Here is a 71,614-nt window from a genome sequence, read left to right on the forward strand (position 1 = left end):
TTGGCAAGCTGCCGCTTGCTGTAAAGCAGCAGACTGTAGGCTAGCGACCCAAACGGTCCGACTTATTAACCAGCTAACATCGGCTTCATAAACTTGTGCTACTCTACAAATAACTAAATGGCATACAATAATAATTAAAAAGCAAAAAATTCAGAGATTGCTCATTCTATATTTTGGGTTAGTATTAAAATTAAAGTAATAAATGTTACAGAAAATTATAAGTTCATATATTATACTATTGACACCAATTTTGTCTGATTTGAAGTGGATGGGGGGGACCGACTTCACTCAAGTTATATTATTTTAGAAACAGCTGGAATAAATGCTTTTTTCTGCTCTAAATAAAATCGGTTATATTGTGTTTTACAATTTTTTTTTTTTTTGCTTACATTTTGGGGCTAAATAAAGTGAAACCTTGTTTTTTTTTATCTGCCCAAGGTTAAACAAGGAGAATCTGATACCGACCCATGCCTACTCATTTACAGCAGTGCAGAAACGCGATGCTGAATGTGGGCGTAAAACGGGCAAATGTGACAGAAGATCCTCAGACTGCAGCTGGTTTCCTTTCATAGTGTGTTTCAGTGTGGATTTGTACTGAGAACTCCCAAAAAAAAAAAAAAAAAAAAAGAGAAGTGCTTTCAAAGACGCATCTCTTCCTCTCCTTAGCCTGAGTTAACGAGGGAGTCAAATTTCAACAGCGCAGGGACGCTTCGCCCTGAGTTCCGATTGTCAGGAGGACGGCGAGGGATTTGCGGGGGGGATAAATATCAGGAAACGAGACTTTTAAGTGTTTCTAAGTGCTTTCTGTTGGATTGCGACGGTAGGAGTCTACCTCTCATCTCTCTGTGCATTTCTTTCTTTGCGTCTGTTGCTCCTGCTGTTCTATACACACATTTATATGACTGTAACAGGACTGTAACATCACCACGGGAACGTCATAATCACAACATCACACCAGCTTTACCCCACCACCCACACAGGGCGAACAGGCATGTGCCCCCCTCCTGTTTCATCATTCACAGTTCGTTAAAGCTTCTTTACTGTTTACCTCTTCAGAAAAAAAGTACTCTGACATAAATCTATCACACGAAAATAAAACACCTAGATTTTCCTTTAGATACCTGCGTCTCTTACATGAGGGGAAGTATTTACATTGTGTTTGTGCACGTTGTGAGCATACATACAGTATGTGTCTGTTTCTGCAGGGGAGATATTTACACGCAATAGGAAGTAAGCATGCCTTTGTCCCCCATGAACAGAGTGGGATAACCACATCTGTGTGTGCAAATGCTTCAGGAGACCGGTCCATTTTTTTTATTTTTTTAACATTTTTTTTTATTTTAATACTGTCTGTAGTGTTTCCCATCTCCGTAGTCAGAGCTGTCCTCGACAGTCTCCCTTTTTTTTTTTTTTTTTTGAAGTGTATCATGGTATGGGAGCGGTTCAGTTCATGGAGTCACGATTCCAATTCAGAAAAAACAAAACAAAACAAACAAAAAAAAAACATTAACATCAGTGATCAGACCGCAGATTGGGCCGAACCCCCCGTGAGGTCGCGTCGTGATTTGGTTTTCAGTAGCTCGTCTAGCAGATGACCGGAACGCCGTCCGTGTTGAAGATCATTCCGGTTGTGGGTTCGTAGGTGCCGGCCAGGTAGTAAAGGTCCTCGCTGTCAGCGTAGCGGCGAGTGTGGATCATCTGCTCGTACTCCTCCACGCTCACCACCAAACACTTGTGGCTGATGGTCTGCACGTCGTTCTCGTCGCTGTGAGACGACTGGTACAGGGCGCGCTGCGACACAGACACGGGTTTTAATGAGGAGCGATTTCCATGCTACTGTAAAACATTTGGCATTTAGGCATTAGCCTCGTGCAGAGGAGGGCAGGCAATAGGAAAGATTTTCCAAAAGCCTTTGTTATTGCAGCACTATAATCACCAACCAAAAAAATAAAACAATTAATCCTAACAAATTAACTTTTCTGTATAAATTTTTTTTTCAATTGATCATTTGAAAAAAAAAAAAAATCAATTTTTTTTCCCTTAGTGTACTGATGCTGTTGTTGGCTGATAGACGGGAAACAGTCCTGACAAGAAAGCTGCCAACTCAAACAATGAAAACGATTACAAAGCTGTTTGAAGGCAGAGGTAGAACACAGTCAGATGAGTCTGGCCTTCAGGACAACTACAAACAAAACGTAGAGGTTGGTGAAGGAAAACACGTAGGTCGATAAAGAAAAATGTCAAAGAATCAGGACTGAAGAATAAAGGAAAAAAGAAATAACAGCGCTGAACAAATGGAAAACATGAAGAGCCAAACCTAAACCAATCTCTAAAGAGAAGCAGTGATGGGTGGTGAATGCTGGGATGAAATAGATATTCAGCCAATCAAAAGCAAGTTTGCTGAGTATAGATACATTTCGCCAACGAACACAGAGGAGTACAAACTTTATAGAATATTTAAATTTACAACCAGTTGATTATTTGTCTTGATCTGAACCTAACTGTGAGTCAATCACAGCATTTAAATACCTTTTTATTGAACTCTTCTTCTGTTAACAGTTTCGTGGTCCACTCTCTGGTTTTAAATCACCTTCATGTCGTTGGAGCAAGCAACGTTCAACAATCATGAACTATCTCAAAACGCACGTCTCACAACAGATCTGTGTTTTTTCTGAACATTCAACCATTTTTCACCCTTCACAATAATGATTACAGTGAAAGAAAGACTGTACTGGCTGCTGCTGCTGCTGCTTCCTGTTTGTCTCTGTGTTGTCAGTGAGCTCACATATCCACGTCTCCCGTGGGAGAAATGCTCAGAGAGCAGATGAAACACTAGTGATTAATGTTTATGATGTTCAATGTTACAAAACGCTAGAAATTACATTTTCCATACGTTTTGTCGATACACAACTTATGGGACTCGTATTGAAATATGCCGTCAGCCAAATTAATCGCAATTCTCATCAAAACAGACAGCAAACAAGCTAGCATTAGCCTAGCAGGACTGGCGAGTCAATTAACTAGGAGGCTATCATCATACTGTAGTAGATCATACTGGTTTTAATGACTGGACTTGTTAAACTTCCTGTTTGTACACGTTGCAACAAAATACTGCAGATTCTCTCAACTTGGTCTAATTTCTTGTTCGAGGGTCACATTAGCTCCAGCCTTAGCATTTCGACCTCTGTTCTGTTGAGTATCTGTCACACGTTTAGTTCCTCCTTTGCCTTCTTCAACAATAATTGTATGTGGGATAAAGCAGCTAGAGATATTTGGATTTGTTTTCCTCTCACCTCCATGAAGTCTTTCCTCTGGATGGAAGAGTGCAGAGCCGCTGGTAAAGACTGACCGCACATCTGATCCCAGTTCTACGATGAAAACAAAGTCAGACACTTTAAAAAACGAAGCCCATCTCAATAAATCTGACCAGTAACACCACTGGTTTGAATGGTGCCATGGAACAAAATACAACCTCTTCTCATAAGGTCTAACCTTCTTATCGGTGAGTTTCTTGCCAGGGTTCGTCTCCTCTGGATGGTAGAACCAGTTGACCCGGACCACCATGTTGCTGCCCCAGGACTCCCACATGCTCTGGATGCGGCCGATGAAGGGCAAGTTGGGCCGGCCGGCGGACAGGAACACGGCACAGTCCCCGATGCGGATCATCTCTCGGCCACGCATGATGGCCTTGTAGAAGAGCTTCTTGGCTTTCCCCTTCATGCCGCGTCTCTGGAGGACGACAGCAGGACGGAAAAGATGTGACTTTGGGTTTTTTTTTTTTTTTTTCCTTTCTTTTTCATTGTTTCTCGAAGTTTAGTCCTTCTCACCTGAGTGGGTTTCCCGAACCACTTCCAGAGCTGTCTGGCTGGGAGGAAGGCAGAGATCTTGGGTCTGTTCTCCACACTGGGCAGCCTCTGACGTTTGGCCAGCTCCTTGGTCGTGGGCAGGTGGACCCCCTCTCTCCTCTTGGGCCTCCCCGCCTTCCCCTCTCCCCCGCTCGGCTTCGGTTTTGGCGGACGGCCCCTCTGTCCGGAGCCCTTCCCCGTGGCGGGCTTTGTCGGTTTACTGGGAGCCGGAGCGGCTGGAGGACTTGATGGGGAGGGAGAGTCTGAGTGAGGAGATAACTCTTCCTCCTCCATTTTGATTTCCACCTCTTCTTTCGTCTCCTCCTCCTCCTCTTTGATGTTGTCTTTAGGTTTGTCCTGTGTAGGAGTTTTCTGGAGGGGTCCAGGCGGCGACATATGGGTCCTCTCCTCATCTGAGCTGCAGGACGAGTCATCAGTCGACGACGAGGATGACGAGGACGACGAAGAAGACGAGGATGACGAGGAGCCAGAACAGGACGAAGAAGAGGACGAGCAGCTAGAGGTGCATTTCTTCTTCTTCTTCTTCACCTTCCCGTTTTGGCCTTCTTCCTCTGACTCGGAGCTGCTGCTACTCTGAGACTCCTCCTTCATCTTCCTCTCCTCCCTCTTCTCCAGCTCCTTTCGTTCCTCTTTTTTGGCCTTCTCGTCTCTAGTGTTCACCTCCTGTCCTCTGCCTCCACTCCCCCGACTCTCCAGCTGGTCCTTGGCCAGGATGGAGGTCTTGTAGGCAGACTCCTTCTCAGGCAGACTGGTCGCCCTCTCTGGGCCTCTCATCTTCGCCTTCAGTAGCTTCTGGTTGGCCGAGGAAGTGGCGATAGGGGGGTGGTCTCGACTGATGTCGCGGCCCTCTAACAACATCAAAGCCTTGGTCTTTTTGGTTTTCGGGGAAGTGACGCCTTCGTGGTCCAGCTTGACGAGGGGCTCTGCGGACAAGGACTTCCTCTGTCCGGAGACGGGCTTGGGCCTGGACATGGCTCTGGAGGAAATCTGGTCTGAAGATGATGGGATCTTCAGCTTGGGTTTGGGCGTGCCAGCTGGCGTCAGTGACGCTGACGACGGTCTGGGGGTCAGCGACGAACTGGGTTTGCTGGTCGGCAGCCTGGAGATGGGGCTGGGGATCAGACCAGAGCCGAGGCCGGATCTGCTCTGATGGTCCGATTTCATTTTGGACGAGGAGACGGAGGCGGGTCTGGGCGTGGACGTAGCGGCGGGTTTGGGTGCAGAGGAGGAAACGGTGATGGAATGCCTCGGCCGGCTGGTGGTGGGGCTGACGGAGCTGCTGCTCTCTCTGTCTCGCCGCTGGTTGGTGTAAGAGGTCAAGTTGGGCTCGCTGTACAGATCCACCGTCAGAACCTTCCCATACGTGGAGGGATAGAGAGAAGAGGGGAGGACCCGGGGCGGCTTGGAGACGGGAGACTGGGCCGAGCCACTCTTCCGGGGCACCGGACTGGGGAGAGTGGGGCTGCTCGCCGAGGAAGCACCGGAGTTCTTCCGGTCGGGTTTGGCTGGCGTGGCCATGGTGGGTCGGGATGCAGGACGGGGCTTTTCCTGAGCAGGTTTCTGGACAGAGGAGGTTCTGTCCTGGGCTGGTTTTGCTGGAGCTGGAGGTCTCTCGGTGGACTGGGCGGAGGAGGGGAGAGGATCGGCTTTCTCCTGACCGTCTTGATTTATGGAGGCGTCTAAGTGGAAAGGAAAGGGGGATTTTTGATTTTCTTTTTCTGACAGCCAAACACTGATTTTTATGATTTTTTTTTTAAGTTACTAGAGCTAAAGTTATAATATCATCAGGATAAAAACACAAAAATACCAGAAGAAAGTTGTAAAATTACAGGAACTGATCATTTGATTGTTAAAAGATAAAGTATGTCCAATTTGTAACTGATACCAAAGTGAAACTTCACAAGATGCTCAACGTTCCTCATTTTAGTCTTTTATTATTTTTGTTTAGGAGTCATCATAGAATTACTTCTTCATTCTATTATTATTAAGACTTTATTCTAATTTTTTGATTGCACTGTCATACAACATTTTTCTTGTATTATTATGACTTTTTGGGCAGTCAGTTTTTTTTTTTCTCCTTCTTTATGATTGAATCATTTAATTCTCATAATACGATGACCTTAATTTTTTTTATCAATAATATAATCTCGTAATATTAGGACTTAATTCTCGTATAAATTTTTCCTTGCAATATTACGACTTCTCATATTATTGCGACTTTTCCTTGTGCCATTGTGATGACTGACTTTATTCTCATCATATGACTTGTACAACTTTTGTCTTGCATTATGACTTTTTTCCTCCTAATGACTTTATTCCCATGATTTCATTTTTCTTTTCTTAGCCTGGCCCTAATACGATGTCATATTTTATAGTGTCCTACAGATATATCTGCATGTTATAAAGCATATTTCTGAAGTGGAACGAAAACGTAGCAAGTTTTTTAAATTAATTTACAAGTACAAATCTGTAATATTGTGATATCCCTTTGCATTTAGTCCCTCTGTGCCAATGCTTTGTAGAACAGGGGTGTCCAAAGTGCAGCCATTTGCAACTCTTGGAAGGATTTTGTGAGCAGTGTAAGTTTTAAACAGCAGATTGTGTTTTGCATGTAGGCCGTATCATTTTTTTCCCCATGCCGCTTCGCTGTTACGAGCTCATCCTTGTTGCTCTAATCCATAAATACATAGAGATAACATAGCAATTTGTGGTTGTGATGTGTTAAAATGTGAAAAAGGCTGAACGGCGCTGTCTGTTGGATGTGCTGACATTTTCATTCTGTGGCATCATGAGTTTTTGTTTTTTTTCTTTCCTCAACAGTTCAGGGAGGACAAATCAGCAAGAAACCATCTCTGAAATGAAAACATTACATTGCAGAAGTGCTTACCAGGCCAAATAACAGCCAGGGTCAGCAAATTTGTAAAAGCAATGTGTCGCAGATTACAGCTCCTGGTTTAGACTTTGAGCCTCACACAACAACAAAGCAAGAGTAAAGTGAAATCAAAGGCGACAGACAGACGGGCTAAAATATGGGACGTCTGACACTCACAAGTCACATTGGCTCCAGCTAGTGACAAATTCCTCAAACGGACAGTCAGAGTTTTCTATTGTTTTGTTTTCTATATACAAAATAACAGAGTTGTGAATGGGTAAATAAGGCACTCCAGTGGGTGGTCCAGAATCCAAAATAACGTGTCTGGTTCTTGTTTCATGGAGTTCCTCTACCGACTTCAGTGTGTGAACAGATGGCTGGACATCGATTGTTAATTCTGGCCCAGTTTTACTCTGAGGATCAATACAGATATATTAACCCTTTCATGCATGAATTATGATCCTATGTGACAGGATTTTGTTTTCCAAATTATTTTTGATTTTCTTAAGGCATAAAAAAAAGGTAGGGAAAAAAATTTGTAAAAGAAAATATTTTTTCATTTTATTTTAGGTGATCAATTGTAATTTTCTCCAAATACAAAGTTGTTATTTGAAAAATACATCAGTAGTTTTGTTCTTTAGGGATTATCTGATGTCACAATATTTTTTACCTGCAAGAGTCGTCTACAGTGAAAGGAGGGACCGGTCGGTTGGCATGCTTTTTTGTCTGTCGGCCATATTGGATTTAACAAAAATAATTTCTTGCATTAGTGTCCACTTCAGTTGTCTGTGTGCATTTATAACATAAAAATCCACAAGAAGCAGAAGAAAATGACCTTTAGACAGTTGTCCACTGTACATGAAAGGGTTAATGCAGATATACGACGTCTCTTCTTCACTTTTTTGAATTGTTTCACTGCACTAACATTTGATATGGAATTTGGGGAGTATTTAAGAGCAATATAATGGAGAAAAAATGTGCAAGCACTGCACAAGCCAGAGCTTTGTGACCGATTTCACAAACGAATCATTTTAGCTGATTCAGTTTTTTCTCAATATCAAAACATTCTAGGTTTTTCTCCGTCAATCCCGCTGTGAGTGATGAAGACGCAATGTCACACTTTGAGTAAGAAAAAGGGGATTTTAAAAGAAAAAGATTGAATTGACACTTAAAATCTGCTTTAGTGTGTTATAAACCCCCAAAACAACATTTCTATGCGTTTCCTCCAACTTCTTTTTTCTTTTAAACGCCTCACTGGTTTTCTTCAATCAGTAACAACATCCACACTGAAGAGTGTTGTCAGTGTGGCCTGGTGTGTCCACCAACCAAATCTCCATGGAAACACCAGTAAAGGCCAATCAAGCTGAAAACATTCAAGTCAAACATCAGTGTTTTTAGGCTCGCCTTCTCCTTCCTCATGTTAACATTCATGAGAAATTCTAACGCTAAACGTCGTTTTGTAGAGACCATTTACTCCCCTGGTGGCCTTGCTGTCTAAGCTACATGTGACGTCACAGAGCAGGTTTTACCTGGTTTGGGTTTTGGCTTGCGACCCGGTTTCCCTTTGATCCTGGGTGTGGTCTCCTCTGGCTTTGCTCCCGCCTCCTTGCTGCATTTGCGCACTCTCCTCCTGGACGGGCCGGCCACGAGCAGCGCAGGGGACGGCTCTGCGCCTGAGAAACAACAAAAATAAAACCATTTCTCCTTCTGACTCCAAAAACGCAAACTGTGCCCTCCTTATATTTGAACAGAAACTTTAATTGTTTACAAGAAGAAACAAAACAAAAAAAAAAATCATATCAACTATTTTTGGTCTGGTTTCTAGTGCAAATATGTAAGCACACCTAACTTAGAAATGACTTTTCAGCAAGAAATAGGAGATTGATTTAAGTAAATAATTCCTTAATAATGATGAAAAAGCACTAGCTCCACTGACATTATTTTACTTACACATTGGGAAAAATGTCTGTGTAATATTTTGTGTTTTTGCAGTGAGCAGCTCGTGTTTCAATCTACAAACTCCTGACTGAATCGATACGTTTGGCTGTTTTGGGAAATTTTGTTCCATCATGAAAACCTGCTGGAAGCACGTTGCTTTGAAAATGTAAGACAGTAATTCAGCCTCTGATGTGCAGAAACCAACAACAGAGATGAACCCAAATGTTTCAGTATTATCCTGTGAACTCATTTTATTTCTTTAAAAATCTCAGGCAGGTACGGCTTTGAGAAAAACGCACATGCAGACACAAGCAGAAAGATCAGAGTTGCATTTGAATATCTGGGTATTGAGTGTTATCTACTGGGAAATGAAGGTAAAATAAATAAAAAAAATGCTGTGAGAGACAAGTTTGTTTGAGCTTATGGAGCACATTTGTGATTCCTGCTGTTGGTTTCCTTGATGAGGAAGAACCTGCTTTGTGTGTTTGCTCACAGTGGATCTTGTAGTCCGGCGGCAGCAGCCTGATGTGGGAGAGCGGGATGCGTCCTGTGTCGCCGTCGTCAAACTCAACTGTGATCAGATCGTCGTTCTCGTCTATGTCTGAGCTTCCTGTTTGGGAGGAGTGGTGATAAAAAAAAAGAAGTTAAATCATCTTCTGAATCGCTGCCGCCATGTTTAATAAAGAAGCATCAACTGATGCATGCAGAGGAAACGCCGCGGTCGCACCGTTGACAACGGTTCCCGGGTAAAGGCAGCGGTACTGCTGGCTCCAGTAGGCGGCGATCCGGGTGCCCTCTGGGAGGTAGCGCACGGACGGAGGCTTTACGTCGATTATCTGGAAAACGCGTGAGATTTCGACACTGATTTTTCCCCCATTTGTTCGACACTCTTCACGTCTCCACCTCCTCGAAGCGGCGTGGAGGAGCAGACGGACGTATGAGAGAGAGCCGCGGTTTACTCACAGCTTCCTGCAGCAGCTGTTCCAAGCAGTAGATGTGTGGTCGGTTGCCTCGCTCCCCCTCCACCACCACGCTGTATCTGCAGACAGGAGGAGAGGAAAAAAGAAGGAAAGGGGTCAGAGGTGTTGGGGTAACTGTGCAGTGGCTGTGGATTTTAATTATTTAATCTGATTTTGAATCTTTATCTCGGTTCTGACTGCCCTGATGGGAACCAGCTACGGAAGGGTGTCGTTTTTTGTTTCAACTGTCGTCTTGTTACTTCAACTTGGACTGAAAAGCAGTGAAAAGCAGCAGCTTCCACCGTGGGAAGTGAATCTAAAGTTATCAAAAAAAAAGTTAAATGGAAGGAAAATCCTGATACAATTTAAAATTGCAAAAATATTTACTCACCTTGCACATGTTTTTATGTCACAACCAAAAAAAAGTCAGAATTTTACTGTCATTTTAAGTGACAGGCAAACATAAAATGTGCATAAATTTAAAGTGAACGGTTTTGAGATTTTTACAAACAGAAATCTGAAGTGTGGTGTGCATCTTTTTTCAGCTCCCATTTACTCCTGCACCTTTAAATAAACGCCAGTGTTTATTGGAGCAGTCAGATAATTAATGGAGTCCATCAAATTAAACGCATCATCCCTGTGGTGAAACATGGAAGTGGCAGCATTATGCTGTGGGAATATAATAATCTAGAATGGTCTAGTCAAATTCAAGACCTAATGATAATGTGCTGTGAAAGTTGAAATTATTGACTTGGAGGTGAAACACAACACTGGTGAGATTTTTATCTGTACTTTTAGTGTTGACTACCCAAAATCTTTCACAAAATATCCACAGAAATACTGCAATCAGCGACTTTAACGGGATGAAGACCAGAAGAGTTCAACAGATACACCAGGTGCATCTGTTCAGAGCCTTCAGCTGCACTCACATGTCAGGGGAGTGCACTGTGTTGACGTGTCCTGCGTAGAGAAGCTGGTCGTCCATCGGGATCAGAACTCTGAGTCCGTCCACCAGGGAGTCCTTATCCAACACGCACTGCACCGGAGCTGAACACGGCAAAAACAAAGCAGCCGTTAGCGTTAGCGCGCTTTTCTCCTCTCGCTCCGGCAGCGGACGGCGTGTGTTTGCGCGGATGCTGACCGGGTGTGGACGACCTCTCGGAGACGCTGCTGTTTTTTCGTGGCGGGAGAAGCTCGTCTTCGCTGAAGCTGCTGTCCTGGTTCGGCTCGAAGTCTTCGTCCGCCGCCATGCTCTCCATTAGCCGGCTCACGGCGCCCCTGGACGGCTGCGAGGAGACCCCGGTGATTCGTTAGCATTCGGAAAAACCCACAGACAATACACTCAAGGTGAAGAAGAAAAGCAACCGTTTCAGCTCAGGACAAAATAGCCCACGTCAAATTGCAGCAACATTTTCTGCTGCACAAATTACGATCTGAATGCGCCGTAAAAACAGAAAGTCTTACCAGGCCCAGTTTCCAGAGTAAATATCTTAGCACATTTGAAAAAGCTTATAAGTAACATTTCACCAAGAAATAGGGGCTTGTTTTAAATCAATAATTCCTGATTGATTAAAAAAAAAAAGAAGTGAAATAAACTGCCAGTGGAACCAGCACTTTTTCATCAATATTACAAAAGTATTGACTTAAAAAATATCCTACATCTTGCTGAAACGCTACTGCTGAGCTAGTTTTGTTTTATTTCAAGTGTACTAAGATACTTGCAGTAAAAAACTAGACAAAAAAATACTTGGCAAGATTTATATTTTTGAAGTGTAGCAACAAATCCCCCCCCGCCTTACTGACCTCTCTTGCTTTGTTTTTGCCTTTAGATTGGCTTTTATGCGCCGGGCTTAGAGGCGCTGGCCCATCAGAGACCGGACTGCACAAAGTGGACGGGCTGACCGGCACAGAAGGATCCTTCTGCTTCTTTTTCTGTTTGAAGAGAGGAAACGTAAAGAAATGAGGAATGTGTCTGAATAGAAAAACAGCAGCTAGCGTCTTCTGGACAGATTTCCATCTTAACACGCAGACTGAGGGTGAAAAAGTTCCCAGACCGCCTGCAGTTGTCCTCTCTCGTCAACAACACGACGCAGACAGCAGGAGAGAGCTGGAGCACAGAGAAACCCAGCTGGCACTCCGACACGCTCACTCAGAAAAAAATGTCAAGAGAGGAGAAAAGGATGCAGAGTTTGAGGCTGGAGGAAAAGACGGGGAAGATGAAGGAGAAGAAGACTTCTTTTATTCAGCCAGGTGTTTTCACACCTGACAGTCCGGTAGACTCGCTTCAACTAGGGAACAAAGTTGCAGCATTTGCTACGTCTTCAGCTGCTGCGGTTTGCTTTCCCACTGAACTGGGTCAAACGATCCAAACTCTTTAAAAACCCGTTTCCCTGAAGGAAACAACACCAAACCCTCTGAAGAAGACACGAGCGCAACTTCCCTTCACAAAATGGAAACAAAAATGGAGTAGCATCAGATTTTAGCGGTAGTAGGATTTCACTTTTGTCGTTGAAAAAAAGACTACAAGTCATTTCTCCCGCTGGCACTGGACACACGCGTCGTATTTACCCAGAATGCCATGCATTACAGTCCGCCTCCAACCCTGATGTGGGTCAAAAAAGGTGAGCTCTGGTCTGCCTGAACAGCTGGGTCTCAGTTGAAGTGAACTCTGATGGGGTTCGAATGAATATGTGGATGGTGACTATAGTGCAGAGCATTCTGGGTAAAAATAACCTAAACAAACGAGTCTAGCACTGGAAGGAGAAACGGCTCGTGATCTTTAACCAAAGACAAAAGAGAAACTCTTCAACCGCTAAAATCTGATGCTACTCCATCCTCTTGTGTACATTTTGTGAAAAAGGAAGCTGCGCTCAGTGTCTTCTTCAGAGGTTTCTGTGCAGCTTCCTTCAGTTGCTCTGGGTGCAGCGCCACCAGAGGCGAGGCGCTGAAGAAGATTTTCAAACGGTTTGACTCGTTTGACACAGTGCAGTGTGAAAGTTTCACCAGCTGAAAATGCTGAAAATTAAATCTTGTTCATAAATTGAACTGATTCCACTGGACTAAAAATAGCCACAGAAGCTTTTCTGCACCAATTCATAGCGGTTGAGAAACAACTGACGTACTTTTATCACGTCTTTTCCCTCTCGGACCGCCGGAGTGGTTTTTGGTTTGGAGGACGGCTTCGGGGTGAGAGGCGGAGCTGAGGCGGAGGACGAGGAGCTCTGGCTGGTGGAGGAAGACGTCGACACGGACATCTGACTGGCGTCATGGAGGAAGATCCGTTCGCTGCGCCGCCGGTTCCAGCCCTCGTCCTCGCTGAAGCCCCCGACGCCGGCGGAGAGGTCGAAGCTGAATCTCCGCGGAGATCGAGGCGAGGGGCGGGCTTTCGTCAGAGGCTTTCGCTTGGCCGGCAGCGCTTCGTCTCGCTTGGTGGGGCTGGGCTGGTCGCCTCGGCGGGTCGCCGGCGGCAGGAGGGGCAGCTCAGGGGCGGAGCGCCGCCCATGCAGGAGGGAGGGGAACTTCCTCTGCCTCAAGTCCGAGCCGGAATCGGACCACTCACGCTCTGGCGAACCTGATGGAGAAAATGTGATGGAAAGCATTCTCAGTTGGTTTTAGGCCTGGACTTTGACTGGGCCATTCTTTGACCTGCACATTTCAAATATAGCTCTGCTTAAATTTGCAAATATAAACTACTCACAGGCCATGAAATTTATTAAATTTAAAACGAAAAATGTTTTACTTGCTGAACAATATTTTTTATGAAATCTATAAATTCTTTAAGATCCAAAACATAAAATAGAGTTCAGCAAAATTTGTTTAATGCCACAAAAATAACATGGAACAAATTAGCTTATTGGTTTCTACATATACAATTTCTATATGTATTCAAAATGTAAAACGTTGTTACACTTTTACATAAGGATGCACAATATGTTGGCACTAATATTGGTATCGGTATTAGTCATTGTTTAACATGTTGGCATTGGCCCAATAAATATAAACTTGGCAGAATATTAACAACCGATATTTATTTTCATCTTGCTGCTGCTTATTTATGAAGGGGAGGAGGTTTGACGTGTGAAAGTGATAGAGAAGCAGCAAAGGATTGTGGGTAGTTTAACTAAAGCAGAGAACCATTAGTGAAGTTGGCGATGTGAATGCTTTTTTCAAGTTGTTGAAAGAGTAGTTGTATAAAACATTTACAATATTGATAAATATTGGTTATTTGCCTTAATAGTGATATTAATATCGGATATCGAGATTGGCCCAAATATTCATATTGGTGCATCTCTACTCTTGCATATAAGTAAAAGATTTAATATATGTTCTTCACTTGAACATTCAATTTTTAATGGAATATGATGTCAATAAAGCACACAGTTTGGAAGTAATAACCTTATTCCATTATTTGTGCATGTATTGTATTAAAAAAGTCTTGTAAAACTGTTTAAGCTAGAAGATTTTTTAGGTCAAAGTTTTTAGGAGCCACCGGTCTGCTACATAAAATCCCCCCGAAACACACAGAAGTTTACAGTTTTTAACGGTACAGTAAATCTGAAAGAAATCATCCAATTAGGAATGCTGATCTAGAACTTATCCGAGTCAGAACTCGGATCGTTTGTGTGTGTTTGGGTTTACCCAGCGTGCTCTGCCTGCTGCTGCAGTGTTTCCCGTCATGGAGGAGGCTCAATGGGGGCGGGCTGACGGGGAGGGCGCTGGCTGCAAACCTGGCCAGCAGACCCAGTCCGCTCTCCTCACAGCCGCCATCGTCCTCATCGTCGTCATCGTCGTCCGAATCCGACTCGTCCTCTTCTTCATCCTCTGAGGTCTCTGTGTGGGAGAGAGAAAGCTGTGAGCGCAGGCATGGAGACGGCTCGCAGCATCCGTCTGCGATTCATCTCTCACTTCGTGTTGTTTCTAAAGACTACGAAATGCAGAGAATATACTAAACTAAACTAGGTGCGATCTCAAGAACAATGCATCTATGAAGTCACTCTCTCTCTCACACACACACACACACACTCCTGAAGGTGAAGATACAAGGTCCAAACGCACTGCAGCCTCCCTTCACGCCGTAAAGCTGCACAGAAACACAGAGCTTGGAGAAAAACCACCACCATGCACGAGGCGTGAGCAACACAACCAGACACACATCTGCAAAGACTGGGGGGGTGTGAGGGGGTAGGAGGTGAGTCGAAAGCCTGGCCTTGGAGATTTTGTATTAATGAGGGTGAAGGAGGAAAAATAAAAACCCTCCATTTTTAAAGTCCGACAAACCCGGCAGAGCACAGAGAGAGGCAGAGACGGACACACACTGTGGCATTCTGCTGGTTAGGCTGTGTGTTGCTGGAAGTTAGCGGTTAGGTCCAGAGCAGCAGATGAGCAGGAGGAGCTTCTCCTCAGGGGTTAGAGAGTTAACAGTGAGGGTGGATGCACAGTACATGAAGGCTTAATGTTCCATTATTAACACAGAGCAGACTGGGAAAACCGTTTCTGAACAGGATTTTTCTTTCCTTCTTTTTCTCACTACAGTTTAAAATGAAACACTTTGAAATCTATTCATGCTCCCTGAATGCACCTTTTACACATTTCCCCGCCGTTACAACCACAAAAATCAAATGACTTTATTGAGATTTTATGCGACAGACCATCACATGGAGCCCCAAGCTTTACAAATCTTAAACAATCTAAATATGTAAAGTATTTGTTAGTTATGGACTATCAAATCATAGTCATAATGAAACCATTATTGAATGAATTTAGTTTGTCGTGGTAATTCCTCTGGTCACATAAAACCAAAACACCATCGCCATGGTGAAGCATAGCTGTGATAGTATCATGCTGTGGGGATGCTCTACTCAACAGGGACTAGTTAGTGTTGATGGGAAGATGGAAGGTTACGCTGTCAAGCTGGACAATAACCATAAACATAGAACCAGAGTTATATTGGAACAGTTAAGTTCATAGCATGTTAGGATTGGCCCAGTCAAAGTCCAGACCTGAGTGTAATTGAAAATGTGGTTCAACAATTAAACCTTGATCAATTTGACTGAGCAAAGAAAACGGGGTGCAAATGTCAGACTCTGGAAGCTGCAGTGAATTATAGTTTTAAGAAATAAAAAACCCAAAAGGCAAAGTTGGACTATAAACAATTTTCAGATTTTGATTTCTAAAAGAGAGAAAAAAAAGAAAAAACATTCAACTTCAGTTTTGCATTACAACAACATATTAGGGCCATGGTAAAAAAAAAAAATTAAAATAAAGTTGTACTAATAAAATATTATGAGAATAAGCTCGTATGATAAGGAAGTCATAGTATCGCCAGAATAAAATAGTATTACGAGAATAAAGTTATAATGAGTCTTAATATTACAATTTTTTTTTACATTTTTCTTAGCGTGGCTAAGAAAATTTCCCACAGCATGATGCTTCCCCCACCATGTATCACTGAGTATAGTGTGGTCAGACTGATCTGAAGTGTTGCTTTTCAGCGACTCATTTTTTGTGTGTCGAAATTTTTATTTCAGTCAGTTAGGAGCTCCTTTGTATTGGTCTATAAATTTACATATCAATACATTGAATTTTGTGGGTTGCAACAAGACAAAATGTAAATAAAAAAGTCAAGCAGTATGAATTTTTCTTTTTTTTGGCAACTACATTATTTTCGAGGAAATTGCCCAATTTTGCTGTACTGTGAATCCACGGTGTGTTAACGGTAGCAGACAGGCGTTTGCAACAAGCAGGCACTGAGAGGACAGCCCTGTGAGGCCCCTTTGGTAATAATACGCTCCTTTGTGATTTGAGCCACCATGGTTACCGTCCTCCATTCCAACACGTAACGCCCCTCCTTTAAACTTTTAAGTCAAGAGGAGTCAGCGTTGGGGAAGTGTGGGTAAGTAACCATGGCTACCTTTGGAAAGCTTCAAATTCGCGAGAAAATAAACAAAAAACCCCCCAAAAAAACAAGATAAAAGTTAAAGTTCTGTGAATGTAGCTCAATTTCCGCACGTCATGTTAGTGTTCAATAAATAAAATCAATGAAAAAAATGGAGGGAGGGGCACTTCCTACTTACAGAGCAGGTGACAGGGGTGTGGCCTCAGGCAGGGCGGGGCGGGGCAGCGATGGGAGCGCGGCCGAGCCTTAGCGCAGACTAGCTTTAAAAGCAAAGCCTTAGCCACAGCGTAGGGTCGCCGTAGCGAGGTAGTGTAGGCTCAAGGCCGCGCTAGTCCTGGCCAAGCCTCTGTAAAGTTGCAGCGGCGGCAGCACAAGCACATGGAACAGGCTGAGAGACACTCAAAGCATCATGGGAAGGGAAATAAAGTGGGGGTCGGGGGGTCAAGGATGAGAGGGGGACAGTGAGAGGACAGAGCAAGGTGTCTGAGAGAGAGCAGGGAAAAGGGTTATTTGAAGGTTTAGTAGACACACAGGAGGAGCTCGATTGTCCAAATATCCCTCAAATCTCAACCCTGTTCACATCACCTGGAAACATTTAACAGAAAGTATCACTAATCTGCCTTATGGTGACAAAAAGAAAAACCCAGGAATTAAGCTAGCGCTACGCTCAACTTCCTGACGTGCTCTCCAAGCGAATCTTCGAGAAGCGAAGGGATATTTGACAAATGGAGCCTTCTAACGGATGTGTGAGGTGCAGTGGCAGCCGGACAGACTGACAGACACAACAAGATGAAGCGGACACAAGGACCACAGCACTTTGCAATCTGTACCAATCAAATCAACACCTTTAATAAAGCTTAGAAATATCAAACTTGCGATACAAGTTTTGTGGGAGGAAAAAAAAAGATCTCACAATTCACATGATTTGTACAAATGCTACAAAAGAAAACACTTATGGCAATAAAAAATCTCCATAGGAATAGGTCAACTCTTCAGAAAAAACAAAACAAAGTAAAAAAAAAAACTAACTTTTGCAGGAAAAAGCCAGCAGCGAGAGAGGTAGGGATGGTGCAGCTAACGCACAGTCTGACAGGAGCTAGCTTAGCCTCACAGACACACAACCGCTTGACTCGGCAGTGAAGCTGTAAGATTTGGTCAGTAACCTTGGTCGAAGGAGTCGTCGTCGGAGGAGCTGAGGCCCGCCTCCTCCAGCAGCAGGGACAAGTGCTTGTGTTTCTTCCTCGACGATTTCTGGCTGGGCAGCAGGGAGGTGGGCGACGCCGCAGAGCGCCTCTTTCTGGACAAGCCGTCGTGGGGACGCGTCCCTGAGTGAGGAGCCCAGCCCCCTCGAGAAGAGACGAGCTCCTCCGAGTCTGAATCTGGTGCAGAGAGAGTGCGGTTAACGACCCGTGAGGCCGAGAAGGTAAAAATAAAATAAAGTCATACGTAAAGCCTGCTTGACTAAAAACACATTGCTTGGATGAAGGACTAACAAAACGCTCAATAAGAAGACTTGATAAAGTCGATAGAAACTAGATATTAACCTCATCAAGTCTACGGTTTTTGATGCATCACTGTGTTGGCAGGGCTGGATCTAGAATGATAAGGGCCCCTGGGCTGGAGTCAGTTTAGTGCCCTATTCTAGACCTACACATTTTTTGATGGACGGTCAGTTTAAAATGTCCATATTGGTCCCATAAAGATAATTTCAAATATGAGTGTATTTTCAATTTATAAATATTCATAAAAAAAATTAAATAACATCCGAAATGAGCCCATGACTTTAATATAAGGTGTAATATTTGTAAAACATGCTCAGTTTTCTTTGGGCCCTGGGCTCCTGCCCCTGTAACCCCGTTCTATCATCATCAGTGAAGTTTGTCTGCAGCGTGAGAAAACGTGCCATCAAAGCGCCGTTAAACCCAGGCATCTCTGCAGAAGACATTTTGTGAATCAACCACATCTGCTTCCTCTCCAGGTACTCACTGTTGGAGCAGCTGCTGATCTCCGATCTCACCGGAGAAAACATGGACTTCTTCTGACCTTTCACCTTTCGGACGGTCTCGGCAGCTGAAGCTTTGGCGGCCATCTTGAGCTTCCCGGCTTTGACGGAGGAGTGAGCGCCTCGCTCCTTCAGCCCGCTTTCCGAGCATCGGCCCTTTGACTTGTCCGACCTGGAGCCTGAGGCGAGCTTGCGAGGGCCACCGAGGGAGCCGAGCTGCGAGAGTGACAGCGCCCTGTCGAGGTCGGAGGCCAGCTGCTCCTGCTCACACAGGTGACCGCGCTTCGCTTTCATGACCTACAAACGCCACCAGATGGGTCACTAACCAGAACAATGCTCCGCAGACTCTGCTGAATCTCGGGTGACCTACCTCGAGAACGTGAGCGCTGGACGGCTCCTGGTCGTTCCAGCTCTTCTTCTTCCTTTTCTTCTTCTTCTCTCCTCCAGTTCCGGTTTCTGTGTCCTCGTTGTCTCTGGACAGTCGGAACCTCTTCCTCTGTCCATCCCCGGCTTCAGAGTCCTCAGAGTATTGCACTGTTCGACCCGCCCTGGCAGACGGATACACACTTTCAAGCAAGCAGCAAAAATGGTGTAAATGAGTGAAATGTAAAAAAAGTGAACCCCCTCACTTTCCAGGCCTGCTGTCCTGTTTGGTAGGTGTGGGCAGATGTTTCCTTTTCCTGGGTCTTCCTCTGCCACGCCTGGTCAGACTCCTCCTCTCATCCTCCTGCTGCTGCCTCTCTCTGACGTTGACCAGAAGAAAGTTAGATCTAAGTTACGGCGCAGGGTGTCGAGCACCGTGATTAATTCGTCTTGAGGTTCTCTTAGCGTAAGCGCTGACCTCTTGTCCCTGCGCCGCTGCAGTTTGCTCATCTGCCTTTGCTTCTCCTTGTACGTCTTCTGCAACTCGGCCAGGCGGACGCGGTATTCCACCTCCACGGCGTCCAACATGTCCACCGCCATCTTGCTGTACAGCTGCAGCGAAACAGAAGAGGCAAACATGAGGGTCCCGCCGCCGAGGCTTCGTTGACCGACGCGCATTCCTGATTCTTCGTCTTACCGGCTCTTCCTTCCTCTGCCTCCAGCTGTACTTCTTGTCGGGGTCCAGAGTTCTTGGCAGATCGATGTGGGACTGCTTTTCTATTGCCTCCAGTAGAACGTGTCTGCTCGCTTCAAGAAGACAGTCCAGACTGTCTAATGTGAGATCTGGGAGGAAAAAGCGCACAGCGTTAGAATATTAGAGGAAGAGAAGAAGAAACCCGACAGAATGACGTTGAGATGAACCGACCAGGTTTCTTCCTGGTCGATTTAAAACATGTTCAAATACATAATTTAAACCAGTTTCCACAGGTTTCACCAATTAAAATGTAAGACATTTTAAGACCATTATGGATGAAATTTAAGACCTGCATCATGACAAAATACACAAAAGAAAATTGCATATTTTATACAGCATTGCCAAGCTTTTATGCCCACAATGACGCATCATTGAATGGGTTGGAAAAATGAGCCGGTGGCAAAGACAAACATCGTTGAGCCAAAAAATGTACACTGACCAATGATGGACTCAAAGAAGCTAGCTAGCTTGTGAGTTTACGTTAGCAGCTAATTAGCGGCAACGTCAAACGCATTGAGTCCCAGAATGTAACGAAGACGTCTGCGTGTGACTCAAGATTTTGCCTGACAAGAAAGTCTCACAAAAAATAAACTACATAGAATATGAGATTAAAAAGTCATGTCACATGAAAATTTAAGCACTATGATTAACGTATTTAAGGCCAATTTACAAATATTGTGACAAATTTATGCCTTATTTTATTTGTAAAATAAGGCATTTTACAAATGCCTTATTTGTAAAATTTAAAACATTTAAAGACACCCTGTAAATATTTTGACTTTTATATTATTGTTATTCCAGCATGTTTAATAAATTGTGGGCTCAAAAGGTTTAAATTTATCTGTTAACCTGTTTTATATTAGCAGAAACAATTTCCTTGCCAATTTCAACAACATGTTAGTTCATTTGGTCTCTTTGCCAAAATAAAGCAATAAAGCAGTTTATTAAGTATTTGAGCTGCCAATGAAGTGAAATCATCTGCTTTCTAGTGGATTGATTGTTGCGTCTCCACCTTCGGAGTGTCGATGGCGACCGCTTACCTTGCGTGTGGAAAACGAGCTCCGCCTCGTTTTGAGCCATCTGGCTGAGGAGGGCCATGCCTTCCAGAGCCACCATCTCCAGAGCGGCGGCGCTGCTGCAGGCGGAGGCAAAGGTGGGGTCCTCCACCTGGCCTTCGAGCGTCAGGGTGGGTGGGGTTCTGGGCCGGGCTTGGGCCAACTCGCTGGCCGTCAGCAGGGCCAGCATGCCCCCCATGGGGTCCTCTGAGCTGATGAGGACGGGAGGTTCGCAGGTACTTTCCTCCAAGCAGGGAGGGAAGGAGTCGGATGCATCGTCGGGCGGCTCCTGTTCGCACACGGCCGTCTGGTCTGATGACACGCACAACTGAGGCGCTTCTTGATTGTCTGACTCAGCAGAGATGGATTGGTGATATGGTGCCAGCTCTGCTTCCTGGATAAGTTCTGGTTTGGGCTCGTCTTCTGCAGGAGCGGGAGGTGAAGCCTTCACCGCCTGACAGGCGTTAGTCGATGTTTCCGTTTTAATCTCGCCGTCGTTCTTTTCTTCCTTCCCCACTTCTCGCTGGTTTTCACCTGGTGGAATGGGAGGACTGGGAGTTTTTGGGGCTTGCCTGTCCACCTCGTCATCCTCGGCGGCCCGGTCGGTGGTGCGGCTCAGATCCGGCTGAGGGTGCTCCTCGCAGGGCTCCCGTTTAAGGAAAGACCCCGCCTTCGGGGGCTCCAGGCTCTGGGGCTTGATCTCTGCATCCAAAAGCCTGGAGTGGTGGTGAGACGAAGCTAAAGGATCAGCGGCAGCAGGAGAGCAGGATCGATGTGCCTCTGGGTTTTCAGCTGCCGATGCCGGGACGTGATAAGGCGGGAAGGATCCGAACGGCGCAGTGATGGATTGGTAAGGGTAACGTGGAGACAGGTCTGCAACAGAGGCAAAGCAAAACACAATCACATCATCAGCACATCTACAGACCTGAAAACTCTTCATGTTTTGGTTGTGAAACTACAGATCTGGTCAGAAGGTTATGAACACTTAAAGATACAGTACATATTTTATTTGATGCATCTGAATTCATTTTTCTATGGAGTTTTAGAAAGTAGATGGGAGAGCAGGCGCTCGACATTTATTGTAGATTATTTTAGTGTCAAAGTTATACAGGCTCAGATTAGTGCTACAACTAACAATTATTATAGTAACTGGTTGATTAATCGATCATTTCTGACAATTAATCGATTGCTTTGACGATTAACTGATTATTTTTGCCGATTCATTGATTTTTACATTTAACCATTTAAGCCTTTTTTCATACAATTTTAGAATTTCATGAAATGATTCAAGTAAACAAATAATTCAATTCCTTTTTTGGATAAGAAAATAAACATTTTATTGTCTAAAATGTAATAACGTAGCATTCCTTTAGCGTATCTTTGATTATTAGTGGCAAAGTTTGTCTCTGCAACTAAATAAATCCTTCTAACATCAATATGTCAGATCTTTAACAACAAACCAGTTTGGGTTTTGGCTGACATGATTAATTGTGACGAATCGCTTACTGAATAACTGCCGACTAATTTAGCAATCAATTAATCGTTAACAGGAGTATACAGACTCAAAAGGCTATTTGCTAAAAAACAACATATTCAGAGCAATAATTAACCCGAGTTTAGATGTTATTCACCGAGGCGTGTCCAGGTTTAACAGTTTGACCTGAACTGGTTAAATCTTAAATTGTGGCATTCAGACTCTTTATATGACCTTTATTTGAGTTTTCTCATTGAGATCCAAAATCTCATTTACTAGAGAGAGAGAGACCTGTTTTGGTAAAATAAGCAAAACTATGAACAGCAACACCACAAGCAATTAAGAAATCTGACTTAAATTATATAATAAGAATAAGAACTAAAAACAAAAGCAAGTTTCATAAGAAGATTTCTCTTTTTGTTTTAAATCCAAACTGTCCCCAGGAGTCAAAGTCATTAAAACGTCGTCACCCATTTCCCTAATATCTGGCAGCCATGTTTCAGCGGTACAGGTGCTTACCAGAGTAGATGCCTCCAAAGGATGCAGAGGTCGACTTTTTCCTCTGCTCCCTCACTCCCGCCTCGCCCTCCTCCTGTTTGGGCCGCCGCGGCGAGGACGGAGGCGGGGAGGCCGAGCGCGGAGACGTCGGGTGAGGCAGGAGCTTCGGCGCGTGAGACAGGACTCTGTGTCCTCCCTCCTCTGACTTGAGGGTGGTCACCGGGGAGGGGGTCGGAGGCAGAGGGGTGAGGGAGGACGTGGACGGCGTCGGGGATCGGGAGGGGGGAGGGGGCTTGCGAGGATGCAGCACAGGTGAGGGCGACGGCGAGGATATGGAGGAGGGTCGGGTTTTTGGGTCGGCGTTCCGCTTGTCGACTTTGTCTTCGATCTCCGGCCGGTGCTCGCTGGCCTTCAGGCGCTCCTGGGACAGAGCGGAGGAGACATTTCTGACATGTGTGTGTGTGTATGTGCGCCGTCACAGACTTCGCTTTGGTGCGCAAAGACGCACGTTTCCTGCAAGCAGACGCACGCTGCACTTACGACGATCTGCGCGTTCCTCTGCAGCTCCAGGACCTGCGCCGTGTGCTGCTGGATCATGAACAGCTCCTGCTGCCGCAGCATCTGATGCTGGGAGAGCAGCTGCAGCTGCGCCGCGTGCTGCAGCGAGCTGCTCGGCCCGTACACGCTCGGCCACACCGGGGCTCCGCGCTCCAGCACGTCGCCTCCTGCTGCGCCACGGAGAAACACGGCAAACTTTGAGAAGCCCGATTGCTGTTAACTTTAGAGACATTTGCACAAATGCTGGAAGCTAAGTGGGTAAGACAATCTGCTGAATGAGTTTAGCTGAAGTGTTTGTTCAATAAGAGCATAAATTAAGAAAATGCAATGATCTATTCAGTACTTCCTGGAGAACAAGCTCTGATTTTTATTCTCCCTCTAGAGAACCATGTTAAGTTTTCTTGTTCAGCTCAAATCAAGACACATTTAAAAAACTAAATAGATAAAGATCAATTTTCCCATTTTTTGGTGGAAAAGGTTGTTTTAAGAGAGTTAAACCTGTGGAGGAATACGTTGTAGCAAAGACAGAAAGAGAAAAGGAAGGCAGAAAGAAAGTAAGGAAGGATGAAGGAAGGATTTCTTCAAAAAAGAAAGAAGACCAAGGATGGGAGGGAGTCTGGCCACAAGAGAGAAAGGAGGGAAAAGGGATAATAAATACACAGAGGAATAAACTTCTCCATAAAGAAGAGAGGACACAGAGGAGAAAACAACATTTAGATGATGAAAACTTAAATAAAGCCTGGAAATAAACATTTTTCCTTGCTCACTTTTTCCATACAAAGCCCTTGAAAATCCTAAAATCAAACCCGACTCCTTACTAGATTTCACAGGAACCACAAGTTCTCCTTGAAAAGATCACAAGATGTTTGAACGATTTGAAAGCCTCCTGCTTTCATCTCTAAGCCCAACTTTTTCATAAAAATCTTAACTTCTTAAAAAGCATGAAACTGATCAATATGTGAAGCCAAACATTTCCTGAACGAGTTCAATATTTACACGTTTAAATGGCAGAAGTACGAACATGTGGGAAATCTAACAGTCTTCTACAGGATATTCGTTTTGTTTTGCCCCAGGAGGAAAAACCTTCTTGTTTCCAGTGCGTCTCGGCGCTCTCCTGTCAGATTCGAGGAGCCGCCGGCGTGTTGTGCAATCGCGCCGTCATATGTTGGAGCGCTCTCGGAGACGGGCGGCAGCTTTCATACCGTAATGCGGCAGGTGTTCAGTAGGGATGACGATTAGCTGGCCAGACTGCGGGTCCCTGGCGAACTGGTAGGGAGGAGGCATGGAGCCCGGCAGGGAGGGCGGGTAGCCCGGGGGGAGGGTCTGATGGAGCGGGGAGGGACCCAGGCCTGAATGAGAGAAGAAGAAGAAGAAACAAAACAAACTGAATTTAAAGAACTGATTTAAAGAACTGAGCGAGTATTTATTTTTTTCTTCTCCACTCTGAGGCACATCTTGTTGTTTTTAGCCCTCCGAGTCTAGACAGAAACCCCCCTGAGGGAGCTCTGGGCGAGCATGTGTCTCTCTGTTTAGTGCCATCAGATGGTGAACGAACGCTTACATAAGTAAGTGGCTGTGCGTCCCGGTGCTGTTATTTCAGGATGACGATGGAGGAGCAGCAGCGAGTCTGGAATGTCCAGAAAAGATCAGGAATGTCTGAGGCAACAACCCCCCCAGAAAAACACCCACAGCGCCTGCTGATGGGCAGACCGCCTGACCACGCCCCCCTCCTCCCATGCACCAATCAGAGGCAGCCATGTTGTGAGCATGGAGAGCACGTTTTGGACCATGATGACAGGCTCAGGGTTCGCACGCCTCTCCCACAGGAAGATTAAAAAACAAAAAACCTTTCAGGTATTTTTAAGGCGCATTTTCAAAGTTTGGAGATAAAAACAACACAAATGAACTTAAAGTTTGAATTCACTGTTATGTGATGTCATTTATTATTCATAATGTTAATTAAAATAAAACTAAGTTTTATGTTTTTAAATGTCTCTCATGATTGGTTTGAGAACAAAACATTAATTTAAAAGCAAAAAAAAAAAATCGAATAACGTTTAACGTAAAAAAAATATATATAACTCAACCTTTATTTCAATTAGAAAGATCAGTAAGTCATTGAGCCATTAGGAATAATAAACATCCTCTACATTGAAACAATCCCAACAAATCATGTTGCTGTAAATGACCTTCCTCCTTAAACACGATATGCAAAAAAATGTTACACAAAAAATCTCTAAAAAATGTTTTTGCTACATTTTGTGGCATTTAGCAAATAGAAATGATTTTGCTCATTTTCACTGACTTAAAACAGGAAAAGCTGAATCTGATTTAACTTCAGACAGTGAGAAAAAAGTGTGTGTCGTTTTCTTAGGTGTAAGAAAATGTGTTTTTTTTCCTCCAAATTTAGTCCTTTAATTTAACTTTAATATCAAACTGTGCAGTTTGAAAATCAAGCACTTTCTAAACCTCGGAAACGCCTCATTGAAGCTCAAACTTTTTGAAGGATTTTAATCTCCCAGATGAACGATGGGGATGAAAATTCAACACGTTTCCACACTTTTCAAGGCTCCATAACGACCCATCAAATCAAAATCGGATTAAAGCTCAACGCTCATTTTGATTTTGTGCAAAGGAGCCACAGGACATCTGAAGGTTTGGAAAATGTTGCTGCAACAGTTAGCAAATTGCATCACATACCGTATGGAGAGCCGGAGAGCCAGACTGGAGGGGCTCCGGGCCGGGGCATCCAGGGGTGAGAGGTCAGGGTGGAGGGGTCGGGAGGCCACCGCCCTGCCCCTGCCAGAGCAGCCCCTCCTGTGACCATGAGGTTGGGGGTCATGAGGCTGGGCGTCATCATGCTGGGCGTCAGGCCGCCAGCCAGCGGGCCGGGGCCCATCTGAGTGAACTCGGGGTGATTCTTGGACTCTCTGAGTGGAGGATCAAGGACACAACGCGGGCCGCTCGTTAGTGGCTGCAGCAATGTGCTGACTCAGCTTTAAAGTCTGCATGTTGTGGAGGGTTATAACCACAGACTACACTTTATCTCATCAGGACTTTATGTGACAGCAACACAAAGCAGTTTATAGAGAATACAGAACTAAACTGGACATGTTGTAGATGCAAAATGCAATCGGTGGCAAAAACTAACAATCAACATGTCCCTGAGTATAACACTCCATGATGAAGCACGGTGGTGGCAGCATCATGAAGTCACTATTAGTTGATGAATCGCATCCCCATTCTGGGGATTTATAAAGAGTAACTTTGGCTGCAGAGTCTTCATAATCCACTTTGGCCGTGTGAGGTTTTTATCTCCGAGTTTTGTTCTGGACATTCAAAACGTCTTCCTGTTCCAGTGTGGAGTGTTTTTTACGAAATTAAATTTTACTAGTTTTTGGGAGGATGAACATTTATTATTATGCCATTATCAATAAATAAAATGGTCTCAAATTGAGAATCGCATAGCAACAATGTCTTAGACAATTTGTCATCAAAATGTGTTATTTATTGTATGTAGCCAATTACAGCAAAATCTGGGAGAAAAACAAATGTAGGAACTGGAGTTGATCTTCATGTTTTGATGGAAACATACTCAGGTGTTCAGGAATATTCAACCATTACGACCTGGAGAGATCGTTTTCACTCTCCAGTCGGTCAAATAAAACTTTAGAGCTGAAAATGTTACACGAATTTTTTTGGGGGAAAAAAAATTAAAAATTTTTTTTAAAAAAGACCACTTTTTTGTCGTTTTTAAAGATCTGCCTTTTTTAAGGATTCAAAACAAAGATAAACAAAAAATTACACACAAAAAAATGATGCATCTTTGTTGTTCTGTGGATCAGAAAATGATGTACTACCCACTAATGATAAGAAATCCAGATCTAAATCCATTTTATTTGCACTTTTAGTCTCATTCTTTGTGAAACTTCAATGCAAATACTGAGGGATGAACTGAAAAACTGCTAAAAACCAGAGTTTGTTATTATATCTAAACTTAGACACAACACCTAATTCTTTTGCACTTTTAGCCACAGTTACTAAGAGCCATTATGGAAGGCTGAAAGTGGCTCTTTGGGAGCTGGTCTAGTCAAAGTACAAACCTAAATCCAACTGAAAAACTTTAGCAACACTTGGAAAATTAAGATTTACAGATTTTTGCAGCTGTGTTGCAAAGAATAAAAGGAAAAATCCTCAAAAATCTGCGACTGTATTTAAACTGCAATGAAGACACTCAGGGAAGAACTCTACATGTTTATATTTCTATAAAAGTAAAACAACATATTTTCTTTACAACTTCCCAACTTTGCACTACTCTAAGTTGATTTATCACATAAAATCCTAATGAAACACATTGAAGCTGGTGGAAGTTATGAGAAAATGGAGAAACGAAAAGGTCACAGTCTGTAAGCACAGCAGAATTTATGTCGGAGCGAATAACAATAACCGAGAGCTGAGCTTCCTCACCTGATGACTTTCTCTTGCTCTCGCTCCAGCCGGCCGGCCAGCAGTCGGTCATCGTGGTGGCGAGCGCGCTCTTCACCTCGATCCTCGTCTGCACGCAGAAACCTCGTTTTACCACAATGTGCATACAATTAAATTACAAGAAAAAGCAGATGTGGAGAAAGAGAGAGAGAGAGAGAGAGAGAGAGAGAGAGAGAGAGAGAGAGAGAGAGAGAGAGACACAGAGACAGAGAGAGACAGAGAGAGACAGAGAGGACAAGGTAACATCAGCTAGATAATAGGGTGCGCGACACCACCTGTCAAAACAAGATGAGGAGCTGAAAACACAACGCCGGGCGCGTGAAAAAACGCACACACAAAAAAAAGTCCAGAGTGACAGTCAGCTCTCATCGATTAATAGTGAACGGCCACAAGAGAAGTGTGAGCATGGCACCACCGCCTCATTACTGCATTAACACACTGAGGGGCCCAAAAGCCTTCTGACTGTCAGAAGGGGGAAAAACTGACAGCAGCTCAACCAGGCTGTGCAAAATAAACATGAGGCTCTCCAAGCCGAATCCCCCCTGAAGCCCCTGAAGCCCCTGAAACCCCCTCCATCTCATCAGACTGGAGGTCCCCGGGCAGCAGAGGGGCTTAATACATGTGCTGCTGGACCCTTCAGCTCTGCTCCACGTGTGTGTGTGTGTGTGTGTGTGTGAAGCCTCCAAAGGGACAGAGTACTTTAACAATCCCCTATATGCTCTGGAGGAAAGGCTTCGGTTACCAAGGCTACAGAGAGCCGTCCCACATGCTGGACAGGAAGACAGGAATGAGCGATGCTCCCTCCATCTAGGAGCCCAATGAATAAATATAATAAAAATAACATTTATTATGAATTTACATAAGGTCTATGATGACAAGATTTTAAATATCAGCTGGAAGGAAGAAAAAAGAAGGAAAAAAGATTAGATGGAAGGAAGAAAAGAAAGGGTAGAAAGAAGGATAAAAGGAATGGAAGAGAGAATCAATGAAAGAAAGTAAAAAAGGACAATAGGACTCAAGTACAGAAAAAGGAGATGAGTAAGAAAGGAATAAATGACCAGAGGGATGAAGTGAGGAAGGAAAAACACCATAAAAAGGAAAGAAAAGAAACAATGGAAAGAGGAATTACAAAGAAAGAAAAGAAAAGAAAAAAGAAAAAAACTGAACAAAGATGAAAGTGATGAAAAAAGGGAATAAAATAAAGAAGGGTAGAGTCATGGGAGGAAATAAAAGAAGGGAGAAGATAAAGAAAGTAAACAAAACACAAAGAATGAATGAAGAACAAGAGGAAGAAAGGATCAAATTAAATACGTATGAAACGAAGGATCAACAGAGGAAAGAATGAAGAGTGGAAGAAAGAAGTCAAGTAGAGAAAGAAAGGACCAAAGAAGAAATGAATAAAAGACATGAGGGATGAAGAGAGAAAGACACTGTAAAGAAAGAAAGGAATTGCAAAAGAAGAAAAGCAGTAAGGACAGAAGGAAGAAAAGAAGGAATGAAGAGCAAACTTAAAGAAGGATGGATGATGGAAGAACAAGTTCAGAGTCACTTTCTGTAGTCAGGACCAGCTGTGGGTCAGTGGATGAAGCTGTAGTGTTAAAATCTGATGGTTTCACCTTCATCGTTTGACCCTGGAGCCACTCGACCCCAGGTGACCTGCCAACCTGCATGTCGGTGGATAAATGACTGCAGGTTTGTGACTCTAATCAGCAGCATGACTAGAGCAGCATTCACAGCAGGAGTAAAGCTACAGTTTTATTCCTGAAACATTTAACATGCTGCTAATCAAGTCAAAACTCTGATCGTAAATCAGAACCCGATTGGTCCAGTTCTGACATATACCAGCGTTTTCTTAATTTAGCGCTTGTGTTACCAAGCAGATTACATTTGGAAACTGGAAACGTGTCTAGAAAATCTCAAAAGTGTAACGTTTGTTGAAGTTGAGTGAATTACGCAGCATGACTTCGTCTTTAAGAGGCATTTTAAAATGACACAAGCAACACCTGCTGCTGGCCTGATGACTGTTTACATGACATGAGGGCATTTTGATGATGCACCCTGATGTTTATGTAGGGATTTAGCCTCGTCGCATTTCCCAAGAGTCCAGATAAGACCCGGCAGCAGGGATGTAGGAAACACTGGGAACGTCGGCCGAGACCTGGTGACCCATCTGTGATGTTAGACTCTATCTTCCCTTTATTAGTCAAACCTTTTATTTATTTTACTCCATCTGCACATCCATTGATTCTTGATTACTTGTCTTTTCCATCTACAGCTCGTTTAAATGTAAGAAATGTGACAGAGGAGGCAAAAACACACAACATCTTACTTAGTGAGACAAAACTAACTTACAAGTAACAAGAATTAGGAGGTTGTTTTAAATCAATAATTCATAAATATTGATAAAAAAAAATTTCTAGTTTCACTGGCAGATTCTTTCACTTACAACATGGGGAAATGTCTTGTTGTAATTGAAATAATCTGCATTTTTATCAATACGTATCAATTATTGACTTAAAACAAGCTCTTATGTTTAGCTAAAAATTTACTTTTTAAGCTATTTGTCTTATTTCAAATGTACTTAAGATGTTTGCAGTGGAAACTAGAATAAAACTAAACACTTGGGAAGATTTTGTGTTTTTGCAGTGCAGAACTTCTTCCATCAGGAGAACATCACCATCAGATTATTGGATAAATATTATAATCACAAACATCTTGGTCAACACTTAATTTACTACTTAACATCAAAGCTGCACAAATTATCACATAACTCAGTAAAAAAAAAAAGAGTAATAGTGTAGCTGAACATTGATTGGATGTAATGTTTGCTAGGATATAATATCAGTCTCTATATCAACAGTACATTTGACTATATGGATTGGTTTTCCTGGATGAATGAGTGGGCAGAGATGCTTACGCACTGATGAAATCAATCATTTTATGCATTTTTTTATAAATATTCTGCTGGAGCCAAAAATCTAAATTTTAACATTTTTTTCCCCACCAGAGAGCCTAAGAAGTGTTCCTTGACAGGAAGCCAGGGTACGACAATAAATACCAGCAAACATTTATAGTTACTGCTACACACACACACTCAGAGTTACTTAAGATTGATCCATTGCTTAGCAACACAACCAGGGTCTTATTGTAATTCAGAGCCTGCTTGTAGCTTTCCACTGCACACAGGAGTGACAAGTTTAACGCAGAGGGGGAAGAGTGGAGTGAGGGAAGCCAAAGAAAACAGGACAGAAAGTGAAGGGGGCCTGAGGTGGGAAGAGGAGTGAGCACCTCTACAAAAGCCTCTTTAGAACGGAGGGAAGGGTGGAGACGCAACCCGAAAGAAAAGAGCAAAAGACAGAGGGAGAGGCGCTGAATAGCAGGAGGACAGAAGGAGCTCAATGGCACCCAGAGCGGAGGCCGAAACCAGGACAAAGACAAGACACCGAGCAGGAACCTTATAGCCGAGTGACCTTGGAGTCCAAGAATAGCATGTTTTACTGCAGGAGGGCCGACAGGTTCACACAAACAGCTCAGAGAAATGAACCAGTGACCAGAACCGGGGCAGTTTTCAGGAACACCAGCTGATTAGAAACTCCCAAAAACATCTCCACACACAACCTGTTGCAGTAAAAGGTAAATTAAGACTTAAGAAGCACCGTTCAGATGGACTCTAGAGCTACTGGAGACATGTCTGCTGTTCATTTAGGCTGCGGGAGAGCGAGAGAGAGCTGAACTTCCTGCTTCCTAAAGATAACGGAAAGACTGAATGCATTACAGCTGGGGAGGCACAGATATTGATATCTTAACATCATCATTGCTTCTCTGCTTCAGGTAAACTACCCACAATCCTTTGCATCACTTTCACAAGACCAAATAAATACCACAAGACCAATCTTGTCCCTTTCATCCTCCAAAAACAAACAGCAACAAGCTGGAAACAAGCATAAGCTTTAATTCTGGCCCAGTTTTATTTATTAGACTAATGTAAAAAAAAAAAATTACTAATACCGGCCGATACCAATATAAGTGCTGATATACTGAGCATCCCTAACTAAAGGAAAGTCTAGAAAATAAACAGTAAAGCTTAAAATGTCCATGACATTATTTTTGTTTTAGCCTTAAAAAAGTAAAACCCTGTTTAAAAGCAGCTGCTCCCGGACACACCTGGTGTGACGTCGCCTCTAGTCACACCAGGTCGTCACTGATGACGAAGCTGGAAGGAAACAAGAAATAATACTGAGTTCTGCTCTTATATTAAAGCTCTTAAAGAGAAAACAGACTCAGGTAAAATGTGTATGAACAGGAGAGTCAAAGCAGGTCAATAATCCTATCTGCAACAGGCTTATTAATATTTTGCAAAGGTTCACAACACAGGTCACAGTGCAGGTCAAGACCTGAATGCCTCAAATAGCTGCAGAGGAATCGTGACTTTTCTACAATAAGGAAATGAATCTTCCATTATTCTCTAAAAGTGAAGTGAGGAATCATCTCAACCCTGTTCAGGTAGCGGTGGGGATCTACACCATGCGGAGTACGATTCTGACAGAAACCACGCAGGAGTGGAAAGCAGAAGCCAGCGAAGACGTCAATTTCACTCTAGGATTACTTTTTAGACCAATAAATAAAACAAGATAAACAAACAGGAAGCAGCAGAGAGTTTAAAGCAGCAACATCTAACTAGTTCAAGCTGAATAAGAGCCGTTACCTTTGATGGCCGTTTGCAGCAGGGGTCTCTGTGTGTCGGAGCCTCCGCTGGTTTGCTTACTGGAGCTCCCGCTGTCTCTCTGCCGTGCCACAGCGACGGCGATCCCAACGGGCGGGTGTCGCACCTCGCCCTCCCCCTCTCTGCCGAAGGAGCGGGCGCTGTCCGGCCGCTCCTGCTCCCTCTTCAGCTGAGGAGGGACCCTCAGCGCTCGTTCCTTTTCCCGCTCCCTTTCCTTTTCCCTCTCGCCACTCGTCCCGATGTTCCCCAGACCGCCGAAAGGCCCCCTCCCATCCATGATGTGCCTGGAAGACGTGGGCCCCTCGGCGGCAAAGTTCCCGCTGTATTTAATCAAACTCTGCATGGCAGAAACCTCTGCAGAATCCGAATCAGCGGACCCTGCGGGCCGAAAAAGCCCCGACTGGTCCAGGTAGCGCCTCTGGCTGCCCTCCTCGGCCGCGCGCCCATGTCCGTGCGTTTGTGGCGAATGACTGTGGGAGGACTGCGAGCTGTTGGGTCGATGCGACGAGTGAGGGGAACCGGACTTCTGGGTCTGCGACGGCTGGTTGTGAGGAGCGGAGAGATTGTGTCCGTGCTGGGCCGCCAATGCGGCCATGTGATTGGTGGCGTAGTTGGCCGACGGGGTCATGGCGTTCCACTTAGACTCTGACCCGATGCCGACTCTGAGCGAGTGTTTGGAGAGGTCCCTGGTTTCTGGACTGAAGCGGGATCGGCCTGAGGAGAAAGACGCGTCCTGGTTTCGTTTACTGAGAGAACCGTTGGAGCAAATGACAGAACCTTCCTCTCTTTGATTGGTCGTTTCGCTTGACTGGGAGAGCCGAGGATGCTCCATGAGGCTTTTCTCATGAAACCTGTAGCTCTCCCTGTCTCTGTCTCTGTCCCTGTCCCTCTCCCTCTCCCTGTCTCGTTCAAGCTCTTTGTCTCTGTGTTTGTTGTCCCGGGCCTGAGAAGCGATCTGGATGGGCCCTACCCGCTCGTCGTAAACCTCCACAGAAGGCACATACGTGGGCGCGCTGACTCGCTGCTCTCTGGGCGTGGGGAGGTGGGGAAGACCGGCGCTGGGCTGCTGTAACGGAGGGGGGAGGACGTAGGAGACGTGCAGCGTCCCGGCCGCTGTGGCCATGGACTCGTTCCTCCGCTGCCGCTCGGAAGGAGAGTTGGAGTTGTTGGAGTTGGAGTTGTGGCTGTGGTGGGGTCGAGAAGCGCCCTCCTCTTCCCGACCCCTTCGGTCTTTCTCCGAACTGAGGAACCGGCCCTCACTGAGAGGGAACGAGGGCTGAGGAGGCGACAGTCTGGATCGGGTCTCCACCGCCAAAGGGTGGGAGGAGTGTAACTTTTGCTGGTGAGGATGAAAGGACCAAGCGTCCCTCTCTCTGTCTCTGTCCATCTCATGGTCCTTGTCTCGGTCCCGATCTCTGCTCGCCTTGCGGTCGTCCTCGCCTCGTGTCTCCTGTGTCAGATCCACCACACTGTGCGGCCGCGGCTCTTCGCGCAGACGCTCCCTCTCCCTGTCCCTGTCCCTCTCTGTCCGATACGTCCTGTCCCTGACCCCGTCCCGGGACGTCCTCTGGGGAGGCGTAGAGCTGGAAGGGGCGGCCGAAGACGCAGGCGGAGGGTGCAGAGGTGATTGGTTCAGTGAGGACGTCAGGAAGTATCCGTCTGAACGAAAACAAATCCAAAGTTTTGTTTGCACAGATTATTTCAGAGGAAAAACACCAACAGCGGACGGCAAAAGTAATCAGATCATGAAGACAAACAATTTTGGACGTGATTGTCTCCATGATTGCGGCTGTAAGGGGTGACTGACCTTTGTGAGGATCATAGAGAGGATGTTGGGAGAGCGAGGACGTCTCCAGGCGGCCCAGAGACAAGTAGGGACTGGAGTAAAGGCTGCTTGGGAGGGGAGGGTAGCCTGGCAGGGACAAAAAGAGAAACAGAGCATGTTATATAAGCATCACCAGTAACTGCTTCAAAATGTAATTATTTAGGCTTTGCTCAAGTAAAAAAGACTCAAGATGTTAAATTTTGTTTTTCTGAGAGCAATTTGTGACAGAAAAAAAAACTTTAAAAAGATTTATGCCTAACTTTCTCTAATGCTTGATAGACGGAAATAATCAGATATGCATTTTAGGTCATTTCATCGTTTTGTCTCCCCAGACTCACATTTTAAGAACCAAATGGAGTGAAGAATAACTTCACGACTGAGTAATAAACACAATTATGAAAATTTGCAGGTTCACTTTTAAATTGCTTCAAGTGTTTCACTGTTAGAAACCGGAGAGGATTCTATCAATTAGCTTTAAAATCTTGTTATATCTTCTCCCCTTTGATCTATTAATCTCAAACCTTAAATCTTAAACACGGCACAGGACAGGTTGGCTCCTTCAGCCAGACGTTATTAGCCATATTTATCAATCTGATCCTGATATCCATTAGAAGTTGTGTGAAAATTCAGGACATTCTGAAAAGTCAAACTTTACGCTGATGATCTATTACCATTTGTTTCCAACCTCCAAGAGAAATCCAGCTCAGTACAGAGCGTTTTTATAGAACTGCACAGGGTGGGGTGTAGTTTTTTTATTGTTAAAATAATAATAATAAAAAGATTTCAATGAAAATATTTTGAGGAAAAAGAAAAACAGTCTCCTGGATTATTATACAAAATAAAACATGTCTCAGACTGGAGAAAAATTAGGAATTTGGACATGACAGAGATATTAAATGAATTTTCCAAATAATTTGATTTAATATTGTTCCAGCTGATGGCATAGTCATCTGGTCCTCGGTCCCTTCAGGTTGTTGAGCCAAAGTCTGCCCACTGGGCAGCTGCTGCTCTCAGAGACTAGATCTTAATTTAGATCCCCGCCTTGGAAACTTCTAAACCCTCCCACTGTATCTATAAAAAAACAAAACAATGACTAACAATACCAAGGGAAGGAACTAATAAAAGATCAAAGTTTAATGTTAAAAATGGATCAGCGAAATAACAGCAAGAATGCTTCGTTAAAAGTTTAAAAACTGTTAATACTCTTGCACAAAGCTCTGGAAATAAAAAAAACTAAACAAACCTGTCCGCCTACATGGAAAGCTCAGTGGAGAAGAGCGGTGGGATTGTTATGGGATAGAAGACAGGGGCTGCAAAGTGGGAACTCGAAAACGGCACGGTGGTTTAAGAGTGAAGGTATGCAGGAGGAGTTTCTCGTAAAGCTGCCTTTAACCGCAGATAACAGCTGCACACGAACTCCAGCGGCTTGCAGCTCCGGCTGGAAACGTCTGCAGCTTTTAAAAACATTAGCTGCTCTTACAGTCAGACATCAGGTATTAGGAATCTCTCTCTCAGCCTGAGTCGGATGTCTTTCATATCAAAGGAAGTGAGTTGTGTGGCTTTTGCAGCCTGTGGGCAGAACCGAGTTCTTTAAGCTTCAGATACCAAAGCATCAATTAGAGATAAACTTAGATCAAGTGTCCAAATCCAGTCATTCATGTGATATCTCCTCCTCCTTTGTCAGAATATAAAGTCAAACAGCCTCTCGGGTGCAGTGTTCACCGTGCTGCGAACATTTACGAATTATAACCGCAGACTTCAACGTATTTTATTGGGATTTGAACACAAAGTAGCCATTAATTAAGAGCAGTGCTACATCCATCGTCTGAAAACGGGAAGAGCGTGGGACAGTGGCAAACCTTCTAAGACACGGACGTCCAACGAAGGAAGTGTTAAAACCAGGAAGAACCGGAATCAAATCTGGAACAAACTTCAAGATACCGAAACGCTGAGATTCCTTTAAGAGTTGCATTTGATCAGCAGTAAGTGGAACATGGATCAACTTGGTGATTTAGATGACGGGATTTGGAAATGTGATGTTTAATGCTCGTTTCATAGTTGATTATTGTATCATGACAGAAGGTTTTTTCACTGTAACAGAAACAAAATGTTTTTTTTTTTTAAATGTAGTTATGAAACATCCTGGCATGGTATCAGTTCATTTATGTATCTCAAACCTTGATCTGTAATTGTTTGTTTTTATTGTAAAAGGTGTAGCAGGGCAGGAGATTAAAAAACCCCATAAAAATATAAGCTTCCTTTATGGAGGTCAGAGTTATTACTGTTACTGCAGGAAGCTTAAGGTCGACCAGTGAGTTACAATCACAGATGTAATCACTAGCCTGTTCCTTACCCTTGGCAAGTCCTTGGATTAGAGAAAGTAGCTCAAGAAGAAGAAAGAAGTCTATAAAAAACCTAATCACACAGTTTCCAATCTGAATCACTGAATGGGTTTTTGTGCCTCTAAGGTGATGCAATCTGTTTTAAAGGAAATCTTAACTGCGATCCGTTTGTCCTTCTCTCTCTACGCTGCCAGCATGCGGTGTCAGATGCCTTTCCTCCTATCTGACCTTCTACCCAGATGCGACGCGATAAGGAGTCACAAAAAGACACAAGGGAACGAAGGGAGACGCAAGATTTAATCACTCGCCGAGCGGCCCTGAACAAAGGCACCCGGGACTAAAGAGAGCACGGAGAAAGATGTCACGGAAAAGTGGGGCAGCGGCGCTGCATAGAGGCGGACTGAGATGCGCAGAGCAGGATGAAGGAGAAAAAGATAGATTACAGTAAGAGAGGACGGGCGAATGAAAGAAAGCGAAGGACTGGTTGAGGGCAGAGAGGGAGAGACGCATTTAGGACGGAGCTGAGAGAGGAGCCGCCGGCCGTGACACAGAAATGGAACGGGACCCGGCTGGTGGGAGCAGAAGCAGAAGAAGAACGGGCCATCTGGGGATTGAGCTCCAGCAAAAAAAAAAAAAAAGTCCCGAAACCGTAGCAACGCTCTTGTCTGAGTTATCGGCGGACAGAGAAGTCGGGAGTTTCGTCGGGTTATTTACCTTCGTGAGCGTGCGACGCCCAGAGCTGAGCCATCTGCAGACCGCTGGGATTGGCCGACCTGTACGCGGGGTCAGAGGTCAACGAGGAGGGGCCTGGGTAACCTGACAGGAAGGGACTGGAGCCTGTCGGGAAGGCCTCACCTGCGAGAAAGAACAGAGACTCTCAGTACCACAGAAAAACCACCAGAACCGAAGTTGGAAAAAAAAACAAAAAAAACACAACACGAATTGATTTTTATTCTTGTGCTTTTATGTCCGGGATTGGGAGCTCAATCAATACGCGCTGATGTTTCTGTTCTGTAATCACATTACCACTGAAGCGCTCCATCTCAACAACACAGACCACAGACAGGCTGGCCGGAGGAGACGGTTCACGGCCGAAAACCACAACAGAGCGGAGGCGAGGAGGGAATCCGTCTGCCAGCGACCGGCTGATTATCACCATCAAAACAAAGATGGCGCATGGCGACAGCCAGCGATGGGCAGCATGGACTTTTATCACGATATTTCACGGCACTATTGCGATAACGATAAAAATGACAATGTAAAACTATTTGTTACTTCTTGTTTAGGTGACAGTATGGCGCCTAATTCACAGCGGCACAAACACAAATATTGCTCTTGAAATATATTCTCATTTGAAATGTGATTCAAACTGCACATAGTAACTACATTTAATCCAATTAGTTTTAATTATTGAAGCTTTCATGGAAGAATAGTAAAAAAAAAATTTATTTCTAATATTTCTATTTCTTTTTTAAACATTAATTGAAGTTAATTGAGAAAATGAGAAATAAAACTTTTTCCGATCAGAATTTTTGGCAACACTTAATTTGCATAAGACTGACAACAGCAGTCATGAGCATGAAGGAGTCTTCATGAATGCTTATGTCTGTTGTCATTAAGTTTTACTCGGTAAATAATGACAGTTTTTGACTTTTTAAACAAGTTTTAATGTGACAGTGCTTTAAAAGTGTCATTATTTAACAAATAATTCAAAGTTGACACTGTTAACGCAACTTTTAACAACTTTGCATTTAAAGTGTAATTATTTACTGAATAACACTTCATGACAACAGTCAAACATTCAGAAAAACTCCTTTACATTCCTAACAGGTGTTATATTAATAACAGTGTCATATCAGTCTTATGCACACACCTTCAAATAAAGTGTTACAGATTTTTTTTTACAGTAAACAATAAATGCTCACCTCTACAAACAGAACATTACAAACTGTTTTGGTAAAGTTTTCATGCCCCTCGAACTTTTCAGTATTTTTGTCATGTTACATCAAAATAAAATGCATATCTAGTCCCGTCACAATAGCAAATGTTGCTGGATGATAAATTGTCCCAGAACTTATTGTGATATTGATACATGATAATATTGTTGTTTTGAGATCATTTTCAAGTAATGCGATAGTAATAATGGCAAAATGATGCCAGAACACATTCTCAAGAATAAATCAACTTTAAATTCTAATCAGCATTTAAACACTGGAACTGTAGTGGATTTGAAATATCCAAAATAAAGAAAACGACAAATAAAATGAATTATGAAGTCTATAAACAAAACTGTCTTTCAAAAAGGGATAGTTGAGACCAAACTGAAGACTGAAGACCAGTTCTGGTAGAAAGAAAAGAGAAAAACGATAAACCAAGAAACTGAATATTACTGAGTTTCCTGTCATTCATAATGTGATTAATTGATTTATTGTTTATTGTGACAGGCGTGTGTATGTCGTGAGAATTTTAGAGAAAAACCACAAAGTAGCACATATTTGCAAACCAGAAACATCAGGAGGGTAATCTGATGAGACGAGACCAAAACAGGACATTCTGGCTTACATGCAAAACGGTACGACTGTGAAACACAGCGGTGGCAGCATCATGCCAGCTGGACGCTTTTCTTCTTCATGGAAAGATGGATGTGAATCACTCAGAGATTGAATAAATCAGTAATGGTGTACGTAGCTATAGATACATGATCAATTTCATACGAAGGCGTATTAGGACCACTGTAGAAAGGAGAAGTAAATTTCCACCAAAAAAGTTTTGAGATGTCAGACATTTTTGAGAAATCTTCTGAGTTTCAAAGTCAATTATTTTTATTTTATTTTATTTTTTTCAAATTCAGAAATTTCCTTGCTTTCTAGATGGAAATTGTCTCAGATTCATGGCGGGAGATTTTTTCCTCCTCTTCTTTTTCTGTCTACATCGGCCAGAGTAAGCCGCCGTACTATCTACAGACACCCTGTTCGATAGCGTTCAATAAATTCACTGAACTCCGATCCAGAACCGCACGGCATTCTGGGAGATGTAGGCAGAGGGAAGGTCACATCGCCCGGTCCTAATCAGAGATGGTTGGAGCTGCAGCAGCCGTTAAAGGCTCTTGAAATCACGTGCGCTCTGATCAAAGCCAATTCCTCCATGAGTCCTCGTAAAACAATACCATATCTGAATATGATACAGATATCGATTGTTTTTATTTGACTCTGCCCTTTCTGTGTTCTCACCAAGAACACACACACACACACACACACACACGCACACACACACACACACACCCTCTGAATCATTACTGCCTGCTTTGGTCCTCTAAGGAGTTTCATGGTTTAGCCAACCCCCAACATCACCACCAGCATGACCATCATCCTCCTCGTCCTCGCCCATTACTGCACTGCCATTACCCTGATAAACCTAACCATGTGTGTAGGGGGCGGCGGGGAAAGGGACCGAACGTGTGTGTGTGTGTGTGTGTGTGTGTGTATGTTTCTGTATGACTCCGGTGGGAATCTCAGACATGCCGAGTTCCCCCTGCATCTAAATCAGTACATTAAAGGTGCAGTCCGTCAGCGCCTGTGCACTCTCTCTCACACACACTCCGCACTTCAAATCAATACCAAATGCAGCTTTCCAATTAATCACAGGGCTGTGTGAATATATATATACACACACATATATACAGCAATAATGCATTCAGCCTTTATTCTCTGCTCTGAAAACACAGCGTAGGTGGAACCTTCCACACCCGGGCTTATTACATAGAGATTTATTAAGGTCTCACCGTGTTTGTATGGATGTGTGCATGTGCGTGTGCGCGCAAGTGTGTGTGTGTGTGTGTGTGTGTGTGTGTGTGCATGCATGCGTGGGTTTGTGCTCCATGTGTTTAAGGGCAACATTGTGTTTTGTGGTTGCAGTGGCTTGGTGAATGATCCCACATGTGCAAACAGCACTCTGTGTGTGTGTGTGTGTGTGTGCGTGCGCGCGCGCGTGTGGATTGGTGGCCCTTCGAGTCACAGAGATTCTCACACGCACGCACCAATCTGCATTACTCCTCATCCAGTTATGTGAACATACAGGGCCGGATTCACAAGGATGCGGGCCCCTGGGCTGGAGCGAGTTTTAGTGCCCTATCCTCTAAAAAATAAAAATAAAATTATTTTACTAATGAAAACTACAGGACATTAAGGTCTGAAAATAAAATCTTTTTTTTTTTTTATACCAGATTTCCTTGCTTTCGTTTCTAAAAAGAATTTACAAATGACAGAAAATATTGTCAAAAAGTGGCTTTTCTTTCAATAATCCCTTCTGTGAGTTGTACAAAGGCATATTGGAGCCAGACTACAATTTATTTTTAATTATTTTTTAATTACAATATTAGCACAATAAAGACTCAATTTTACCTGAATATTGTTGTCTTCATAAAAATCCACAAAATATGATTACAACTCACTTGTTATTGGCCTAAGAGTGAGATATGAATCACAACTTCTGCAAAAAACACATTTATTAAAAGAAAAGAATTTAAAAAAAGAGAAAAAAAAAAACAGGTACCCCCCCAAAAAAAATCAGACTGAATTCAACACCACAATGGATCCATTCAGAGAGACTCAAGCGGTTCATAAATGTGACAATCAGGTCACCAGCAGCAGCTGAGGTTGAACTTAACCGAACAGTCAGCGCCCGGCGATGTCGTCAGCCCATTGTTCTCTCTGCGGAGCTAATTTCGTTTAAGGCAATTTCATTCTGAAGCCGAGAAAGCAGGTTCTGCTGGAAACATCAAGAGCTGCGACAAAGAGGTGATTACAAGACATTCATGCTCCGAATGCCAGCGTGACTCGTTGCTCATCACTCAGCCCGACTCACAACATGGTGGCAACACAATCAGGAAATTGGGTTTTGTAAATATGCCAAGAATTATTAAAGTCATAAATCAATGCTTTGTAGAGGAATTTACAAGTCAACGCATAATCACCACCTGGCAAAATTAGTCACACTCCATTAAATAACACAGTTCTGATTTGTTCCTTTTCTTTTGTTGAGGCGTTGCTTTTCTTGGAGTTATTTGACATCCCCAAAGCTCAAACAACTCCTGAACTCTGACCCCAAATCCCAGCGGAGTTGAAAAGCAAACTTCATGAACGCGGAGCAGAACCAAAAGTTTTCTAACCATTCGGCCAGACAGAAAATGAAAGAGGAGCAGCAAAAACAAATGAGGTGGATTAGCAGTGCCTGCGAACAAATGAAGGTGTCGTTGCTGTGAAATATCGTCTCTGCTGCCTGGAAACTGAGCTGTTAGCATGTTACGGCATCAGGCTGTCATGAGGCGTCATAAGGCAACTTCAGAGTCATTGCAGGGCTGACAACAGCATCAGCATCTCTGAAAATACTTGGATGATATTAAATATGGCAACATTTCATTTTGCTTCAGCAGAAATAAAGGATTTTTGAGTCTCATCCACACTTATTTTGATGAAACAACACAAATGTGTGCATAATTCAGGGTTTATACATCTTTTTAATTTGAATTTAGTACTTCAATAGATTTTCTAAGGCACGAGAAAAATATCTAGTTGTGTTTAATCATCTGTGAGTTTCTGTAAAATAAAGTACCAGGATGATGCTAAGGTCTGAACCAGCACTGCAGGCAGGGGGCACCCTGGGTAATTTTTCTGCAAGTTGCATCAGCTCCTTTTAGGAAGCTGACACCAAGATTAGTCAGGCCTGGATTAGATAATCCTAAAGTAAACAGAGATTCTTTAGAGTGAGTTTTATCTACCATTACTCTGTTTGTAGACGTTCCAACATGAAGAGGAGCTTTACTGTACTGACTAAATCAGACCCGGTTTCAATCTCTGAACTACGAAAAGTGGCGAACCGAAACTTTTAAGTTTTATAATGAGTGTTTATCTTTCTCTCAGTAACTCAAACCAAACAGATCAATAAGACGAAGAAAAAAAAATCAGGATCTGATTTGATGTTGTGATTTTAGGAATAATAGAATATTAAATTAAATGCTGTTTAGAGTGTAATTCTTTTTCTTTTACATATTTTAGACAGAATTTATTCACATAGGGTGATTTTTTTACACCGTTATCTCCTGGAAACTGATTTTAAAAAATACCAAACTTTTCAATTTTTTCGAGATTGTGAAGGAACTCCAATATCTTTCAGGGTTTCCCCCAGTGTTTTATAAGCCTGGCGGGCCACCAGGCTTTACTTGTGCCCCCACCAGGCTGCGCTCTGCTTATTTATCCAAGTCTTTTAAAAATGTTTTCATTTTTTAAGACTTTATAGTTGGTGTTCAGTTGTTAATCTTCCAATAACTCATAATTATCAAGTGATATTTTCAAATTTCCTGTCAACTTTAAACATTTTTTAACTCAAAAACACAACGAGCCGCTGGATGAATGACTGCCCTAGCGCCCCAACCACCAGGCTTAGCAAGTTTTCTGGGGGAAACCTTGTCTTTACTTTCTTATAAAAAAATAAGAGATCATCGAGTTTCCTCAAACATGCTTAAGAAAAGAATAAAATATTGCAAGCTCATCGTATTCCTTTCACAAAAACCTGGTTTATTTGGGTCCTGAAGCCTACAAGTCAACCAGTATTTCATTGAAGGGTGTCAGAAGAAAAAGGGGGCTCATCTATATATATGTATATATATAAACCTTTATTATCTTCTTATTTAATTCATCAGATAAATCCCAATCAACTACATCCAGGTCTGTGTTAGTAATACGAGAAAGCGCGCTTCTCCTTCCACATGGGGCAGGTATCGCGTGAAATTGATGTTATTCTGTCCAATTATTCTCACTTTCTAATTGCTACCTGCTATGTTTAGGGAGTTGCACTCGTAAACATCCCTCCGAGGAAGCTGAACAGAATTCATTTACAACCTCCACATGTTAAAAGTTGTATTAATGTCGGCGGCTTTCTCTCTAACAAAACATGTTGGAGGAGCAGAAGCCTCACCTGAGCACAGATCAATCTCTGCTACCTAGAGGCTGTTTTTTCCCCCTGTATGAGCGCAGCATGCAGGCACATACACAACTTCCTACAGGAAAACATAAAAAAAATATCTCCATTTTCCCTTCCTGAACGGTGTAAGGGAGGGGAGGGGAGGGGCGGAACGAGGCAAACATTTACCCTCCTTGTTCCAGGAACAACACCCAAATGTAAGCTGAGAGGGAAATGTTTTGGAATGACTCTTTCATTTCTCTTCTCTCTCCCTTTTCCTTCCTTCCCCTCCCACCGCCTCGCCACACACACTCAAACTGGATTTGGCTCTTGGTTCAAACGACAGCTAGTTTACCACACTGGAACGAGCGAGTTGCCAAGAGATGCGCTCTCTGACTCCAGTGTCCATTTTCAGATCCTCTTCGAAAGCAAATAAAGAAAATGTCAGCATCAGAGGAAAGGATGGAAGTCAATTCTGATTGAGACGGATAAGAAGCGCTAGCTAGCACGCCCACATGGAGGAAAAAAATTTAAAAATCCAGAAAAAAAACCCCCAAAGCAGAGATCCTTGATCAGCAAATCAATACGAGATGTACCGAAACGCGATCCAAAAAAGAAACAACAACGCTGGGAAACGTCCAGAAACAAACAAAATGTGAGAGAAAAATCTCTGGGATAAAAGTCTAAAACAAACACACAAACACACAAACACACACACACACACACACACACACCACAAACACCTACACACACTCTGTGAACCCATCTGTTATCCATCAGTGGTATTTGGAGCGGGGTTAGCTGAGAGGGGATCTCTATTGATCTCTGGGTTTTATTCCTGGCAAACAACCGTAAAAAGTCTGCTGTTCTATCCATCTCTGGTGCAACTAACCAGGAAACCGAAAACCGTTCATCACCACTGAGAAACACACCGCCCAGGACGCACTGGGTAAACTGGTAGGATTTCTTTTTTTCCCCCTTTTGTGTTTTGAGATTCGGCCAAAAATCTGTTTTCGTTCCTGTGGTTGGAAGTTCGGGATAAAGGCTAATTATTTCAGATATTTCCTCTTAAAACAAAACGGCAAGATGAAGCGTTCCCTCATTTGGTTGTGCTGCAACCGCAAACGTCATTGGACTGGGTAAATGCAGTAGGCCTACAAATAACACAGCCAGTGTATATAGTTTCAAACCGGAGGAAAGCTGTTTTAGAAGTACAGGATCGGAAAAATGTAGCGTTAGCACTCCTGAGTCACAAACTTTGCAGAAGCATTTTTTTTTTTGATGTTACGTCTGGAAGTTTTATGACTCATGTCTCGGCCAGCCCTGCACACCCAGAGACTCTTTATTCTCTCAGAAACTGCTCGGGCTCAGGCAGACTGATGGGAGAGGTCTGGTGCACGCCACTTTGAGAGTCTCGGTTTCTGCAGATTCGCCCGTCTGGGGACTTTTCTGAGGAACGCAACTCCAAATTATGCATGGAAAACCAGCCCAGTTGCAGATATTTTTTGTAGCAACCAAGTCAAGCATTTGAAAGAAAGTGCAGCTTGGGAAGCTGGACCATAGGAACAATGCTACGTTACACTTTGGCCTTTGCAAAGCAGCCAATCCAGGAGAACCATTTATCTTTTATGGCGTTGATTGGTTGCAAAAGAGGAGCTAAAGATGATTGTAGTTTCCATTGTGTGTATTAATGCATATTAATTCGGTAGTTATGCGTTTTTAGATGAAATTTCACGTATTCAAGTATTTCAGTCATTTGTAGTTTTTGTGAATGAATATCAAGGATATTGTCAAATTGCAATTGTCATCATAAAAATGGACAAAGTAAAAGATTATTTTGAAGCAAAGTTTGATATAATGTAGAGCTGCTTATTAAATCGATTTTAGCAATTATTCAAATTTTTTGTTTTTAAAGATTACATTTTCAGGAGAATCTGGATTTTTATTTTTTCCAACCAATGAACTCTGTGAGTTTCTCCAGTCCAGAGTGATGTCAGCGCGCCCAAAGCCCACCGTCCAGTTTGACACGCGGGTTTTACAGCTTCTGTGTGTTTGGACTTTGAATTCAGGTTGAGTCTCAAAATAAACTGTTGAAATAAAAGTCAGTTTTTCAAAAATAATTTCTGTTATTTGTATTTTCTGTTCGAGAAAAGAAATGGAAAAAAATAAATTAATGAAACCAGAAACTGAATTTGTTAGGGAACATTATATATTATACACACATACACACACACACACACACACACACTTTAAAGCCGTATCGCCCAGACCTAGAAGGAATTTTTATTTTAATACATTCTGACTCTTTACATAAAGATTAGAGACGCACAATTATTAATATCTGTGTCAGTACCGATATTGAAACAATTCTAGCTTGGGTATTGATGATAATGCGCCCGATCCATAAGGGCAGATCTAGTCAGTCTAGTTCTATGCTTTGTGCTCTGAGAGACGTCATAATTTATTATTTCTTTTACATTATATTTGGAATTCCTAATTGCACTTTCTGAACTATTTGAAAGAAAGTTTGTTACAGTTTATTTGTACATTTGACCAAGACAGTCAACCTGTTTACATCAGTTTTGTGATTATTTGATTTACATTAGCTGTTCCACTCCTAACTGCACTGAACAAATTAAAGTTGTTGTTTTTACATGCTTGATTGACCAAGCTGGACAAACTATTGGTGTATTTAAGTGAGCTGTACTGGTGCAGAGTTATAAAATTAATGTGTAATTCAGTACATTTATGTCTGTTTAAAAAAAATAATAAAAGAAACGTTGTTAGTCATTTCAGCAATATTTCTCTATATCAGATTTGTATCAGCCAATACTAAACTTCGGATATCAGTATCAGAAGAGAAAAAAGTGGATCCCTAGTTTTATTTTTAAACCGTATCATCCAAACCTACAGATATTTCATTTCAATACATTCTGACTAGATGTAAAAGGAATAGATTCAGCTTTTATACTTTTAGTGGTTGAGATACCACTTCATGTGAGCGGTGAGACAAAGTCCAAGCCAAAAGCAATGAGTCACCGTTTAACACCGCTGACCTACGACAAAGGTCAAGACCAACCAGATCATCCAGTTTGTTTCACCGCAACTACATTTCGATGCTCATCTAGATGAAACCAAGACAACTCAGCAGCCTGCATACCTGAGCTGCAGGCTAACGCGCTCAGACAAACATCCACGCTGGAAACGGTTTCCTCTCTTCTTGTTTTCTGTCTCCTCTCCTCATGGGGACGCAGCTGGCGACGTTCAAATGATTCAATAATTAAATCGGATGCATTTAAATGCAGCCAGAACGCGACTCAAGCTTGAAGCCGCAACACTGTTGTGTCGTAAAAATGAGAAAAAAAAGGGAAGAAAAGAAAAAGAATCACTGGTGATGTAATTAGTCGCAATTTTAATCAAGAGTGTGGTAGCATGTGTTCTTGATATTGGGCAGAGAAAAGGAGCGAGTGAGCTGGGATTCAACAAGTTATGAAATCTGAATGCTTCTGAATGCTTTTTGTTATAAAATATAAATGTTACTTGGTTCAAGTGCAACATCCGTGGCAACTCGCAGCACAACCCAGGAGGATTTATCCACAGCGAAAGGCAAAAGCTTGTGGAAACAGAACAAATCCGTCTGGATGGAAGAGGTGAAAATGGGACATTTCACGAGATTTAAAGAGATGAAGTGAAAATGGGGAGTCAGAGCAGCGTAAATACTAAAAGAGTGGACTTTCTGCTGCCGCTGCTGCTCTCTGGAAAACACATTTCATAACTCCCTCCACCCTTTCCCTCTGACTCATTTCAGAGCTTCGTATGTTCAAAACATAAACACGATTGTGTTAACACACAAGGCATTCATTTTGCATTTTCCAAGTGTCCATGTTGTTGTTATGTGACAAAAATAGCATTTCCAGGAATTATGCCACACCGCACTTTGCCTACCAAATACTAGCTGTTTTGTGTTGCAACATATACTTCAAACAAAACATAGATTACAGAAGGAGTGCTGTATGTGTGAAAGCACGAAGGAGAAGCTACAGACGAGTGGAAGGTTTACGAAAGAGCACAGGAGGAAAGAGGAAGATATTTTTGGCTGTAAAAAGGGAATAGTTTGGATTTTTTCCAATCTGGGAAGATTATTCTTTTAATTCAGGGCTGCAACTAATTATTCTGTTGAAAATATTCACAGACCAAGAAGGTTTTGCAAATTAAATATAAAATGTATTTTTTTTTTTTTGTGCAGATTTGGCATAATTACTCCTCTTGAGTACGTTGGTCTTTCAGCAAATGGCCGCTTTTTTTGAGCCGGCATACTCCAGTTAACGATTAATCGACTACCAAGTTAGTTGATGATTATTTCAATAATCAACTAATCGCTATTAATCGTTTCAGCCCCATTTTATTTTAGCAATAAAACATGTTTACATTTTACAGGACCACAGGCACAGATATTCTGCAGCGCTGCAAGCTCTCTTCTGAAAATAATCGATTACAAGAAGACGTTTTTCCACTGCAGAAGTCTGAGTTTGCTATGAATGGGAAATGGAGAAAAAGCACGGGTGTTACTAATAACATCATCACTGGCTCAGTGAGCCACGAGTGTGTGACAGCAATGCAGCACGACCGGGGAGATTGGACCGAACCGCCCAGAATCCAGCCGGACAAACAACCGACGTCCCTGCCGATGTTCTCAGGATGGACGGAAAAAAATGACGTGTCACAGTAAATGATGCACAGCTAGGCGGCGGCACGGATAAACACACATTTTCATAAAAATAAAGAAAGCGGGGCGAACTTTAAAGAGAATGTAGAAACCAATCATCTGACTTTTCTGAGTCAAAATACGACAATTTCACACAGACAAGTAAAAGTAACATCTTGATAATTTCATTCAAAATATCTATGTAGAAAGTTTTTACTTGATGCACAGACTTTAGCAGATATATGGTGGCTTCCAGGTGCTCATTGGGTGGAATATGAACATTTTTGCTGCTTTGCTTTGTAATTTACCTGCTCAGGTAAAGTCTACACACAGAACAATAACAACTCTCTTCAGTAACTCTGTGACTGAGTGAAGATTCACTGATTTTCGGTGTTTCGAAACGACAATAAAGGAAACTATTTTCTATGACGTGTAGGCAGTTTATTCAGGCTGCCAGAAAGTGAGAGAGAGCAAGACGTGCAGCAGATAAGAAGAAGGATTTTTTTGTTTTGTTTCTGTCTGAGCTTTTTGGTCCCGGTCGGTAACGGGACACGGTGGTTTAGAAAATGTTGGAAGCCTTTTGGAAATCTCCATCTCTAACGAATACACACGAAAGATGATGTGTTGGTAATGAAAATCCTAAAATGAGAAGCTCAAGATGGTTTAAAATGTCAGCTGTTTCACATATGACAATGTAAGTAATGATCACTCAAGACAGGAAGACTAGAAGACACTTTGAATCCATATTTAGCATCTTTTAACATCATAATAGGGACGGACTATTATTGGTTTGTTTATTTTTATCTGGAAAAACCATGACAAATACTGTGATTCATTGTCAAAGCAACAAAATTATGGTTTTGGTTACTTTCCCTACTTCTTATTCTATGAGAGAAGGAGTAAAATATATATGTAAAAAACTGAAGCACAATTATTGCCAGCTTAGACATACAATAGCAATATTTAACCTCATGGGTGTGTGGAAGAAACTTTATTTTTAGAGCAGCTTTTGTGTTTGTAGGACTTCATGATAAGCAGTGATATTTTGGCAGAAACACATTTTATGGTATCAACAAATGTTGTGATTTTTAGGTCACCGCTGCCAGTTCCTGTAGTTTCTAAAGAGAAACTGAAATGATGTAAAATCAGAACCAGCTGGTTTACAAAAACAGAGATCAGATCTGTTTAACAACATAAATTTTTAAAACCTGACTTGTACCTATGGATGGGTATTTATTGTATTGTTTACCATTTATTGTGATAAATTTCTTATAAAAATTTAGACTTTTTTGTCACAGTAATTTCAATTAATGATGTTTGAGGAAAAAAATAAACACAGTCCGTATTGCCAGGATTGTTCATTTTTACCTCTTCTTTTTCTTTACTACTTCTTCAAAATCTAAATACATTTGAAAATATGATTAAATGCAGTTCAAGTTTATTCAGCTGGTGTCCTAAAGAAGACCATTACAAATGGGAAGGTTTTTAAAGAGCAGTATCTGTTAGTGGGGCTCTAATTGCTGTGTCATGCAGTCGCAGTCATGGCTAAAAAAAGAAGCAATAAATAGATCTAATCGTCACTTTTATCGTTATAATAGTATCAAAGTATCACGATAAGACCTTAAGTACCTTAATATCAGTAACTGATCTGTCAGCACAAAAAACAACACGTACAATAACAAAAACTCAAAGTAAACATTACATTCAAACTAAAGCGTTGATGTGAATCTGATCTGTTTTGTCGCGTTGCCAAACTTTCCTCCGTCTCGTTCAGCTGGAGTCGATTTCATCGGCTCAGCAGCAGAACGTGCGTTCAGCAGTGACTGGGTGTTTCTTTAAAGTCGCCGCGCATTTACCCGTGCTTTATTTGGCTTATGGAGCGGAGTCATGTAGCCAAACAGACAGACAGCGCAGTGTGTGACCTTTGTGTGTTTGAGGCTGTTGTTTGCTTTAAAAGGGAGGGGTCTGGCCCAGTGAATGACTGAGCTAATGCTTTGGGTATTTCAACATGCCATGGCTTGCTTGTTCTCTCTCACACACACACACCATCCAATCACTCTTATGTTTGACAGGTGTGTGTTTGACAGTGTGTGTGTGTGTGTGTGTGTGTGACAGAGAAAAGAGCGTAGTTTGTCTGTGTGTGACAGGTTTATTGTAGCGGGGCAGCACTGCCTTGTGCATTCTCTTAAGGAGGCTGGTTTTTCTCCTGAAGGATTCAATTAATCTGAGCGAGGACGTGTTCGAGCCACATCCTCCAACACACACACACACACACACACACACACACACACACACAAACACTCAGAGGTCTGTGCTTTGAATACATATAAGCACACACGGTCATCACATTAATTCAAACAAAAACACTAAGCGAGCACTGGGGAAGACAAACTGGTACAGAAATCAGTCATCTGCCCTGTGAACTCCATGAATTACAACATGCATATGCCCTTTCTGTGCGTGTGTGTGTGTGTGTGTGTGTGTGTGTAGTGGGGGGAGTCGTAGGGAAATAGATTGAGAGACCAGCAGAAGGGTTACCACATTTACCTAACTATATGAATGCTTTGCGGCCGAGATAAATCTCCTGCTTTCTTTCTGGAGTCCCAGGGGAAAACCCCCGGCCATAACCGCACTAAGCAGAATCACATGTCCCTACGTACACACACACACACACACACACACATTTTACACTCACGGACACACAAGCAGCAAGCTCAGCTCGTAACCTTCGAAGAAGACGAAAACACAGACTTCCACCTTAGACACTGTGCCCGTTTAATTCCCCTTCCACATTAATCTCCAGCTGTTTTCATTCCCCTGTGAAAGCAGCACCACAGATACACGAGTCTTAGTCCCAATCTTTTCCTCTAAAAACACACCTGCTGGAAGGGATTCTGCAGAGACCAAACTGAGCTACAACACATCTGAAGCTACATGATTCTCCCCAACAATCACTAATGGTGTTTTCTGTGTCAAACGACACAAACCAATTTAAAACCTTGTTCCCCTCCTCGCCTGTGGTGGCGCTGCACCAAGGGACACAGCAGGAAGCAACATAAAAACCTCTGAAGAAGACATGAGTGCAGCGTCCTTCACAAAATGGAAATGGAAATAGAGTAGCATCACATTTTAGTAGTAGTAGGATTTCCATTTATACCATTTCCCCCGCTAGTTTTGGTTGTATTTATCAAGAATGCCCTGCGATATAGTACACTTCCTGTTTTTGGAGTGGTCTCCAGTCCGCTTGGCATTTTATATCCATTTACACTACATCAGAGTTTGTTTGAACCAAACTGAGACCTAGGTTTTTATTCAGACTGAAGTTAACATTTTTGGGCAGCATAAGAGTTCGATTGTGCATTCACACCTCCCAAAACGAAGCGGACTTTCTACGACAATCAAACTAGATTTCAATTAAAGTGGACTAAACAGAGCTGGTGTGAATGCACTCTAAGTTTCTCTTGAAGCTACAGCCAAGAAATAGTAAAGTAGCACTGCTTCAGACTGAAGCGATCTGAAAAGAAATGTTCTCACACTTGCTATAAACGGTGAAAAAGTTTTAACCTAAATATTTAATCTGAACACCCAGGAGCATAAATTCCTGATGCTGTGAAGCGCTCTGCTGCGCCGCTTCACTGGTCAGAGAAATAAAACCATCTCCAGGCTCCTCTCCTCACATTTACATTTCGTTGTGTCTTAGTGTCTCTAGAGGGACGATAGAGGAAGAGGACAGATGGCCTCAATCTGGAGACAGAAACGCTGGTAGAAGGAGGACCAATTAAAGTAATTTTATGTTCGTAAACACAAGCTACTCCGGATCAAGTTCAGTATATAAAACAGAATCGGCTGTGCGAAAACAGGAATTTGTTCAAAGGTAAGTTTTCATAACTCCATTTGTTTTTTGTTTTTGTTTTTTTTGCATGCTGAACTTGATGGCCAGGTCCTGGTTGAACCATTTCAACAGAGCTCTCTGTGAACTGTTGTCAGTGGTTAGTTGCCTAAATGATTTTGTCTGAGATATTTGTAAAACCCTGTTAAGTAACAACTTCTGCCACATTTAGTGAAGTGATGCTCCTCTTTATACAAATAACTACAGACTGCTCAGAGCAGGAGGGATAGACCTTTTTTTTTTTCAGAGATGCAGCACGAGCAAAAGCTGACGTGAAGCTACATGCGGCTGCAGAAGTAAATATGGATGCTACATATTGTCAACACATACGGATCGATTAACAAGTGGTTGTGCACTCAGAGCAGACTGCTGCCGCGCTTCTTTGATCCATTTTTACTATTGATCTCAGCGCTTTACGCCTCCTCTTTTGCAGAACTGCAAGTCTGTCGCAGAAACGAGCCAAGAGTTCGATGACCAGTCAGACGGAGGTTGCTTGAGAAAAACATCAAATATGAATCCCATTCAAGACAACATATGGATATGGCCAGGATCTGACCTGAATAAATGCATAAAAATAAGAAAAACCCATTTTAAAAAAATGTATCTGGGTCACACGTGTACAGAAAAGTCGGACTCAACGTAGCAAGAATTTAAAAGTGAAATCCACGAGTTTCTAATCTGGCAGATTAGACCTCTTATTACTCCGTTTTGCCACCTCTGGTTTCCATAACGACAAAAGATTACACAGCCTATTATTGATGTGGCTTGAGTGCTAATTTCAGTTTTATCTCTTTCATCTGTTTGTTTTGTACAAACGCAAATCAGTTCTACCTAAAACAGAAACATAGCACTCACAATGAGTGTCTTGTTTTACTCAGTAATCTGTTTATCACATTAGCAGTGTTATATGTTTAACAAAAATATAGTTGCAATGATATTTTTTTCCACTTACTTAAATATTTTAAAGAAAAATAGGACTGATCAAAAACTAGATTGTGTTTTTATTGGTATAAGTTCATCTAAATGCTGTTTTCTCACATGTTGAGTTCATTTTTTTCCAGTTTTCCTCCAAAATGATTTATGAACAACATCCGAGTGCAACAATTAAAACTCCATTAATACTCAGACTGTATGGGATGAATGGGATTCGCTGAAAACCAACATACAGCTGAACCGTGCACTCAAATGTGTTGCTGGGATCAATTATGTCATCAGAGAAAACTTAGCTAGTTGAACAAGAACTACTTGGAAGATGTAAACAGTCGACTCTTGTCGAGATCCCGGCTCTAAATTAGAAAAAAAAACAAAAAACAAAAAGGCATCTCGACTTCTGTGAAAGCCGTGTAAACGAAAACGGCGAGAGAAATCCCTCGACGGCTCCCACTGCATGTCGAGCAGAGGATCTGAGGAACAGCAGCTCATTTTGCTTTTACTGGCTAATTATTATGTAATAAGCCTGCATAGTGTGATTACAAACCAGGAAGAGAGATTTTTACCCCTTTTTTTTTTTTTTTGGTTATTGTAATGTGTGGGGATTTGACAGAGAGCGCTATAAAGCTAAATGACCCGTGTCGTACCGCGGTCTGCTGGTGGGGGGGAGTGAGAGAGAGTGAGAAGGTCACCATGTGGGCAGAACAAAATACATCCCAGTTAAAAACGAGTGCTTCAACCACCAATCCAGACTGGAACGGTGGCTGGGTCAATTCCATCAAACAGACCCCCCCAGTCCGCCCCCGCCTGTACACCGCCCTGGGCTCTGCGTCGAGCTCGTTCTGCAAAAGCACGGTCTGCACACACCACAAGCAGTTTTCAGCTCGTTTCGGAGCCACAGGAGAGGAAAGAGGAGAACGTCGCGTCATCCGAACCGAAAGAGTTTTTAAACAGACACGCCGTTTTGTGTCGCTCAGGCACACGTTGGCTTCAAGGGCTGCAAAAAAGAAGAAGAAAAAAATCCCATTCATCTAAAGTCTGCAAGAAAACCCCCGCTCTGGTACTTCTCCCTGCAACAATGCGTCCATCAATCATCGTAACACCCCTCGCTGTGAGCTGATTTCATCTCTGACACCTTTTCTTGTTTGCGTGTGTGTGTATGTGTGTATAGAGTGTGTGGGCTTTGTCGTAGTGTCAAATTAATGCTTCATCTGAGCCATGCCATTCGAGCCCTGACTTTACTGGAACCCACCCCCATCCCTCCGCCTCAACTCTCGCTCCAAAGTCGTCCAAATCTGGAAGAAGACATCTGGGGTCGCAGTTCACGATGTCAGGAAAACACGCAGCTGTCATGTTATTGTTGAGTATCGCAAACGACTGTCAAATATCCAGAACTCTTGAGCTCTAGGACCACTGATAAATATATAAGGACTAGAGAAAAGAAGCGTGTGGTTTTGCGCCCACTGATGTCACCGTGTGATTCCACGCGGTTTAAGTTTGGGGTCATTTCACTGAATTCGAAAACAGAAAGTGCTATTTTGCCTGGGTTGATGTTGTATTCTCACGGTACAACCTTGAGTAAAAATACCACAGTAAGTTGGTCTAATTCTGTATCGTTTATCATTTATCGCGATGAAGCTCAAATTCTGATTTGTCGTCTTCATGATAAATTCCAATATATGATGTTTTGTTCATTCTTCCAAAACTGTCGGTATTGTCTAGATTGTTCCTTTTACTATTTTCCTCCAGTGTTTGTTCATTGAGAATATCAATGAATATCAACAAATTTGAAAATGTGATTAAATGCAGTTACTGTGTGCAGCTTAGAGACACAAATCACACTTATTATCATATTACAAGTGGGAATGTTTCCAAAGTGTTTATGTTTGTGAGGCAATGATTGTCGAAAAAGTAGTAAATATACATAAAAAATAGTTTTTATTGTTGCTTTTATCGTTGGTACCACAAACAGTACCAGAAAACATCATGATAAACTTTAAGCCCAGGTTGCACACCCAAATACTAAAACAATTTTACTATTAACAAAAATAGGTTATTCACAAAAACTGTACTATCTTCATTCCTACATAGGTAAATTTAAGGAAAATGTGTTTAATGCAGAATATTGCCACTTGAAATATTTCCAAAAAGTTAAATCTGTCTTTCAGCCAGTTGACCAGCAATGTACAGCAAAAAGCGCTATGTTAGGGATTCTTCTTGCATCTCATTAAACAATATTTGAATTGTAGAAACAAGAGAAGCAGCAATCAAACCCAAAACTGGGTTCTGGCTTTGTTTAAAGCCTGACCTGGAAACTCAGATTTAAGGGAAAATTAGTTTGTTTTCTTAAGAGCTGTGACATATTAAAGCAATAAAGAAGAAGAAGAAAAAAAAGTTGATTCCTCCCTGATGCATGAAGCAAAATCAAAGCTCATGTTGATGTCAATCTGCTGCTACGACTTAAAAATCCTAGCAGGTGAAAACATTTTTAAAAACTTTGGCGTGATCTCTGCAGAAAACCAGCTACAAGTAACTGAGTCAGGATTTTTGTTTTCCACTGAATGTCCTTTCCATTCGCCCAACATGTATACAGTTACAGGACATCCAGCTCACTTCCACCGTGCATCACAATACCGTGTGCAAACATGCGCTGCCTTTGCTTTTTTAAAAGCTTGCGAGACTAACACGCCGATGAAAGTAAGAGGAAAATCACCAGCTATGCATCAACCGTATTTGATATACACACATACACCTGCATGATGGCAGTCACTGTATCTCTGCTTCTCTATTTTTCTTCAAATATCCCCCTGGGAGTTTAGAGCAGCTGCAGAGAGAGATAGAGAGAGAGAGAGAGAGAGAGAGAGAGAGAGAGATGTCCAACAGGGGAGGAAAAAATGATGCACAAAAACAAGAAACAGCAGCCATGTGACAAATGGTCCATCACTGGAGGCTTTTTACTCCAAATACGGAACCACCGTCGTTCTTCCCTCACACAAACACTCAAGCCATTTCAGTCCCCATGGGTAAACAGCGCTCTGTCATCCCTCTATAAGGTCGCACAACTTCCACCATTCCCACTCTCTGCGGAACACACCGAGCGCAAGCTGCGTTTGCTCTCCCACCACTAACAGCGTAATGATCCGCATGCAATCAACAGCCCATTGCCACCTAACCCGCACGACGCTGCAACAAAACAACCCGAGCACACACACACACCAAAAAAATTATAATAATAATAATAATAACACACATACACCTATCTGTGCCCGAAATAAGGACGGACGCCTTGCTTGTGCTGGAAACTGCCAAGTAATTTTCCGCCGCAGAGGCTGACAATCCTTTACATGAGCTGTTTACATCTAAAACTTGCCTCGGTGTCATGAGCGAGCATCAACACGAAATCTACCTTTACGCTCCACCGAAAGCCACAAAACTGTACAGATTTTCTTCTTGTCGTTGCGCAGTCAATGTGTTACGTCTATAACGGTGTCAAAAGTCAACCTTCTTCGTGTAAAAGAAAAATTGAGCACTTACTGTGGTGTGAATGTAGGTTAATGGCCGATGGGAGAAATTTCCCGGAGTGGAGAGGCGGCGGGTGGCTCGCGCCCAAGTGGCCGGGCGAGGGAGGGATCCTCCCGGCCGCCGCCGCTGCTCCGAGTCGGTGAGACTCCATGGCGAGCCCCGCCAACAGCGGCGGGGGGACGTGGACGGATCGAGGAGGACCGAAATCTCTGCCATCCATTATCCACAGATGGGAAAGTTGTTGCACAAAAATGCGTCCGTTCGGATAGGTCCCGGAGAATTAAAAAAAATAAAATAAAAGCCAATTCTGGCTATAATAGTGTCTTTAGTTTCCCAGGCGATTCGGACTCCTTCTCAGCCATACTGCTGACCTATATATATATATAAAAAACACAAGATAAACATCACTCGATGCAGAATCCTACAGCAGACCAAAACTATGCTTTAGTTTCGGGATTTCTCTCTTTTCCAGCGACAAGGCGGCCCATACCCAGCAATGACGCAGTTTATAAAAACACTTCAAAAACTACATTCGCTATAAAAGCTGCAGTCGAGCGTGGACCGACCGAGCTGCCCCCGGTTGTATACTAACTGCAGATTAAAACAGGAGTCAAACTTAACGTGTATAATTTAATGTTTCAATGCCTGAACGGTACTCCACCTCCTCCTCCGCCGCCGACGCCCCCCTCCAACCCCGCCGCACACCGAGCCATGCAAGCCGCCCTGGAGCTCTGCAGGAGCGGCCAGCTGCTCTGCGCTCGCCGCGAAAACGACACCGGATCCCGCTACAGAAACGTAAAACGCTCCGCTCTCTCTCTTTTTTTTTAATTGTTATTATTTTTTGAAACAAATTATCTACTTTACATACATCCGACTCTCCAGCTGCCTTCACGGCTATCTTGGAGAGGGGTGGGGGAATGTAAACCAATAGTCTGTCCATAAATACTAAAGGGCGCATCAAATATAAATTTCAAACGGTTTAAAAATAAATAAGGTTGGAGGAAAAAAAGAGCATGCATCATTAAACAGCAAGGGGTTAGCGGTGTTTTGTTGCCCACGCATGTAAATTTAGTACGGTGTTGCTTGACCAGTGGACATGGGTGCTGGCCAGAACCTACCTAGATTGAACATCTACCACCTGAAATGTGACTGAATCTTCACATTAGTTGCACTTTGTTATTTTATTTACAATTTGGAGCATCGCAGCGACGCTGATGTTGTAGTTCGAAGAAGTAAAATGTTTGTTTTTTTTTAACCGAATTTTGATTGGACATTATTTCCCTGTATTACGGAAATCTGCATTAGTCTGTAATAATAATCTTTTTTTCTTTAAATGACTCGATTATAAAAAGTTAGTTAGCAAGAAGCTGCGACGTTAACCCAACAATGTGCTAGAATGGTCTCGTCGTTTTAATCACTAATGTGAGAGAGAAAAAAAAGAAACTAGTTGCAAGTTATAATTAAAAATTTATTTCAAAACAAACCTAAATTCACTTTAAGAGGCTACAGGAAAACACATTACACCAGCGACTCGTGATATCCAGGCGGGCGGGATCAGAAGAGAGCCTCGCTCGGAAGAAGAAGAAGAAGAAGAAGAAGAAGAAGAAGAAGAAAAACAATGACCCTTTTTTTCTGTCCTTTTTATGAAAACATACTAGACAAATGTTGCCTTTAATGCCTCTGAAAATGAGTTACAGTGTTTCCAACTCGGGTCTGAGCCCCTGCGGCACGGCGGCGGTGGCGGTGGCCGCAGCGGCGGCAGCAGCGGGCGGAGGAGCTCGGCATTTCAGCCACGTTTCAAACTTTTCTCGTTTCCATTAAATACGCAGAGAAACTTTCTCGGAGGAAACGTCTTGAAAGCGACGGACTAAAGCAAACATGTCGAGCGTAGAAAGAAACACATAACCTCCGCGCCCTTTTGCTCGCCTTTTTTTTTTTAAAACAACCTAATTTCGGTTTTAAAACACCGACACCAGTTTTTTTTTTTGCTGGAAAAAGAAAAGCCGAAAAACTAAAAAAAAAGGAAAAATAACACTCCGAGCGCTTACTTCTGCGGAAAGAAATGTCGCGGAAGAGAGCTAAATAAATGCAAACCTTTCTCAAAATTCATCCAGGCTGCTGGAAAAACTGGAGTAGTCCATTACAGGCTGGTCCGAAGGTAAACTGGGGGGATAACTTGGGGGGGAGAGAAAGCCCCTGACGCGTCCTCCTCAGCAATGAAACACAGCATTGTTTTACAAGCCCCGCCCACCTCCTTCACTACCACACAAACCCTGTACGTTTCAAATAGCCGCTCTCTGATTGGCTGAGCAGCTTGTCAATCAATGTCCCTGGTGCATTGAAAGAAAAAACGCACTCTGGCCGCTCGCCAGCACTATAAAACCAATTATGGAGCAAGGAGGCAGAGCAGTTTCAAGGTCCCCTCTCCCTTCAAGACTGAGCGATCAAAACAAGGAGAGGGACTAGTTTTCAGAGGGGAGGGGGTGTGTTTAGCTATGGAGGGCGGTGGGGAGGCTTTACAGTGGACCTCAGTTCTCATCAGGAGAAGAGAGTGAATAATTAATGATTAACCCGAGTAATGAATGACTTTCTTTGCTTTTTCATTTCCTTTCAGAAGGAATCGGATCGACATGAAGGCTTATCTTTAGCTTTTGAAGCGTTTTCTCGTGAACACAGCGTTCTGGGCAATTTTAGCATTCAATACTGATGACCACACCTAAAAAAATTTCCTGCCCCCATCTACCAACAGTGATGGTTTATGATACAGGGTGTGGAGCTCTTCACCCAGGGTGTTCTTGCTTTACGGGGTGGCACCAACGCTCCAAAACAAAGTGATCTTTCTTTATCTCTACTGTAAAAAATAATAATAATAATAATAATAATAATAAAGAAATATGAGTGTGCACAGTGGGTGGTTCATAGGTTGATGATGCTAAAGTTCAGTGCTAATCTAAAGAGCTATTTCGCTGTAATCAAGGAATTTGAAATCATGAAATGCAGAATTGAGTCAGGCCAAAAGCAGACCAGATTGTTTAAATTAAACTTTGAGATCCTTTCAAACTCAGCATTTTTAACAACAGGGCAACCTTACATTTAGAAAATTGTAAAATTCATACCATCTATCTTTCATCTAAGTTTTTATTTCAGGGTACCAGAGGTCACTTATTAGTCCTTTATTTGATGTTCTACATCAGTGGCGTTCCCAACCATTTGGGCTTCTGACCCACAAAATAACAGCAGATGGATTCATGACCCAAACTATTGGTTCCCGTTCTCATTGATCCACGACCACAAGTCGGGTTGCGAACCCAACGTTAGGAATCAGTGTTTCACCTTTTCTGGTACAAAATATAGTCATCTGGGACATTGCAGACAACTGGCACCCACCACCGTACTGTTTCTGCTGTAGTTTATAAGACGGAAAAGGGTCTAAATTGGGAACAGAACCAAAACAGAGTGAAATGACATGCAAACTGCACGCAGAGAGACCCACAGCCAGGATTCAAACTCAGAACCAAACATAAACGACAGTTTAGCATTTTTCTATTTATCTCAATGGTCTTTTCTCTTTTTTACATTTAACTTGCATAAAGTAGCTTGTTTACAGGGATTAAAAGGAAGTAGAAAGTGATGTTATTTTCCATCTGGCCCCTAATTTGAAAACTTTCTAGGAAAGCCCTTGTTGACAGATCTCCAATAAACCACAGTTGTGGCTTCGTGGTGAGAACAGCACAACATAAAGTCAGAGAAGATGGCTGCATGGGGTAGATTAGTGGAAACATATTGTTTTACCCTTTCTTTCTGAGTTGTTTACTGTTATGCTCAGTCTTTAACCTTACATCAGGAAAAAAAAAACATAAACGAAGACAACGAGACATCTTATTGTGGGAATCGTAGTGGCATCTTCCATGAAGTCGTCTCTCTGCGTGGAATAAAGCCCGGCTTTGGGTATGTAAATGTGAAAAGCCCCGCAGGCTGTAGGTGACACAAGGCTGGGCGTCCAACTTGAGCGGGAACAAACACACGGACATTTGCATAAGAAGAGGAGTAAAAGTGCTGTAGCCTACTCATTTAGTAGTGTTATGTTAAAATTCGTGGTGGGGCAGAAAGGGGGGCAGGGGCTGCTAAATTCCCCCCAACATGACCTCACTGTTGACCGCATGGCCAGACAATATTTTGTTATCCATAAGTTTCCTTTGAACTTCCCCACGCTGCGTTACTTTCTTACAAAATGTTGATTAGATTGAGAGAGAGAGAGAGAGAGAGAGAGCGATATGAAGCGGTTTCAAGTTGCCCGTACCTCTCTTCTGCCCGCCCCTCCTCCTCCTGCAGCCGGTCGGTTTCAAGGCGACCCGCCGATAGAGGACAGGAGGCGGCTTCGGCGCGCAGCAGAGAGAGTCGCCGGAGAAGCCGCGGAGGACGCTGCCTTCACAGCCGCTTTCTCACGGCGAAAACGAGCGCTGCTGGTGCGGCTCCGAGCGAGCGAGGCGCCGATACCATCACAGCTCACCCCGCTGACCTGTCCGCTCGCTGCCTGCCCCTGTCACCCCGGACGGGACCCGGGGAGGGAATTACCAGGCGGAGATCAGAGTGATGTCCCGGTCCGGCCGGAGGGGCGGTGCAAGCCGGCCTTTGTTCTCCAAGTCGCCCTGACTGGGAATTCAAACAATGCCTTCAAATTAGCGCCCCATTGTTGCTCTATTTTCACCCCATGCGAAAGAGGGAGGCAGGTTTCATCCTCGTTTTGTTGTTGTTGTTGTTATTTCGTTGTTTTTTTTTTTTCTTTTTCTTTTTTTCATGTGAAATATGGCGGCGTCCACTGGGCTTTGAGGTGGGTGGCTGTGGATTTAAATTGGCGGCCTTTGTAACACTTTTAGTAATCTTCTCATTCATAATTCAGTAAAACGCTACAGCAGAAAACCTCTGTAGAGGATTGTGAGAAAAGGCGAACTTTCTACAGAGGAATCACATTAAATCAGAATATCACCTAAAAGCTCATTTATGTAACTTGGTTATAAAAAAGGGAGCATTCTATTATTAGACACACGGTGACATATTTAAATTAAAATTCAGCTTTTTCAAATTCAGCAGTTCATTAAAAATATATAAGTGTAGTAAAAGAAATTGCTTTATTGCAGAAATGTTATATTGCACACATGATGGTCAGCAGACTGCTGACTAGCTTCCCATAACAGCTCACTGATAAAGAAGCTGAAGAAATATTGAGGGAAAGTTGAGTGGATGGGAAAACTCTGGGGCACAACTTGTGCAATCTTGGGAGGATTCTGAAACAAAGCTGCTCAATAGGTTATATTTCTGTATTAAAGTGTATTTTTTATTATTATAATTTCAAAATTTCTAATAATTTAAAATTTGGGTTTTCAATAGCTGTAAGCTACCTACATAAATCCCAGAAATGCAGGCAAATACGTCACTGTGTATAATATAAATCAGTGTTTGAGTTAAATTTTTTTTAATGGCATTCCGATTTATTGAGATACGCCTGCTAGATGCTAGATACACATTTATTGTGCTTGGAAATATTTAAACACACACACACACACACACACACATATATATATATATATATATATATATATATATATATATATATATCTTGCTTAAAATTATTTTAAAGCTCAGATGTTAAATCTGGCCGAATGTTGTAATTATTGATTTATTTTATTTTATTTTTTTCAAAAAAACCATCCAGAGAATTGAAAGTTTTGTTTTTAACTTTCGTTGTCTTTTTCCATACTTTTGCTTATCTTTTCAATAATTCTCAGCGCTGAAATATTCCAGCAAAGCGCTTCCTCGTTCTGTTTATGCTACTTGGATGACAATAAACTGATTTGATTTGCATCTGTCACTAAGATAATCTAATAAAACAATTTTAAAAAACTGCTTATCACACAGAACACAGACGTCTGCAGAAATCATTGCCTATAAAGTCATTTCATTTGAGCTTGTGAAGTGTAATTTCACTATGTTGCTTAGGGTGTAAAGTACAAAAGCTGGGGTTTATCATTCAATACGCATACAATAAAAGTGCAGGATAAATTCAGTGACATCATGGTTTATATCCAATCAAATGTTTTTTTGTTGTTTTTTTCCCCCCATTTACATGCAATGTAGTTAACAGGTTAACTACATGATCAGACACTAAAACAAACCAGTTAGCTCCTAAAAGCTGCTGAATTATACATTCCTTTAGCTTAACTCCATCAGGACTGTTTTCCTTGTGCTAACCAGAAGGCAGCAGGCCACTGTTTGGGTTAATTGTGTCCTATCACCTGGAGAACCGGGGATGTGACTTGATTTGTAGGTCAGACTATTGGATTTTCCCCAGTCATGCTGGGTGTATTAACCCACTGGGAACAAAGTGGGAGGAGCCAAAACATTCATTGATTTAGTCAGGAAGAGGTTTTTCACAGAGATGAGAAATGATTCACATTATTAGAAGGATTTCCTCTTGTGCCAATCACGACCCCTCAAAACCTTCATTGCTACAATACATCTGCAAGTAAAACTTAAATATATCTGCTTGGCAACAACCGGCTCTACCTTGCTAAAGTCTTCATAGTCAGTGTGGGGAGAAGTCTTGTCTGCTGCCCTCTAGTGGCTACTCCACAAACTGTCTGAAAGGTTTACTCTGCACTAATCCGTCTCAAAATGAAAATTTTCTTCACATGAAGCATAGCTAATGTTGACTGCAACTGTTTTTAACTTCATCAGCTTTCTAGCTAAAGAACTGGATCTCACAGCATGATGAGGCCACTACCGTGCTTCTCTGTGGTATTCCAGAAGGTTTGGTTACGCCTTTAAAAGAAAAAATGCTTTAGTCTGGAAAGTCTCCTACTCCCATAAGTCTAAACATTTTAGAGAATGCGTCAGATTGTTGTCAGCTGTAGAAAACGGGACCATCGGTGTTGGGAACTTCCCTGCACACCTTTCCCATCCAAACTTTCCATCGTTCTTGTAGAAATTTCAAGCTTTCACGTTTGTTTTCACGTGCTTTGATACTTATATAACAAGATCAAATTGTTTTGTATCCTTCCCCTGACTAATACTTTTGGACAATAAGATCTTTTCCACCCTTAATCTGTAAACTGTGGCTGCGCAAAAGTCAGGAAAATCACGCCAGAACAGCCCGAATCTAATTCCTGATTAATGAAATCTAGTAAAATAAGAGTGAAATTAAAACATTTACCTAACAAAAACCATGGATTATCTCTGAGGTGTTTTAGAGATTCAAAGCATGAGTGGAGAGCGCCTGCCTGCCCTCAGGGCTAGATTATTCGCCAATCCACATCTCATGCACTGCACCAACAGCTGCACCAACATCAATGCATATTTGTGATAAAAAAAAAACAAACAAAAAAAACTAACCACACTGTCATGTTTTCAAATGCCTAAAGAAAGCAAATATTGCAGCTGACACCGTGTGACTCACCACACACACGCACACACACACGTAGAGACACGGCATACCTGCCAATCATCAGACGGTGTTTTCATGACGGACCACTTGTGAGGAGAAGAGGTGGGGGAGCTTTCTGCTGGAGGACAAGCAGCTGGCGTCAGATAGGCATGCAACCGCACGCAAAGCATTCAGATGACAAGACTGCTGAGAAAATCTTCATTTCCCTCCCCCCAAACTCTGACCACAGCATGTTGTCACTTGTGGTTTCAGCCTTATATGTTCTATAACTTATTAGCTGCTTTCCTTTTTTTGCTAAAAAAAAAAAAGGAAAGAAAAAAAACAGAGAAATTGCTCACGCATGCCTGGTTAAAATGTGTGAAAAGCTTTAAATGCCTGTTTGAAGTACAGTAGTAAACACTAGTAAGCACTGTTACTGCTACTCCTGATAGCCCCCCCTCCCTTTTTTTAAACAACTATTTCACCTTTTATAAAGCTCATCTGAACTTAAACGCGCCAAATTTCTCTTTGACGCTCCTCAAAAGTCACACGGACTAGAAAGCTTAAAGCTCAAGTAAGTTAGTAATGTGTTGGTCTCTGCAAGTAAGAAAATGGCTGCAAAAACTGCACACAGAAGCCTGTGCATAACTAGAATTAGAGCAATAACTCAAAACATCTGGAACAGTGACAAACAAGGACACGAGAAGGGTGGTCCAAAAAAAAAAGAAGAAATCAATTAAAATATTAAAAAGGAAGGCGATTCAAGAGGGAAGCTACTCTCCAAAAATGTTATTATGTAACCTCTTTGAGTAAAACCCTGGGTGCTACTTTGATGCCAGGCGGTTGCCAGTAAATACATTACTGTATTTACAAATGAATAAAATGCTCCCAAATTAAATGTTGAGATTGTTTCCTACATTTTTCCGTGATCACGTCACTGCCACAAAAGACAAATTTATTTTGACCTTTCCCAGCAATGCCAATAAATTAGTCACCGTCTGCACGCCTCCAGCACCGCATGCAATCATATACCACGATTAACGCTCGAGCTGAAAAGGTTTTTATAAAAAGCTGACGCAAATTTTGCCATGCAGCTTTCTCTGTCATGAAAAACACATTCTTGGTTAGAGTGCATGTGTGTGTGTGGGTGTGTGTGTGTGTGGGTGGGTAGGTAGCAGGGAGGTGCTGTTGATTGGTGCGGGTTCGACAGAGCTTGCAGTGCACAGGATGTGCATTTTTTTAATTATTTTTTTTTTTGATGTTGCTCCTGACTCATGCAGCATGAGAACCCGTGGCCATGTGTCTTGTTTCTTTTTTTTCGTTTTCCTGAGAAAAGCCATCAAGACTCAACACAAGCAGAAAGGAGCAGTGATGCAACAGAAGCATCCTGCTGGGTAACAGTTCAGCTGGGATGTGTCAGAGCCATAAAACCCCGCAAGAGGCTTTTTGTGGCTGTGCTGCAGCCGACCCCGGCATTCGTTCCGGGACAGGAGGAGACTCCTTGGAAAGACTTGGCTTAAACCGGGATCTGTGGGAAAACAAAACGGACACACGGTCAGCTTTTAGTAGCTTTACGGCAAACCTCTACCGCTTTACAAGACAGGGACTTGTAAAGGTATTTAAAGGCCTTGAACGATACCTCAAAGGTCAATGAACATCACTGGGATTTTGTGTGATATAAATGTAAGTAAAGTCAAGTTTACATAATAAACATTACATTTTGTCAAATACCATCATCGAGCAAAATACAGATCAAATATTTTCCAGTTGTTATGGGAAAAAAAGGCAGCTCTAAATAGGCCTTGATTTAAAGGAATTCAGTGTTTCTACTGTTTTGCAGTTTTCTGGAAGTTTGTTCTTGATTAGTGGAGCATAGAAGCTGAATGCTGCTTTCTGGTGCTTTCAAATATTTAAAGGTTTACATGATCAGGAAAAACTTCAAATTGGAGTTTTTATGGCCGTCTTTCAGAGATTTGTTCCACTGTTTCACCTAGTCTAGAGTTGTGGCGATTTGCTCAATGAATGGTCACCATCTTGACAGATTCTCCCATTTGAGCTGAATATCTCCTCCAGAGTCACCGTTAGCCTCTTATCCGCTTCTCCGATTAAAGTTCTTCTTTTGTGTCGGTTTAGGTGGAGAGCCACGACTTAGTAGGTTTGCAGTTGCCACAAACTCTCTCGTTTTCCAGATGTGAAAAGGAAGATTTGTGTGTTTAAAGCATAAATATTGTTTCATTACCCAACCCTGCTTTAAACTTCTCCACAACTTTACTGCTGAGTTGCGCGCTATGTGCATTGGTCTTGATGACTAATGTTCCCCAACGTCCCCCAGAGGGAACCCAACATGTCACGTGAAATGTGAAAGTGCTCTAGGGATGTGAATACTTTTGCAACTTGGTGTAGTGGAAGTCATCCGCTCTTGGTGTGAGTGTCACCCTCTGCTGGATGTGGACTAGAAAACGAGATCTGCGGCATTTTAAGTGTGATTTATTACTCTCCTTTGGCCTCCTTATGTCAGCCCCTCTATCTGCCTTTCACCCACTTTTTCTGTAAGGCAGATAGAATGGATCAACAGCCCCACCTGTCGGGGAAACAACAGCACTACACGCTGTGATTGTCAGGAAATAGAGGAATGCAGGAGCTCCCTGATTATTTTTTGCAGCTTTTTAGTATGGAGTGAGATTAAAGGATCCAACATGGCCGCTTTAATAGAGGAGCACAGTCAGACCTCTTCGGTGTCATTTCGTGCGTCCTTCATGTACACATGCACCTGCGCACGAAAACAGACAAGAGGGGGGAAAAATGGAGCAAAGCTAGGCTAATTTATATGAACCCCCCGCCCCCCGGTAGGCGCGGCAGCAGTCGGTGTTTTGCTGTCGCTGCAGTAAAAGGATATCAGAGGGAAGCAGCCTCAGCATAAACAGTGGAGCTGCGGTGGGACGGTGGGGAGAGGAGGGGATAAATCTTAGATATTAGCCATCCTTCTCACTGTGTATAGCGGTGCGAATTTAAATAACGTCCGTGTCCAACACTCATCCAACCGGGACAAACAGTGGAAGCACATAATTTGATGTCAAGCACGGAAACAGGATATTTATGCGGAGAACAAGCGAGCAACCACTTCCTTCAGCATCCATATTTCATCTCTGCGGTTTAAAGTGGAGACGTTTTAGTTGTGTAAATGGGAACAGCAAGTTCGCATTTGTAACTTTACTGAACTTTAATTCGCGCACGTTTTAGAAAGCTTGAAACCAGAGTGCCATAAAAGTTTGCTGCCATCTAGTGTCCAAACTGGCACATTTCAGCTAGGTTGGGAGGATTTGTAGCGGAGGGGTAAGCTGATGAAACTGATCACGGGTTTAGACGAGGTTTTTAGTGCAGATATTGATTGCTTAGCTCAAGTGTTGGCTTTTTGCAATCTTTAGATTTAGTGACACAAGAGCAAATTGGCAATAAACCCTGAAAAAATGGTTTCAGTAGGACTTCACTTTACAAGAGCCACTTGAGTTTAAAGTTTTCATATAATGGAAATACTTTGCTACATTTCAGTTGCTTCGCTAGGTATCTTTGCACAATAGTGCAGCTTGTTCACTTTAGCTCCAATTTAGATCAAGATTGATAAAAGCACTTCTGTGAAGATATTGCTTTAGGAATAATACAGAGTATAATAACTTCACATTATGGCAGATATTCTAGCAAGTCAATTTGACAAACTTGATGCTAAAGTATAAAAAGGTGAAGTCAGAACTACAGCCCCAGAAGAAGACAGTCAGACATTATGTTGGAACACATGTGCACTTTATTGGGATTGTTTAGTCAGTGTACAGGTTGGCCCCACCGGTCTGGCACCCCATGTTACCGTCACTTTGAGACCCCTTACCCCACCACCCCAGGGATGAAACCTCCAATGGGGAAGAAGGTCACAATTGGGTTTTGCATAACAAAAAAAATTAACAGGACCAAAATCATTTTAAGGCTGAAAAGTACAAAAACCCAGACATAAATTTACATACAAGCGATACTACCAACCATGTTTAAGTATGCGCCAACCACTGGGCAGCCTTCACAGAGGCAAATACGTGTCTGAACAATGCAGTTAACATTTGGAATCATGTGTCTGAACAACGCATTTAAACATTTGGAATGACAAAATGTACATTTTTTTAAGCCCCCCAGAGACAACTGCAGAACCTTAGGGGTTTCCTTCAAACCTAGCCAAAAAACCTAAACATTACCGTCTCCTTCATCGTTCCAGTTTTTTTTAAATCCTGAGTCAAGCGCCAAAAATAACTGAAGCCATGCCAATGAGTTGTCGTCTAGGCTCTGCGCCTGAGTGTGTATGAGAAATGTGGTTGTTCTGCACAGAGCTGAAGTTGTTGGGTGTTTGGGGAACGGGGAGGAGGAACAGTCCGTTTAGAAGCATTTGCGGTGGACGATGGAGGGGCCAGACTCATCGTACTCCTGCTTGCTGATCCACATCTGCTGGAAGGTGGACAGGGAGGCCAGGATGGAGCCTCCGATCCAGACAGAGTATTTACGCTCTGGTGGGGCGATGATCTGCAGGAACACAAGGTAGCAGGTATTAAGACCCCATATTCCCACTGCATTGTGGCAGAAGACAGTCAGAATCTGTGGAAACAACTCACCTTGATCTTCATGGTGGATGGGGCCAGGGCTGTGATCTCCTTCTGCATCCTGTCGGCGATGCCAGGGTACATGGTGGTACCTCCAGACAGCACGGTGTTGGCATACAGGTCCTTACGGATGTCGACGTCGCACTTCATGATGCTGTTGTAGGTGGTCTCGTGGATTCCGCAGGACTCCATACCTGTGAACAGAGTTACCCGTTAGCAAGTGGTGCACAACACATTTGCTCTTCCATCAGAAGATGGTTTAAAGTAGGCAAACATACCAAGGAAGGAAGGCTGGAAGAGGGCCTCTGGGCAACGGAACCTCTCATTGCCGATGGTGATGACTTGTCCGTCAGGGAGCTCGTAGCTCTTCTCCAGGGATGAAGAGGAGGCAGCGGTACCCATCTCCTGCTCGAAGTCCAGGGCGACGTAGCACAGCTTCTCCTTGATGTCACGCACAATTTCCCTCTCAGCTGTGGTGGTGAAGGAATAGCCACGCTCTGTCAGGATCTTCATGAGGTAGTCTGTGAGGTCGCGGCCGGCCAAGTCCAGACGCAGGATGGCATGGGGCAGGGCGTAGCCCTCATAGATGGGCACTGTGTGGGTCACACCATCACCGGAGTCCATGACGATACCAGTGGTACGACCAGAAGCGTACAGGGACAGCACGGCCTGGATGGCAACGTACATGGCGGGGGTGTTGAAGGTCTCAAACATGATCTGCAAGGAGAGAAAGAAACCCGTTAGCACACTTTCATGACCTTTCAGGACTTTGTGGCCACTGCACTCATTACATGCAATAAAGTGAGCATCAGACTAAAGTTAGTAGAAAAAGTGCAGAAACTACATTCCTTCACACTATGTGCATATCAGACTTAAAGTACTGAGCCACCAGCTCTGCTAAATCTTAATCATAAGTGCAAATAAAAGCACACAGGAGACCTGCTGATGATAGATCATCTTATAGAAGAGAGATCCTAGAGGAGGAGGAAGGAGGAAGTGAGAATGGAGAAGGAACCTGAAGAGGGTATTGCACAACTTTAAGTTTAACTGAATGAAAGCAACTATGTACCTGGGTCATCTTCTCCCTGTTGGCTTTGGGGTTCAGAGGGGCCTCTGTGAGCAGGACGGGGTGCTCCTCAGGGGCAACTCTCAGCTCGTTGTAGAAGGTGTGATGCCAGATCTTCTCCATGTCATCCCAGTTGGTCACAATACCGTGCTCGATGGGGTACTTCAGGGTCAGGATACCTCTCTTGCTCTGGGCTTCATCACCTACGTAGCTGTCCTTCTGGCCCATACCAACCATCACGCCCTGAAAAACAGCAATTTTAAATTTAGATTAAATTGTACACTATAGGATACAATCGCTTAAACTGGTCATCTTTAGTCATAACTGAAACTTTAATCTTTTATAGTGTGTTCATCACTAACCTGATGCCTTGGGCGACCAACGATGGATGGGAAGACAGCACGAGGGGCGTCGTCTCCAGCGAATCCGGCTTTGCACATACCGGATCCGTTGTCAACAACCAGTGCGGCGATTTCATCTTCCATGGCTGAACTGTAAAAGAGCAGCAAACAAACCCGTCAACTCAGCCACTCAAAACCAGTTGGTCTGCAGTCACAAGTCTCACTTCCTGTTCCTGACTGCAGTGCGCCAAGGCGACCACTAGGTGGAGCTCCCAACCCACATTCCGACCAGTCAGACAAAAGGAAGTGCTGCTGCATTCTGTTGTTACCATATAAGGACATGGTTCGGTTTTGAGCCGCTTTGCGGCTACCGGCAGTGTGGCACGCGGCCAGAATACGGCAAGAAGAAAAAAAAAAAAAGTCGACATTATGAGACCCGGCTCAGTGAGACCACTCCCTCCGGTTCACTAAAGTTACACTTCAATCTGCTCCCCCTCCCATTGTGGCTCAATACCCCCCACCCCGGTCAGAAATATTTGCTTCAATATCACTGCGTCATAGTTCGGACCGACTATTCAGCCAGGCCGTCTGGCTCAGCCATGTGCAAGTTTAAAAAAAACAAAAAAAACAAAAAAAAACCGCAAGCGCATTTTATGATGACTGATTAAAAAAAACTGTTGCATAATAAACTTCTGACTTAATTTGCCACAAGGGCACGGCTAACGCACCATTTCCTGAAAGCCACACCTTTACTAGCTCAGAGTGATTAGTCATTCGCCATTTCCTTCCCTTCATCTTTAACTGTCAAAGCAACAATTTTAACGGTTTAAGTCATCGCTTAACTGATTTCTTACATTTGAATATGGACCAGAGGTGTTAATTTGAAATTTACTTAAAGAATTGACTGAAAGTTGTAAATTTTTATTAAAATTCGTCAAGTTATATTTAATCCAACCGAGAAGCGGCCGTTAATGATTGAAGTCTGAAGGGCGTGTTAGCATGATGTGGCTAAGCTCTTATGCTAAAGTAGGTCACACCCCGCTAGATCAGGCGCACAAAGGGAGCAGCCCTGATCCAGACAAGCCCAGATCAGAAGTGTTAAACCACCACAGAAATACATTTTATGCTACTATTAACTACAGCACATGTTAACCACTTACATAAAGCCCACCATAAGTAGTAATACCATCTCAGGAGTCATTAGAAGCCATAAGCCGGTTACAATTAAAGCATCCACGAAGCACTAATTTGACTCGTTTTCTAGCCATAAAAGCCTCCATATCCGAAGTTCAGCAACAAAAGCAGTCAAAAGTGGTTTATATATTGCGAGTTGTACAATTGCAGACAGTTTTGAAAGACTAGACAAAGAGCCTCGTGGTCAGTACCACATATTGCCGAAAAAAATTAAACAAATCCCACTCAATTACACAAAATTATCCGCAATGTTTACATTTTAAAGCCTTCTAAAATTAGAATAATGTAAAAATCAATTTCTGTCGGCTTACCTTTGGGTGTGGGGGGGCTTTTCGCTTTAAGGGAAC

General features: G+C 42.9%; 2 protein-coding genes across 5 annotated transcripts in view; both read right to left on the reverse strand.

Moving 5' to 3' along the window:
* Positions 1–371: 371 nt before the first annotated feature.
* On the reverse strand, positions 372–59,402 carry tnrc18 (trinucleotide repeat containing 18). 4 transcript variants are annotated; one of them, XM_007574360.2, is made up of 30 exons: positions 58,707–59,402; positions 56,625–56,983; positions 37,324–37,464; positions 34,250–34,354; positions 32,425–34,101; positions 27,702–27,789; positions 25,935–26,164; positions 24,437–24,583; positions 23,217–23,401; positions 22,698–23,097; positions 20,690–21,577; positions 19,593–19,738; positions 19,374–19,507; positions 19,162–19,275; positions 18,903–19,080; positions 18,517–18,829; positions 17,694–17,909; positions 14,274–14,465; positions 12,758–13,206; positions 11,439–11,567; positions 10,777–10,921; positions 10,565–10,682; positions 9,640–9,715; positions 9,404–9,512; positions 9,170–9,286; positions 8,268–8,411; positions 3,828–5,545; positions 3,493–3,729; positions 3,294–3,368; positions 372–1,791 (listed from the first exon to the last, which is right to left on the reverse strand). In XM_007574360.2, exons 2-30 carry the CDS (start codon positions 56,830–56,832, stop codon positions 1,585–1,587), a joined length of 8,886 nt encoding a protein of 2,961 aa, XP_007574422.1. In that variant the 5' UTR covers positions 56,833–56,983; positions 58,707–59,402; the 3' UTR covers positions 372–1,584. The 4 variants fall into 4 exon arrangements, with proteins under 4 accessions (XP_007574422.1, XP_007574421.1, XP_016517407.1 ...); XM_007574359.2 differs by having other exon boundaries at positions 23,217–23,404; XM_016661921.1 differs by lacking the exon at positions 58,707–59,402 and adding an exon at positions 58,107–58,639 and having other exon boundaries at positions 23,217–23,404.
* Positions 59,403–67,811: 8,409 nt separating this feature from the next.
* Positions 67,812–71,614, reverse strand: part of actb2 (actin, beta 2) — a 3,887-nt gene continuing 84 nt past the window's right edge. Inside the window, exons 1-6 of the mRNA XM_007574362.2 lie at positions 71,579–71,614; positions 70,095–70,224; positions 69,736–69,975; positions 68,945–69,383; positions 68,679–68,860; positions 67,812–68,589 (exon numbers count right to left, since the gene is read on the reverse strand). The exon at positions 71,579–71,614 is cut by the window's right edge and continues 84 nt beyond it. Coding sequence (XP_007574424.1) covers positions 68,446–68,589; positions 68,679–68,860; positions 68,945–69,383; positions 69,736–69,975; positions 70,095–70,217 — 1,128 coding nt within the window. The 5' untranslated portion in view covers positions 70,218–70,224; positions 71,579–71,614 and the 3' untranslated portion in view covers positions 67,812–68,445. The remainder of the gene's footprint in view (positions 68,590–68,678; positions 68,861–68,944; positions 69,384–69,735; positions 69,976–70,094; positions 70,225–71,578) is intronic.

Source organism: Poecilia formosa, unplaced genomic scaffold, assembly GCF_000485575.1.
Source record: "Poecilia formosa unplaced genomic scaffold, Poecilia_formosa-5.1.2 Scaffold350, whole genome shotgun sequence".
Taxonomy (NCBI): domain Eukaryota; kingdom Metazoa; phylum Chordata; class Actinopteri; order Cyprinodontiformes; family Poeciliidae; genus Poecilia; species Poecilia formosa.

What these genes read in the sequence shown, in the direction of transcription:
- tnrc18 (XM_007574359.2), bottom strand. Translation starts at nt 56,832, where the DNA reads ATGGATGGCAGAGATTTCGGTCCTCCTCGATCCGTCCACGTCCCCCCG. An exon ending in GAGCAAGAGAAAGTCATCAG is followed by an intron (nt 26,165 to 27,701) that starts GTGAGGAAGCTC and finishes TCCTCCACTCAG; the next exon opens with AGAGTCCAAGAATCACCCCG. An exon ending in GATCAGCAGCTGCTCCAACA is followed by an intron (nt 17,910 to 18,516) that starts GTGAGTACCTGG and finishes TCTCTGCACCAG; the next exon opens with ATTCAGACTCGGAGGAGCTC.